The sequence below is a fragment of the Rhinolophus ferrumequinum genome, chromosome 10, assembly GCF_004115265.2.
Source record: "Rhinolophus ferrumequinum isolate MPI-CBG mRhiFer1 chromosome 10, mRhiFer1_v1.p, whole genome shotgun sequence".
Classification (NCBI taxonomy): Eukaryota; Metazoa; Chordata; class Mammalia; order Chiroptera; family Rhinolophidae; genus Rhinolophus; species Rhinolophus ferrumequinum.
In genome coordinates this window covers 40,761,507-40,833,595 of record NC_046293.1, presented here as the reverse complement: position 1 = coordinate 40,833,595, position 72,089 = coordinate 40,761,507, and the positions used below count along the sequence as shown (strand labels likewise).

General features: G+C 40.5%; 2 protein-coding genes and 1 long non-coding RNA gene across 5 annotated transcripts in view; 2 read left to right on the top strand and 1 right to left on the bottom strand.

The window, feature by feature from the left end:
- ETFBKMT (electron transfer flavoprotein subunit beta lysine methyltransferase) overlaps positions 1-2,658 on the bottom strand; it is a 4,848-nt gene extending 2,190 nt beyond the window's left edge. The window contains exons 1-2 of one of the 2 annotated variants that reach the window (XM_033118737.1): positions 2,474-2,658; positions 532-991 (exon numbers count right to left, since the gene is read on the bottom strand). In XM_033118737.1, coding sequence (XP_032974628.1) covers positions 532-857 — 326 coding nt within the window. In that variant the 5' untranslated portion in view covers positions 858-991; positions 2,474-2,658. The remainder of the gene's footprint in view (positions 1-531; positions 992-2,473) is intronic. The other variant, XM_033118736.1, reaches the window with a different exon arrangement.
- Positions 2,659-25,993: 23,335 nt separating this feature from the next.
- On the top strand, positions 25,994-39,985 carry LOC117029447 (uncharacterized). Its single transcript, XR_004424217.1, has 4 exons — positions 25,994-26,061; positions 30,535-30,632; positions 36,034-36,153; positions 37,022-39,985. It is a non-coding gene; the product is annotated as an uncharacterized LOC117029447 (long non-coding RNA).
- Positions 39,986-53,800: 13,815 nt separating this feature from the next.
- The window catches only part of DENND5B (DENN domain containing 5B), a 149,265-nt gene continuing 130,976 nt past the window's right edge, over positions 53,801-72,089 (top strand). Inside the window, exon 1 of one of the 2 annotated variants that reach the window (XM_033116985.1) lies at positions 53,801-54,262. In XM_033116985.1, coding sequence (XP_032972876.1) covers positions 54,142-54,262 — 121 coding nt within the window. In that variant the 5' untranslated portion in view covers positions 53,801-54,141. The remainder of the gene's footprint in view (positions 54,263-72,089) is intronic. The other variant, XM_033116984.1, reaches the window with a different exon arrangement.

Sequence of the window (72,089 nt, the reverse complement as noted above, 5' to 3'; positions counted from 1 at the left end):
ATGAAATCTCTCAAGTTTTAAATGTTAGGAACTGATATTTTAAAAGTTTACAGGTGTGTTAAGGAGCAGGCGCTGGTGTGCTGCATTAAGAGTATGCAGATTAGAGCCTGCTGAATGAGGCCCAGTCATCCACGAGGGGGAGCGGGTACCTCCCTCTGCATGTGAGCTCCCACTTTGGGGCGGTGAAAACCACGGGGTAATTTTGACTGAAGACACAGTTTAAATTTCCACAAAGGAAATAGTCCCAAGATTTATTATTTCCAGATCCCAGAAGCAAAGGGGCACAATGAGCTCGGAGAATTCGGAGTGGAAGGGGCTGAAAAGCTCAAGATCTGTAGCAACCTTAAAGGTTCCCTTCCCCCGCTTCTTCCGCCTCTCCCCCCATCCCCGCACTCTGGTTCAATCCAGTTGTTTCTCAATCTAGTTGTTATCAGCCTTGGGGGGAGAGGGGGAAGGGCCCCTCACCCCCACCCCCTATGAGGCGTGAGCCACCAGGCTGGCCCCTGGTTCCTATTTCAATTAGGGCAATACCTAGACAGGGCTTGGCCTCCTGGCCAGTAGATGGCCCAGTAAGGATCGCTGTGGGGCCACAGGTCAGCTCTTTCCCACCAGAACTTGCATCTGGGGGTCAAAAGCCGCAACTGGATTTCGGGGGTGAGGCTGCCACTGCTGGTAACTTCAGTGTTCTCCTCCAGGAAAGCTTTCATCTCAGGGTCCAAAAAGCGTCCAGTTCCTCTCCAAGGGCAGCGGCCCCAGGGGAACAAGGGAAGACCACTGCTTCTCACAGCCTTCAGAAAGACACCACAGCAGTTCATGGGAAACGGTGCAAATGCTCTCCAACCTAGGCTCAAAGCCATCCGTCCTTTTCTAAAATACACGTTCTGTCAGTGTTGCGATTGATAGGAGCTGCTTCTCACGGGCAAAGAATAAGGATCTGGCTGCCAACTTGGTCTCAACTGGAATCTCTAGATCTCTAAAATCAAAAATAATACTGAAAATTCCAAGGCTCACACACACGTCCAAATCCTATTACATAGAAAGCAAATATTACAGTGAAAGCTCTAGCAGATAGTTGACAGATACAAGTTCATTTTAGATGAAAGCGTTGGTGCATCAATTTAGGAAAATCCAACCTTTTAAAAGGATGCCTTTTCACAATGGAGTCTTTTTAACAATTTCAAACAAGAATTATCCAAGCATTTTATTTTGAGAGAAATCTTCAGGAGCAGTGCCTATTGCACAAAATAAGAATACCTTTAAAGTTCTTTCATACATTTAATCACTTATCTTTAAGCAGGCACTATGCTTGGCAACTGTGAACAAAAAAGTCCCTGTCTTCAGGGAGCTTAGAGATTCTAGTGGTGGGATAGAGCAATTAACAGGCAAACATAGTTCTTGCCTTTATGAGTCTAGCCAAGAGTTGTGGAGGTTAACAAACTATTGTCTGTGGGCAGAGGAATACAAATTATACAGAATACACTCTATTTCAGTAATGATTGATTGTCATAGCATACATCAGTGTAAACAAGATTCAGATTTTTTTTTCTTAAAAAACTTTATGGTTTTAATTGTAATAAAAGAATATCAACTCCCAAATCTCTTTCTGTAAATATCTCTAATTTATCTTTACCAAGCCTGGGGTGAAAAGATCTGTTCCAAAAGAAAAACACTTTGAAAAGAAAAAATAGAAAGGAGGAACAGCAATTTAAACACAAATTATACAGCCAGTTGTTTGGGATCTCTGGTCTGTTCTGCATAAATATTTTAAATAGTCTTATATCCACCTAAGTATTTAGATTTGGGGCCCAAAACTCAGATGCCTACCAGGAGCCTGACTGGTGATAAATAAGTGACACAGGCTGACTGGGGTAACAAAGGGGCTGTGGCAAACTGGAGACTGCTTCTTAACACTGGCTCAAAGGGGACAACAGCATTGCCAGACCTTCCAATTTCTCAATCCAGATATTTACCCATAAACTCCCATTTTTAAATGTTAACAATTAAAATATCAAAACACGGGGCAGGCTAAAATGCCTATCAGACCACTAGTCTAAGAATTCAGGATAGATTTAAGTGGGTGTTAGTTATCTCGCGTTTATGCCCTGGGGATCTCAGGGGTCTCTAACAGCCCGACACATTCAATTCTGTTAGGAAGCATTGGACCAGCCTAAGATTTAAAAATAGAGCAGAGGAAACGAGATGATTTTGGACACCATGTCATCTCCATGTCAGATGATTTTGGACATCGACGCCTGGCCCAGCAACAATCGGTTATGAATATGTGCTTATATGGTGGACACTTAGTATATGTATTAATTGGTAAGGAAAGAACCCGGGTTAAAATGGGCAAATTACAAAAGTGTTTGTGAGCACAAAAGTGTTATTTCCCTCCAAAGAGGACAGGACTCGATCTTAAAGACACAAGCCTCGATCTTAAAGGGACAGGCACAGGCAGTCTTCCTTCTCGCCTTACCTTGGCTTTGCCAACCCCGCCCTGAGAAGCTAAAGCACAGGGTACGTCTGTCCCTCGCCTTTGTGCGTCTTTTCGCGCATTCTTTACTACCGCGAGCGGGTCCCGCTTCTTGAGCCCGAGGCTCGCGGGAGTAGAGCAGCGCGACAGCGGGGTCCGGGGGCGGCAGGCTCCGCCCTCCTTCCCAGCAGCGCTTCCTCTTCCCTTTCCCAAGCTTTCTTAAAGGGGCAGGCGGTGCGAAACCAGAGGGTGCCCTGACCTCGCTTTGGAAATAACGGCAAGTCCTGATTTCTAAAATATTCATTCACTGTTTATGACACTTTGTACCAATCACATGTCTAAGCAGTGGGCATGGAGTGGTTTGCAAAATAGTGTATACGCCCTTTACGGCGCTTACATTGAACTGCGATTAAATCATAATGTAAGCCCTCTCTTGTATAGTAATTTTAATTACTGTACAGTCTAAATTTACTTGCAACTTGAATCAGTCCAGTTCTGGACCCATATGTCCATCTTCTAACTGGACTCATATATCCCACTGGCTCCTCAGCACATCCCCAAATTACCTGATCATCTCACCTTACAACAATTAAAACCTGCTCCAGCACACCAAAGGGGGAAAACAATTATCCCAAACCGAGAACTAGGCAAACTATGTTTCTGCTTCTTAGTTGGTAGTTTGAGATGTGAACTAGAAGCCGCCTGCTCAAAATTTAGAAGTTGTCACTTGGGTTCTCTGCTTCTGCCTTCCTTAAATGGGGTTCCTGCTTTCCCTGTACACTGGAACCTCTAGGAACTACTATAAATAAAGCTGTATTATTTCAATTAACAGCCCAAGATGCATCTTTATCATGCTTCTTAGAAAAATGGCATATTTATTTCTGATAGCCTACACACCTGGCGTTTCAGAGTATTCTGCTCTAGATTTCCTCTATAATAACCAATATGGTGTTTTTATGACTGCATGAAACTGTGTTCACTAACTTACTAGATGCTTTTTAAAAATTAGCTGCTGATGTAATCCTTTGTTTCCTCAATTATAACTCCTCGTTTCCATACACTCACCAATTCTGTTGCTAACAATAAACCGTAATACATGTTCAAGAGTAATTTGTTTAAGAATTGTTGTTTTTAACCAGCTTCTGTGTTCTAGACCAGTGAATGGCAAAGACATCCCAATCATTGCCCAAGAAACCAGAGAGAGGAGGCAGGCCTAACATTTCTACAGAAGAGGATTTCTGGTAAAAAAAAAAAAAAAAAAAAAATCTTGGTGCTCATCATTGAAGATGCATTCATTAATAATAATGTCAAGACACCTTATCCAAAACTTGGAACTAGGCTAAAGAGATTGCTGCTGCAAGTCCGTTCTCCTCCTTTGTAATTTTAAAATCGATCCACGCCTTTCCATCCCTGCTGCGATTGCCTTAGTTCGGCCTTAGGATCGCTTACTTGAATTCCTGTAACTGGTCTCTCTCTGCAGTCCTTCCTGCCTTTCTCTAATCCATTCTTTATACTGCAGCTTAAATGTTTTTTTTCCCCCGAAATTTACATTCTTATACTTCAGAAAAGGCCTTATATTCCTGTAGTCCCAGATAAACCATGAAAAACAAACACCTGGATTTCTCTTTTCTGTTGTTTGGTGTTGGTGTGTTGTTGTTTGTTTGTTTTAATTGAAAGAAAATTTTAATTGCTCTTATCAAAACTGACCTAAATACAACCAAGCAGACCTATCAACTGATAACAATTTGAGCTATTTTCTAACCCTGTGATTTTTGCCTTTAAAAACCAGTTTCCATTTTTGTTCAGAGAGCCAATTCTCTAATAACTGGTCACTCTTGCAAGTGCAAGTAAAAACAAAAATAATTCCGTTCTCAAATTTATCTTTAAAGTTTTTTTTCCAGACAAGTTATTCAATTATACTTATTAACTGCATAACCTCAGATACATTATTAAACCTTCCTAATGAAGAGGATCAGGATATGCTCCCCCAAAACATGCTACTTTGGCATAAGAATTATTTTGAGCTGAAGGCATTTGTGTTCCTGAAATCCTTTATCTGCCTAAATTGAGGTATCCCAAAAGAACTCAATTGTCATAACCCCCCTTTCTGGGAGCAACGCTTATCTTCTTGGTTTGAGAAATAGACAGCATACCCAAACAGACATCTTCACAAGACTGCCGTATCTCCCATTTATTCCCCTAAGGGAGAATTTATCTTATTCTGCATTCCTTTTTAGTTACTCTTCACTGAATTCTCCTGCAAGTTTGTGTTGCATGTGTAAATTTTGTTTTTTCCCCTCGTTAATCTGTCTTGTTGGCTTAATTCACATCTTCCAGACCCTGAAAATAAGAAGATAGAAGAAACTTTCTCCACTCCTACACTAAGAATCAGTTTTCTCATCTGTAATACAGTGATGATAATGATAATAATGTATTGGGAGAATTTAATGAGATAAAAGTGAAGTGTTTAGCACAGTTCTTGGCATATTGTAAATGCTTGAAAAGTGCATATTACTGTGTTTATCATTATTGGAAATACAGACATAGTGTTGGTTAAGAAGCAAGACTAGAGGCTGAAGATCAGGTTTTCAGCTAAGAGTAAGAGGATCAGATTTCAGTTTTAGAAAAATGTTTTAAGCTGCAGGTAGCAAATAATTTAGTGAGGCAAGACTGAGGACAGGGAGACTACCAGTTCGAAGATACTGTAGTAATCCAAGCAAGCAACAATGAGGATCAGAACTAAAGCAATTGCAGCAGGGATGGAAAGAATTGGACATATCTGAAAATGATTTCGGAAAAGCTCTTAGCAGGACTTGGAGACTAATTAAATATGCTTGCTTAACTGTAGTGATAGACAACCTAAGGGCACAATGTCAGTTTTTCTTTCTCAACGTGACCTACCTGTGCTCCTAATCACCACGCTATCTGATTATGTTCTCCCCAGCTTAAAATCCTCTCTGTCTCCCCAGGCCTTCAATACCAGAGCCAAATTCCTGATCACAGCTTCCCAGGCTCTTAGTGATCAGTGCCGACTTTTCTATCCAGCCTTGTTTCAAAACCCTCTTCCTCTCCCCTACAATTGGCTTTCCTTGCACAGGACCTCTTCTTTCGCCCTAGGCCTTGTTTAAGACAGACAGCTGCCACCAGCACCATCCATACACATCCCTCTTCACTGTCCCTACCTAACCACGTCCTTACCCTTCAGAATGCTGCTCAGGCTTAAGGTCCTCTGAAAAGCCTTCCCCAGCACACACACTGATCTTGACGTTGTCTTAGCTTCCTATGGGTGTATCCAACAAGAATATCAGAAAACTGTCATTGCCTGGCTCCTGGACTGGGCTTAGAGGCAGACGATCTCATTCCTCTTTATCTGCTGCCACAGTTGGACATTCAGTAAATTCTGTTGAAGAAAGAAAAAGCAAATGAGTAAATTAACAAATGTCACATATCGATGCCTCATTTTAAATTTTAAGCTTTATGGAGGTATAACTGACGGACAATAAACTTCGCAAATTTAAAATGAACCAGCTGTCTATAAGAGCTCTACATCATGGACTTTGGTGTCAGGCATTTCAATTTTAGCCATTCTAGTGGATGTGGGGTGGTATCTCATTGTGGTTTTTATTTTATTTCTTTCTTTTAAGATTTTTATTAAAATATAGGTAACATACAATATTGTATTAGTTTCATGTGTACACAATAGTTATTCAACATTTATATATACCTAAAGAAGTGATCACCATAAGTCCAGCACCCATCTGACACCATACTATGCTCTCACAATATTATAGACTATATTCCCCTTCTGTACATTACATCCTCATAACTTACTGGTTTTATGCCTGGAAATTTGGACTTTTTATTTCCCTTCACCCTGTTCCCCTCTTTTTATATTTTTCAATTACTATTGACATTCAATATTATTTTACATTAATTTCAGTTGCACAGCATAGTGGTTAGAAATATATATAATTTAAGAAGTTATCCCCCTGACTAGTCTAGGACACATCTGGCACTATATATAGTTATTACCGTATTACTGACTATATTCCCTATGCTTTACTTTATATTCCTGTGACTGTTTTGTAACTACCAATTTCTACTTCATGCCTTCACTTTTTTCACCCTATCCCCCCAGCCCCCCTCCCATCTATCGCCCTATAAATCTAGTATCCATCTGACACCATACATAGTTATTATAATATTGACGACTATATTCCTTTTATTATACCCTACATCCCCATAACTACTTTGTAACAGCCAATTTGTGTTTCTTAATTGCTTCCCCTTTTTTTACCCATTCTCAACTCCCCTCCCATCTGGCACCAATCAAAATGTTCTCTGTATCTATGAATTTGTTTTATTTGTGTGTTTATTTTGTTCTTTAGATTCCACATAAAAGTGAAATCACATTGCATCTGTTGTTCACCGTCTGACATACTCCACTCAGCACAATACCTTCCAGGTCCATCCATTCAGCCACAGATGGAGAGAACCAATTCCCTTCCATGGCCAAGCAATATTCAATTGTATATATGTACCAGCTACTCTTTATCCATTCATTCATCAACAGACACCCAGGCTGCCTCCACATCTTGGCCATTGTAAACAATGCTGCAATGAACATGGATGCACAGGTCCTCTCAATGCAACATTTCAGATAAATGCTCAGAAGTGGGATTAATGGGTCCTTCTTTGTCACTTGTTATAGCCTTTGTTTTAAAGTCTGTTTTGTCTGTTATAAGTATTGCTACCACAGGTTTTTTGTTTGTTTGTTTCCATTTTCATGAAATAACTTTTTCCTATCCCTTTATTTTTAATTTGCGTGTATCTTTAGATCTGAAGTGAGTCTCTTGTAGGCAGCATTTGTAAGGGTCTCGTTTTCTTATCCATTCAGCCACCTTATCTTTTAATTGGAACATTTAATCCATTTATAATTTAAAGTAATTGTTGATAGATACATAGTTATTGCCATTTTATTATTCATATATTATTCATATATTTTATATATATATATATATATTGTCCTAAAGAAGTCCCTCTAACATTCCTTTTAATACTGCTTCGGTGGTGAGGAAGTCCTTTAGCTTTTTCTTGTCTGGGAAGCTCTATATCTGTCCTTAGATTCTAAACGATGTTAGATTCTAAACGATAGTTTTGCTGGGTAGAGTTATCTTGGTTGTAGGTCCATTCTTTTCATTACTTTGAATATTTCCTGCCAATCTCTTCTGGCCTGCAAAGTTTTTATTGAGAAATCAGCTCATAGTTTTATGGGAGCTCCCTTGTAGGTAACTAACAGCTTTTCTCTTGATGCTTTTAAGATTCTCTCTTTGTCTTTAACCTTTGGCATTTTAATTATGATGTGTCTTGGTGTGGGCTTCTTTGGGTTCTTCTTGTTTGGGACTCTCTGAGCTTCCTGGGCTTGTGTGTCTATTTCCTTCACCAGGCTAGGGAAGTTTTAAGTCATTATTTCTTCAAATAGGTTTTAAATCCCTTGCTCTCTTATCCTTCTGGTACCCCTATGATGTGAATGTTGGCACGCTTGATGTTATTCCAGAGGTGCTGTAAACTCTCCTCATTTCTTTTTATTCTTTTTTCTATTTGCTCTTCTGATTGGGTGTTTTCTGCTACCTTATCTTTTAAATTGCTGATTCGATCCTCTGCTTCATCTAATCTGTTGATTCCCTCTAATGTAGTCTTCATTTCAGTTATTGTAGTTTTTTTTTTCTTCTGGTTCTTTTACTGTTTTCTATCTCCATTTTTATGTTTCCTATATCTTTGTTGAAGTTCTCCCTGAATTTGAGCATCCTTATAACCAGTGTTTGGAACTCTGCGTCTGGTAGATTGCTCATCTTCATTTTGTTTAGTTCTTTTTCTGGAGCTTTGTTCTGTTTTTTTTATTTGGGAAATGCTTTTTTGTCTCCCCATTTTGGCCATCTCCCTGTGTTTGTTTCTATGTAGGGCTGCTTTGCCTCCTGGTCTTAGTAGAGTGACCTTATGTAGCAGGCTTCCTGTTGGGCCCAGTGGTGCAGTCTCCCTAGTCACCAGAGCCAGGTGCTCCAGGTGTGTGTCCTTTGTGTGGGTTGTGTGTGCCCTCCTATTGTAGTTGAGACTTGATTGCTATTTGCACATCAGTGGGAGGGATTGACCCTCGGGCTGATTTGTTGTGAGGACTGGCTGTGACTATAGTGGAGGAGTTGTTGTTCTTGGGCTGACCCTACAGAGCAGGGTTCACTTTAGTGGGACTCTGGGTCCTGCCTAGTCTGCCCTTTGGATGTGTTGTCCTTGGAGGTGGCCAGGTGATGCTCAAGCCAAGTCCGAAGCTGCCACTGGGTCTGTCAGCCCTAGGGCCTTCTCAGAGGGGACCTGCTACAGGCCAAGTTCAGCTGCAGCCTATGCCCTGCCTGAGGACACGTGGCATGAGCCACAAAGCAATCCACAGATGGCCACCACCCGCACTGTGCTTGGAGATGCCTTGAGAGTTCAAGCCGTGAAGCAAGGCCGGCTGTCGCTAGAGCTAGACTGTGGGCTGCTCAGCCAGAGGTAATGAACAGGCTGAAGCCAGATGCTGCTTGTTTGGATTTTGTGAACATTTCAGAGAGTTTAGAAAAGTCTGCAGCTTGAGCCAAGGCAGGTGGTTTATACGGAAAAGCCACTGGAAGCAGTTTAGGTGTGCCTGAAAGTTGGGTGGGGCGTGGTCTCAGGGAATCACTAGGATGGGGCAGATGAAAGGTGATAGCCATTTTGATGGAGACTCAGATATGGCGTCTGTGTGCGTCTGCATGCTGGAAGGGGGAGGGCTCAACAAAGAACAATTGCTTCTGCCAGCTCCTCCATTTGGGAGACAGCTGCCTCTCCAGCCCTTATTCTGAAGCTAGACAATTCAGTTCCTCCCCATATGTCCCTGGCTCCTTTTGAGCTGCTGCCCCAGCACTGGAGATCAGAGCAAGTGAATCCGTCAATGAGTAAGTCTATACATGGGCCTCTTAAGAGTTGCACCTGGGAGTGCAGCTGCCTTCCGTCTCTCTCAGCCACAATTTCTGCTGGTTTTCACCGTCAGATTTATGGGGACTTCTCTACCCTGCACTGAAACCCTGGGATGGGGAGGGGCTGGGACCCCTTGTTCCTCGGTGGGGGGAACCTCCACAGCTGAGATATCCCTCCCAATTTTTAATGGTCACACGTGGGTGTGGGACCAGTTCCTTCTGAGTCTCTGCCCCTCCTACCAGTTTCATGGTGGCTTCTTCTATATGTCCTTAGTCATAGGCCTTAGGCTCAGCTAGACTTCAGGAGATTTCTCAATAATGGTTGTTCTGTGGTTTAGTTGTAATTGATGTGGTCCTCAGAGGAGGTGAGCACAGCATTTACCTATTGCACCATCTTGACTGAAAATCCATCTCATTGTGCTTTTTAGTTTGTATTTTCCTATGACTAATTTTCACATGCTTATTGAAAGCTGGGGTTTTGTCATTTTATTTATTGCTTTATTTCTTGTACATTAGAATAAGGTGATGTGCCTACTGGGAGATCAATGTATATTTGTGGAATGAATAAATGATTTACTCTAAGACATAAACAAATTAGAGTGAATTCAAGGTTATTATCCCTTGATAATAACACAGAGAGCACTCTCTCTGACTTGAATTTTGAAATCTTTCTTGGGTGGGAAAGAAAGGATATCCTAGCCTAGTTGATTAGGAATGATATTAAACTCAGTTCAGATGTTCCCATTCGGAACTGATAATCACATTCATAGTCATGATGATTAGAACTTATCATAATACTCTACTTCCCTAAAAATTCATTTATACTTTTCCAATTTTTTTTTATCCCCATAGGGCTGTGTGGTACATTTGAACATCAACAATCTTTATAGTTTGGGGAGAAAAAAATATGAGAACTTTTAATAAAATTTATATAACTGATTGGGAATTATCCTTGGATTTTTATTTTCTCCACGAGCACTTAGTTAATATGCTCAGAATTCTTAAAGTATAATGACTGACATGTACATGAGCTTTCACATAAACTGCTACTTAACAAAGAAAAATTAAGCTGGGAATAGAGATATTAACTATAAGGATTCTGTGGTTAGAATTTCTGTGTAATGGTTGTAGGGGAAATTTTGTGCTTCAGTGGAAAAATATGTATTGTTTAACATACACCCTCTGAGTCATCTGATTCTGATTCTTTGAGAACTGTTTCACAATTTTGTAAAGTATAGATAACAATAGTAATCCTAAATAAATCCTGACTATAAACATGAAAGTTCTGACTTGTTCAAAGGCCTTCTCTCCTGCTCTGTAGAAAAAGAAGGTACTTGTGGGGACAGAGTTCCAGAGAACAGTTTCCAGGCTCTCAGCCTCACGTGAAAAGGTGCTGGCTTGGTTATTAGATGGCCATCAGCTGTAATCAGATCGCCATCTGCTGTGGCTCGGTGGCCATCAGCTGTTACCAGTTAGCCATTAGCCACTAATATAACTGCCGTGGCTAAGCTAGCAAGCACGGATTGCAGTTAGCAAGTGGGGTTTTTGTTGGTTGGTTGGCAGAGAAGTGGATGGCAGATTGCGGCTCCTGCTTCCTGTATCTCCAACTCAGCCGCCAGTGAGAATATAGAGGTATGAACCCCCTATCCATGGCTCCGCTGATGTTTCATTTTGGCCTCACCACATCCTGCGTTCTTATGCAGGGAGCGGGAGCTGAGACCCTGCATGAAAGTACTTTTGCCTCCATTTGCCTATGCATTTCAGTATTAATGATCTGTAAATGAATCTGTTGGCATCTCATTTGAACTAGTTGTACCAGCTTACCAGTGTCAAAAGAAAATCCAGAGCTTACTTGCTATGAATATTTTATTGAGTGAGAAACAAACTGTTCACAAACTGGAAGACTTCAAAACCAAAGGTAAGAAGCTCAGCTTTCAGCAGTTATAGCTCGTTTGTAAAGCATGAATGAGGAAGTACATTGTTTTCTATTGTGATTGGTTACTAGAAACTTACATTCCTTTTAGAGCAGTAGCATTGCATAAGCTTACTTGTTTATGGCTAATTGTCTAGGAAGCTGCACAGTCATGCTGGCTTGAAGAAAGCTTAAGTTTTTTGTTTAAGGTCAGAGTGAGCATTTTGGGGAAATCAGAATAGTTGAAGTTTTGATTATGTGGCTATGGCTGATTGGCTTAAGGATATACTCAAACTGTGGCCTCCATTTTGGTTTTTCTTTAGCACCAGTTTCCTCATTAATGAGTTTTTAAAAATTTTTAACACATGTTCATTTTATATCTGTATGGGAGTAATGATTTTACTCTTTTGAGGAAAATTATCCTTTAATTAAATAATTGGTCAATCAATTAAAGAATGAATTAACCACACAAGAAAGCTTATTAATTAAGTTCTAAATTTGGGAGTCTGGCACACCTAGGTGCATCATTAACGGAGAGAGGATCTTTAGTAATTGGGGTCTGGCTTAATATAGTCAGAATTAATTTTGTTGGTTTCCCCCCTCTCCACACTTATCTATTGATCAAGTTGATCAGATTATGAATAGATAATTGAGGTGATATTTGATCAGAAACTTCGTCTTCAGTAGGCATGGGTTCTTGTGTCTTTTAAAAGAAAAAGTTGTCCAGGATAGACTAGCTCTAGAATGTATTTTCTGTGCTTCAAAATATATTTTAAATGTGGCTTGTGACAGGAGCTATTTCTTTTAAAAAAATTTTTTATTGGGGAATATTGGGGAACAGTGTGCTTCTCCAGGGCCCATCAGCTCCAAGTCGTTGTCCTTCAATCTAGTTGTGGAGGGCGCAGCCCGGCCCCAAGTCCAGTTGCTGTTTTCAATATTTAGTTGCCGGGGGTGCAGCCCACCATCCTATGCAGGAATTGAACCGGCAACCTTGTTGTTGAGAGCTCGCGCTCCAACCAACGGAGCCATCCGGCCGCCCCAACAGGAGCTATTCTTAGAAAAAAAAATCATTATGTTTTTCCAACAATTTCATAGTAAGAAACTGAAGATAAAAATGGACAATAGCCAGCCTATGTGACAATAGAACTCTGGCCTACAACATTTGCAGCAACCAGTCCCAGAAGCCAACCCCAAACCTCTGCAGCATTAACCCAAAACACTCAGACTAGGTCAATGACTGCCAGCTTCCCAAATAGTTGCCCCACTTGCGACTCAGAACCTACCAGAGAAAGCCAAATATGCTCCCCAAACTACTTTATAAGACGCCCTACTTCTAGTGAGTCCACCTCCTGCTTCTCCAGGCCAGCAGCCTCTAATCACAGCACGCCTGGAGACTTCCAACTCCCCTTTGAGTCTCTGCCAAATGTTAAGTGAGGCTGGCTGACTGCCTTGCTGTATAGCAAACTTTCAATACATAGCCTGTTTGTCCTTATGTTGGTGCTCTTCATTTATTTTCACAATATGGTACATTTTTCACTAGAGAATTATGAAACTTATTTGAAGACTTTATTGTTGGCCCAGAGGAAACACTCAGAAAACTACAGATTCCTTTGTTCTTTGTGGAGGTCAGAAATTCCTTGCCTAGATGACAGATACGAAATCATACAGAAAAGTTCTAGGACAGCAAACAAGAGTTGAATTTTAAGGCCGGTCATTTTGGCTTTAACTAAATGTAATGTTACACATGAACCATTGAAAGTGAATTTGTTTTTTATTTTTGGTAAAGGAAAAAAGTCTCTTGTTTCCCGTCTCTTTTAGTCTTAAAGCTGAAAGAGACTTGAGCCTAGCCAAAGCCCTCATTGTTTACAGAAGTCAAGAATAAGATCTGGGGAAAGAGGTAGTCTGCCTGAAAGCCGTGGGGACCCCAAGAGTAGCCTCAGTGTCTTCGCCATGAACTCTTTCTAGCAGCCTCACATAAGCATATGCCCTAAGGAGAAACGGTGTGCAAATACAGTTTCAAGACAGGTCCTCAGCATTCCTTCCAGCTGTATTGCAGCCCCTAAACTCTGAACTCCAAACCTTGTTTACTCCCACTTCAGTGTTCCTTCCAAAGCAGCACTTTACCTTTGCCTATTTCCAATTGTCTCATCAGCAAACATCTGTTTTTCAAATGCGAAATTACGCAGAACCCAAGAAATCCTGTTGGGTTCCTCTTCACAGATGCCTTGTGCCTCCCCTCTGGAGGGATGCCCACATTTGTGGTGCCCCTGGAACCGGAATCAATATACTTGTACCTCCCAGTACCCCAGGACAGTGTTTTTCAAGCTTTCCTATGCATACCAACCACCTAGGAATCTTGGTAAAGGTCAGATTCTGGTTCAGGTCACAGTGGTGCCCCAGAGTGCATTTCTAACAAGCTCCCAGGGAAGGCAGTGCTGTCAGTGGGTATCACCTAAATGGAGTTTTTCAATTATGTAAGCACACCCCTCTCTACATGTTTAGGTGTAGAGTCTTCAGAGCAGGACATAGGAACTGTCATTTTCTAAGCTCCAAGTGCCAAGTCTGTTTATAAATCACAGTTCTAGAACAATGTATTCCAAACTCCCCTGATGATAACTACTACCTAAGATGCTTGACTAAGTTCCAATTTCCAGGCCCTCATTGGGAGATGCTAATTTATTGGGTTTCGGACGGAATCCCGGAGTCTATTTTACAAGGAACACAAATGACTAGCAGTCCAAAAGTTTGGCAGGCAATGAATGGCCCTTGAACACAATTTGAAAACTATTCTATCCTGCATTCCAGGCCTAAGATTTCTTCATTCTTTCTTCGTTTGACATCAGTGTTAACTTTTTGAATTATCTCCTCCAGGTCTTGATAGACTGCTTCTTATCATCACCATAATCAGACTTTCAGATGGTGATTCTGACTGGACCCTAGGCAAGTGTACCTGAAGCTCTTCTGGTCGTTTTGCAACTTACCATTTATTTGTTCAATTGTCTCTGAGGACTGTGGGCAGTTAAAGCAGCAAAGCTTATGGGTGACAGAGCCTTAGAGAGTTCCTTCATTACTATTTCAGCGAATTGGGTTCCTCTGTCACCACACAAATTAGGTGGGTTTTCCCCAAGTGGGAAACAATAAAACTAAGTCTCTTTGCTACTGTCAGAGCAGTTTTTTATAAGAGAAGATTTCCACCCAACCAGAAAACAGAGACAGAGTAGTAAGAATGTATTTACAGCCCCACAAGGAAGAAACTGAATTAAATTCATTTGTAGAGGCTTTAAAGGGCATAAAGATTTTGGCTCGTATCAATGTTCCATCTTTACAATTTCCCCAGGACTGTGGTTCGGACAGATGGATTGTATTCCAGAGATATCCTCTGAACTCTTACGGAGATTTTCCACAAAGACTTGTTAAAAACTGTAATGTAATAAAAAATATATATATTTATTTGGTTCAGGTTGTGCCTTCACCCCATCCGGTAAAATTGGGGCAAACAGTGAATGCAGCTGTATATCCTAGTGGAGGATACAGCCCACTAGCTCTGTAACTAGCTCTGTACCCTATGTGAATCAGGGTGCGCTGAGGGGAGGTACTTGCTAGATTAGTAATGCTGCCTGCCATCCAGGCTAGCACAGTAGCCAAACCTAGTGTCCCTTCCAAAGGTGGAAACGTTTGGGTGTAAGTAGAGAGAAGGAGGAGTAGAAGCTGAGGGTCAAGGAGTGCGTAAATAAGTTATGAACTAAGGGAAATCCAATACTACACTGATACCTCAAAAGGGGTTCAGAACAAGAGATTATATTGTCTATTAGCTCAGTTTATAAAATGCCTGAAATGGTGCAGCCATAAATTTCGGAGACCACCCATGCTTCTGGAACCTGACAAGATTGAATGGAAGCCTGCAAACTTGAGTGGCCTCTTTCTCAAGTTGAGGATGACAGACTGGATGAATTAATAATGACTAAATGGGATCCTAGTAACGTGCCAGTATATATTAACCATTAGGATCCTCAAACCTATGGTATATTTTAAAATATATATTTGATCTTTGTTCCTAGTTCCTGGAACAAAACTTACAAAACGTTTGAAATTTCCTAAGTGATGAGTGTATCTTTTGTTATTTATAACAAGTCCTTTTCAACCATTCCTGGGTTTAGGTTAATGAGGTGACTTTTGGTGGACCCCTAGATCATTTCAGGATGGGGGCTGGTTACCAGAGGAACCAACCATGTGAGCTGAAGGCCAGAACTTTCAGCTCCACCCCCAGAACTCAGAGGAAGGGAGAGAGGCTGGAGATTGAGTCAATCACCAATGGCTAATTATTGAATTGATCATGTCTACATAATGAAAGCTCCATAAAAACCCCTAGACAATGGGGTTCAGATTGCTTCCAGGATTCTGGGAGGATGCCATGCCTGGAAGGGGCATGGAAGCTCTGTGTTTCCCTACCGGCCACATACCTTTCCGATGCATCTCTTCCATTTGACTATTTCTGAATTGTACTCTTTATAATAAACCAGGGACAGTAAGTAAAGAGATTTCCTGAGTTCTATGAGTTGTTCTAGTGGTTATTGAACCTGAGAAGGGGATTATGGGAACCCCCGATTTTGCAGTCACATTGGACAGAAGTGTGGGTAGCCTGAGGATCAGGTACTTTTGACTGGTGTCTGAAATAAGGGCAGTCTTGTGGGACTGAGGCCTTAACCTGTGGAGTCGGAGGCTAACTACAGGTAATTAGTGTCAGAAGAGAATAAAATTGTTGAACACCTAGATGGTGTTTAGAGAATCGGAGAATTTAAGAATGATTAAATTTAAAAGGTTTTTTTTTCTGTGTTAATTTCCACATATTAGTAAATTTCCTAAATTCCATCCTATTATTGATTTGTAAATTTCATTCCATTGTGATTAGAAAACATACTTTGTATGATTTCAGTACTTTTAAACTTACTGAGACTTGTTTCTCACCTAGCATATTGTATATACGGGAGAATGTTCCATGTGCACTCGAGAAGAACATGTTATCTTCTGTCATTGGATGTAGTGTTCTATTGATATCTGTTACGTATTGTTGTTTTGTAGTGTAGTGTAAGTCTTCTGTTTCCTTGTTGATCTCTCTAGTTGTTCTATTATTGAAAGTGGGATATTGACATCTCCACTTATTGAATTTTCTACTTCTTTCAATTCTGTCAGTTTTTGTTTCATGTATTTTGGGGCTTCATTGTTAAGTGTGTGTATGTTTATAATTGTAATATATTCTTTTTTTTCCCCCCAAAGATTCTATTGGGGAAGGGGAACAGGACTCCACTGGGGAATAGCGTGCACTTCCAGAACTCTTCTCCAAGTCAAGTTGTTGTCCTTTCAATCTTAGCTGTGGAGGGTGCCTCCCAGCTTCAAGTTGTTGTCCCTTCAGTCCCAGCCGTGGAGGGCGCAGCCCAGCTCCAGGTCCAGCCGCCATTGCTAGTTGCAGGGGGCGCAGCCCACCATCCCTTGCGGGACTCGAGGAATCGAACTGGCAACCTTGTGGTTGAGAGCCCACGCTCCAACCAACTGAGCCATCCGGGAGCTCAGTGGCAGCTCAGCTCAAGGTGCCATGCTCAATCTTAGTTGCAGAGGGCAGGGCCCACCATCCCTTGCGGGACTCAAGGAATTGAACCAGCAACCTTGTAGTTGAGAGCCCACTGGCCCATGTGGGAATCGAACCGACAGCCTCTGGAGCTAGGAGCACAGAGCTCCAACTGCCTGAGCCACCGGGCCGACCCTGTAATATATTCTTGATGAATTGGCCTTTTTGTCATTATATAGTGTCCTTCTTTGACTCTCATAACTATTTTTGTCTTAATTGCCCGTTTTGCCTAATATTGTTATAACCACTTCAGCTCTCTCTTTGCTTACTCTTTTCATGGAATATCATTTTTCCATTCTTTTACTTTCAACCTATTGTGTCTTTGAATCTAAAGTGACTCTCTTGTAAACAGTATATACTTAGATCAATGTTTAAATCCATTCTGCTAATCTCTACCTTTTAATTGAAGTTTTAATTCATTTACATTAAGTGTATACTGATGAGGAAAGACTTCTACCATTTTGCTACTTGTTTCCTATATGTCTCATGTCTTTTTTGTTCTTGTATTTTTCCAGTATTGCCTTTCTTTGTCTAATGTAGATATTTGATGGTGTATCATTTTAATTCCCTTGTCATTTGTTTCAGTATATATTTTTTGCGTTATTTTCTTAGTGGCTGCCCTGGGGGTTACAATTAATATGTTAACTTATAAAAACCTAGTTCAGGTTCATATTGACTTAATTTCAGTAGTACACTAAAACTTTGTGCCCATATAACTTCATTCTTTCCCCTCTCCTTTGTGCTATTAATGTCATACATATTGCATCTTTATACATTGTATGCCCATTAACACAGATTTATAATTATCGCTTTATGTAGTTGCCTTTTAAATCAAATAGATTAAGAGAAAAATGTTACAAACAAAAAATACATTTCTAGTGTCCCAGGCAGAGCAGGACAACTGGTTACCCAAATATAGGTGTGGGGTCCAAGAGAGAGACCTGAGTTAGAAACATACATTCGGCATTATCACCTATAAGTGATAACCAGGAAGTGGATAGAATCACCCAAGAAGAATGTGGTATAAAGAGAATACTGCCAAAGAAGGAATTTGAGGAATACTGACAGTGAATTTGAAAAGGTAGAGAAATGAAAAACTGGCCAAAGTTGTATGGCACTATTGGTTGCTTACCCAGGAGCCATTGTCCCTTCTTTAATTTGGGGCAGCAATATACTCAGCTGTGAGGGTGAATCATGACTGGTCCAAGCCAGTCATGGCAATCCTTTCCCCCTTTACTACTGATGGTTCTGAGGGTGGACATGTGACTCAACTCTGGAAAATGAGATTCATTCGTTCCTTCAGCAAACAGTGACTGATTGCCTACCAAGTGCCAAGGCTATGGGGATACAATTGAGGACAAAATATTTGCCCTCATAGATTCTACTTTACAGTAGGAAGAGACAGATTATAAAGAATTAAAGACATATGTCAGCTATTGATAATTCCTAAGCAGAAAAAGAGGAACAGAGAAAAATGAATTGAGGTACAATAATATTTTATAGAGAGAGGTCAGGGAAGACCTCACTGGTAAAATGGCAGGAAATGTCTGGGACACTGACGTAGGTACCAGTATTACCTACCAAGGTTTTCAGCATCACCTGGTGGCTACAGAGTGAGGGACCACTGCACCATGCCTGAAAGAGCCAACTGAGCAGCCAACCTATCCTAACTGTTACAGGGCTGAAAACGGAGGAAGAGAAAAGTGGGAAGAAAATGAGAAAGAGTTGTGTCCCAGAAACAAAGGGGAAAGAGTGTCAATAGTTACAAATGCTAGACAGAGGCCAAGGAAAAGAAATGTTTTCATGTCTCATGGTGACCTTGACCAGGGCAGTTGCAGCTGAGCCATGTGGGGGAAAGCCATCCTGCTGAAGGTAGACTGAGAAAGCATACACCATACAACTTTGGGTAGCTTCCTGTGGAAATAGATGGTGAGAAATCATGCAATCGCTGGATGAGGGATACAAACCAGAGAGCAAGCACCTTAAATTCTTAATGACACTTAAATTTGTTTTATAGTGAGAAAAAGTAAAAAAACAACAACAAAAAAAAGGGAAAAGCTAAAGATACAGGGGTTAATTGATGGAGACAGTACCCAGGAAAAAAAAAGACACGTATGTGTAAACCACTTTCCTCTCAGAAAAAAGCCACAGTCCTTACTATGGCTTTGAAGGCCCCCACTACAGGTTCGATCTCACCCCCAACTTGCTCTTCCACTTGCCCTCTCAAGGATTTAGTCCCCCTCCTGTTTTGCTGCTTTTCCCATGAGCTAAGCAAGGATTTACACTGCTCTTTCACTCTTTCCCCAGACACCTAAGGCTCTCCCTTGTTTCCTTTCATGTCTCTGTTCACATGTCACCTTTTCAGGGAGTCTGCTTGTCCACTTTATATAAAAATCACAGCATGGCCATGCCCATCCCAGCATTCCCAATCCCCCCCCCTTTTGTTCCATCGCATTGATTACCATCTGACATACCACATGTCTCGCTTATTTAATTGTCCACTGATTGTCTCCCCACTAGAGGATAAACTCCATGAAGACAGGGACTTTGCTTTGTTAACAGCACTGAGAAGATTGTGTGGCACATAACAGGCATTCAGCAAATATTTGTGAAATGAAGGAGTATGTGGCAAAGAAGGAGCAGAGACAACATATGAATTTAGCAAAAGGAGTCATTATTGTGAAACTGGATGGTCAGGAAAGGCTCAGGTCCAAGAAGGCAACATTCACAATAACAACTAACATTTATTGGTCACATACTTAGATATTACTCTAAGTACGTCTCTTTTAAGCTTGACAATAAGTCTAGAATGTAGGTGCTCTTCTTATGACTTCTGCTTTGCGGGTAAAGAAATGGAGGCATAGGGAGGTTGAGTAACATGCTCAGGGTCTCATAAATAATTCTCCAGGGAGCTGGGATGACAAACCCCAGGCAGTCCAGTTCCAGAGCTGTGCATGTAAAGACCAGGCGATATTTCCTTTGCCTTTGAGATTTAGACTCGGTGATGAGAAAGGAGAAAGCTATTTCTACCACAGAGTGAAAGGCAAGAATTTGCAATTTCATTCTGGATAGAATGAAGAGTGCAGTCTGGGTAGAGAGGAGCCATCAAAGGTGCCGGGGAGTGGGAGAAAAATAGTGTGGGACAGCTGGGGAAGGGTCTCGATTGCCAGGCTTAGAAGCTTGGATTCCACTAGGAATTGGGAGTCATCATAGATGTGGATCAGAGGAGGAACAAAATAAAAACAGCACTTCAGTGGCTGTCAGCATGTTAATGGCCTCTGAAAAGAAAGTGCACAAAGTAAGGAATGTTGGGGAGGTGAAAACAGCTGTTTCATCCCCAAGCTCAAACCACTCTTGATTATATTATGCATTATAAAAAGATGGAAAGATAGCCCAGTTATCTCGTCAACTATCCCTGTCTCCATCAGACAGATTTAGACATCCACGTTCGTGATTAGCCATTGCTAATAGTGATGATGCCATCATGACCTGGTATCGTCCGCGTACGGTCCTGCCCTGTGTAACGACAGGGATACGTGCTGAGAAATGCATCATTAGGCTATTTCATCACCGTGTGAACATCATAGAGTGCACTTCCACAAACCTAGATGGTACAGCCTACCACACCGAGGCTGTATGTAGAGCCTATTGCTCTTAGGCTACAAGCCTGTACCACATGTTACTGCACTGAATACTGTCGGTAATTATAACACAATGGTATTTGTGTATCTAAACAGAAAAGGGACAATAAAAATGCTGTGATTTAAAAGATAAGAAATGATCCACCTGTAGAGGGCACTTACCATGAATGGAGCCTGCAGGATTAGGAGCTGCTCTGGGTGAGTCAGTGAGTGAGCGGTGAGTGAATGTGAAGGCCCAGGACAGGACTGTACATGACGGTAGACTTTATAAACACTGTACACTTAAGCTTCACTAAATTTATAAAAATATGTTTTTCTTTCCTCAATAATAGATGAACCTTAGCTTATGTTAACATTTTTACTTTATAAACTTTTAAATTTTTTAAACTTTTCAACTCTTTTTTAATAACACTTAGCTTAAAACACAAACACATTATACAGCTATGCAAAAATATTTCTTTCTTTATATCCTTATTGTATATTAATAGCTGTGAGTAATGCACCATGATGTCATGACAGCTACGACATGACTAGGCGATAGACATTTTTCAGCTCCATTATAATTTTATGGGACCACTGGTATATGTGTGGTTCATTGTTGACCAAAACATCGTGACGGCACATGACTGCACTACATTTCACATCCTTCATATAAAGTATTTCATTTAACCTGCACAGCAACCTGCTTGGAAGAAGAAACTGAGGCTCAATTCTAGAATTCAAAGGAAAGATTAATGTCATCCATGCTAGCACTCAGTTTGCTCTACAACATCTGAAGATCACTAGAGTCACTAGAGTCCTGCCTACTGAGTCATATTTGCTTCTGAGAGATGGGAACAGGCAGCATTTCACAAAGTCTATCCCTAGCCGTTAGTCCGGTGACCTTTAGGAGCTAAAAGAACGTCGGAGAAAAATATCACTAATATCTCAAAGGTACTAAGTGCTGCCTATATGTGTAGGGGAAAAGATCTTTATCCACGTAAAAATGTCATCCAGGAAAGCTTAGCTTATTTTCCCCCTCCTGTACTCAGCCTGTTTCGACCTAATTGTTTTTTCATATGACAGAAGTACAAGGGAATTCAGGGGAAAATAAAACAATATTTATTGCGTGTGATCGTGTGGCAGGCTCTTCCTTCCCATTATCTCATTTACTTCTCATAACAACCTTGTGAGGTAGATTACTGTTCTCAGTTTTAATGCCGTATATGGAAACAGGCCAAACGGCTTAAGGAACTTGCCTAAATTCACAAGGGCCTGGCAGTGGCAGAACCTGGATCCCGACACAGGTCCATCTGGCTCAAGACTTCTATCTATAATATGTCCCTTGCACTTTCTTATCTCTCCATTTTCCTTCCCAGTAGTAGTCTCTAGTTATGTCAAAATCACTCTCCTTCAACAGCCTGCGTGGACAGCGGTGGGCTTCAACAAATAATGCCTTGAACATTCGTAGCAGTGGCAGGGCGGAAAGAGCTGACCCACACCCATTAGAGACAATGTCCAGGAGTCTCCCCTCCATACCTTCTCCCATCTTCTCCTGTAGCAAAAGACTCCAAGGAAAGGGAAACCCAAGAACTTTGCCGCTTTTGGTTAGGCTACTTCAGCAAGGGTGCACGTCACACACCACAGTATTGTGCAGTGATTAGCAGGTAGAACCCAAAGCTTTGGAACAGAGACAAGGAGGCTGTTTGTTGAATGAGTGGGATCAGAACAAAGAAGGTACCTCAGGTCTAAGGTACCCTTTGACCCCCACGAAGTTCTGATACAGGCTGCATGAACTGTCTCCCTCCCAGCCAGCCCTGTAGGCTAGAGGGACTCCTTAAGCCAGTGCTCCAAGCCAGTCTTCAGCTCTTTTGATTAAATCAAAGTTTATGGCGCTGACATTTTTCAGTTTTTAAGGAATGTCCCTTCGGGGCATATTGGGAACAGAAACCTGTGTATAGTGGATAATAAGAACAATTAGAGAGCAGTATCCCCAACTAGCTCAGGTGTCAGTCACTCTGTTGAGAATCTGCTCAGGGTAGACACTGTGGGAGAACAAAAAATGAGTAAGATTTGGTGCCTACCTTCAAGAAGCTTTAATATGAATCTCGGTAGTTAACTGACATTTTAAAATATGCTAATTTAAAATAAATTCAGTAAAATAGCAGAGCACAGTGGTTCTAAAGCCAAACTTTTCCACCACTTAATAGCTCCATGGGCTTAATTAAGTGACATAGTCTCTTTGTGCTTCAGTGTCCTGGTATGCAAAATGAGATAATGAGAGGTACCTGTGCCATAGGGTTGTGGTGAGGATTAAATCAGTCAGTGTGTATAAGCTTCTTACAGTGGGGCCTGGAACATAGAAAACATTCAATAAATATTTATGATAACTATTATTATTTAAACTACCAATAAATATTATGTCCCTGCATGAATTAAATCAGCTAGAATTTTTATAATTTTATTTCTTTATTTATTTATTTTTTAATTGGGGAAGGGGAACAGGACTTTATTGGGGAACAGTGTGTACTTCCAGGACTTTTTTTTTCCAAATCAAGTTGTCCTTTCAATCTTAGTTGTGGAGGGCGTAGCTGAGCTCCAGGTCCAGTTGCCATTGCTAATTGCAGGGGGCGCAGCCCACCATCCCTTGCGGACTTGAGGAATCGAACTGGCAACCTTGTGGTTGAGAGCCCACTAGGTCATGTGGTAATCGAACCAGCAGCCTTCGGAGTTAGGAGCATGTAGCTCTAACCACCTGAGCCACCGGGCCGGCCCAGTATATCCTTTTTTTGAGGCTGGGTTTTTCCTCCCATTTTTGGAGGATGGTGTATATCTTTACACAGAAACTTTGTAATAGGTGATGCTTGGTTCCCAGGCCCCAAACAAAAGCCTTTTTAAGCCGTGATATCACTTAAGACTTGCATGTTTGCAGTTTAAAAACAAATTTAAGAATATTCTATTGTAATACAGAAAATAAATGGAATAATGATTTAAAATATAATCAATAGCTTTTTATTTATCTTGAAAGCTGACACTTGAAGAAAAACAGGGTAGATTTTAAAATGAATGAAAAGGAATATGGAAATTTGTGATAAGATAAAAAAAGGAAGCATCTGGGTACTTCAAAGGTTTTAGAGGTTGACATTAATTTTTTAGAAGTTTTATTTCATTAGAACTTACATAACTTGTGTGTTTTTTTCAACTGCTATTAGAAGTGGTTTTGCACTTATACAGGGAATTAAAAGATAGACAGAAGAAGAGAAAAGGAAGGTATATTTTCTTTAAAACGGTGTGCATACATGTGGGAGAAAAAAAACTATCTGGAATAGGATTAACTCAGCTTTAAGAAATAAGGGCTGGATAGTTTCCAAAAAGAAAAAAATATTTTATAATAGTCCTTTACTTTCATACTTTCAACCACTGCACTTTCAAACCTTTTACATATAAACATTGGAAGAGGAAACTGAGGCTCAATTTGGGACAGCTGGGACCTTGTACAGAGGTTTCTGCCAGCTGACAGTACAGTATGCCATCTTTGTTTGGCACTGTTTGCCCATGTGATTTAATGCCAGATTCTGTTTTCCCTTATTTTAATTTAAAAAAGACAAAAAAATTTTTAAAGAAAGATAATATATAGACCACATTAATAGAATACAATTGAGAAAGAGACCAATTTCAAAGAAAACATCCTAAGTCTCAGTCAAATGTTCAACGATCCAACTGTGAAGGAAAAGAAGAAAATTAAAGAATGTGTGTCAATTATTAGAAATACGTACTATTTGTATTTTGTGAAGGTTGTGAAATAAAATTAAGAATTTGATTAACCGTTTTGGTTTTCTAGAAAGGTAAACTGCCATCACATGTAAATTCATACAGAATACATAAATCCAACGTTTTTCCTTTTAATTTTCAGCAATGCCGTGCATAGGTACAAGAGTAAAGAAAAGAGATGGCCCGTACAAAGCCAGGAAGCGCGCTGTGCCTGGTGGTTCCCCTCTTTGGCCACTAGGGGACACCATCAGCTCCTAACTGTCTGGCTATGGGAGCTCTAAGTGGGGAAGGACTATTTTTAATGCCATTTAAGAAAGAAAAATCAACCTGCCCTTTAATGCATTCATTCAGCTGGAACATTTACAAATGAGGATTTGTAACCTAGAGACTGCCAGAGATGCGGGATGTAATTAGGTTTTTGCTGTGTCACTAACATACCTTGTATAAATGCTTTTAAATGCAGTCTTGAGGGTAATGACTCACTTCTCCATTCTCTCAAGAGAATTATTCCAGTTCTGACATGGCTCCAGTAGTTTTATCTGCTGGAGTAGATTATCTTATCTCTCTGAACTCTGAAACATAAAACCTAAGTAAGAACCTGACCTTAGATCTTTATAAGTCTTTAAATTAAACTGTCCCACTTATGGTTATCTGCTTAAATACTATTTATGTCAAGACAGGAGTTACAGTCCAGACTAAACCAAATCGTCAGTTAAGAAAATGGCAGCCATTCAGCACCCTCAGTTCCCATGAGTGTGCTCCCCATTGAGACAGGTACTCTGTTTCCCCGAAAATAAGGCCTAGCCGGACAATCAGCTTTAATGCGTCTTTTGGAGCAAAAATTAATATAAGATCCAGTCTTATATTATGCTATATTATATAAGACCTGGTCTTATAGTAAAATAAGACGCGGTCTTATATTAATTTTTGCTCCAAAAAACGCATTAGAGCTGATGGTCCAGGTAGGCCTTATTTCCTGGGAAACACGGTAGTGCTGCTGCATGATGGCTGTAGGTCCCCCTTCTCTTGCTGTGCAGTAGTTCATTGTTCCCTTTCAGCTGTTTCCTCTAGCTGACAATCTGCTTTTTTAAAGGTCTAAGTTACTTTAAACCATTTAAAGGACAACCAAGCTGCATGAGAAATTTTGGCTAGTAAGCCTGCCTGGCTGCTGAAGGTCTTCCTGGGAAGCAGAAAGCTGGTGGGGACCCCACATTCCACTGTCTGGTCTTTTTTTATCACAGTCCAAAAACCAACTTTGGCAGAGCATGATGTTTGAGTGTTATATTACCATATTCCCAAGAGATTGTTATACAAAGAACAATAGATTGCAATTTATTAAGTCATTATGAACAAATAAGGCATAGGAGTAATGATGGAGGCGCGCGGTTTAATGGAAAGAGCTCTTGGGTTATTGAGGTTATGTCAACAGATGGCAGCCTAATCTGTTAAATGTGGGTTTTATTGCTTGATTTCTCAGTGGGTACATCATTTCCAAGTGTGAGGGATACAATTTCCTATAATGTCCCATGTGTACTACAATATGAATATGTCTTATTTTGTAGTCACTTACCACAGTGTAATCTCACCTGGTGCTCCTCCACAGGTTGATATGACCCTCTACTTCAATGAAGATGAAGGAAGATCACAGCATGCTATTAAGATAGGCGAGGCTATGCCAGGTAACAAATAAACCCTGAACTCTCAGTGGCTTAACACTATAAAGGTTTGTTTCTCATTCATGCCCATGTTCCTGTTCAGAGGGTTCACAAGGGCAGCTGTTCTCTAAGCAGCAAATTCAGGGATTGGGGCTCCTTCTATTACGTACCTCCACCATCTTGGAACCTTCACTTCCAGCTATGCAGGTGGAGAGAGAGCCAGCCTGAAAGACTATGAGAGATGTGTTATGCAATGGGTGTTGGGAAATGTAATCTTCTTCTGAGCTCAAGAGGAAAATTAAATGGTTTATTGAACACATATAATGGGCTTAGCCACAATCATTTATTATTTCTAACAAAGGACCTTTCTCTGAATATCAATTTCATCTTTCCATTTCAATCCCACCTTCTTGGATTCTATGAAATTTCTAATAACGGGGAAATTAATAAAACTTTTGCATCCTTGTGACATTACTAAACATATTTTAACTTACATGAGCATTTTAATCTATGTAAGTTTCACTTAACCTGGAAAAATATTGTAATTATAAACCACTCTCCATAGATGGAAGAACATACCCTTACTCCCCCTCAGCCCACCACTTCCCCCTTTAGACTTCAGACCATGTTACAATTAGAACCTACAACCACTTGAAGGGTCTTGCTTCTTCACAGTTGCAAAGCCTTAACTCTTCCATACACAACAAAGAATATTAAACTAGAGTAATGTTCCCAAATTCCTGACAGGTTTTAATCTTTGAGATTCAGAAAGGAGAAATCAGAATTCCCCAAGAATTCCAGAAACCGTAAGTTCTTTTTAAAATACTGCAAAAATCGTTCCTATTCTTTATTCATTGTTATGGACATCTGAAACAAATCTGTTTAATAATTAAGTATTAAGTATAGTGTAGTATTACAAAGAAGTACAGCCTGTAGCAAATATTGAAACACTGCGGAACCATGAGAGAACATTCATAGGTGGCGTTTGAGGGATGTAACTAACATTCACATACACCAGCAAGTTTATTAGCACCATCAGAATCACGTGTGGAAATTGCCAACTTGATCATTTATTTTGCTTCCCAAATGTGTTATTTCTTGTAACGCCACTCATAGGATTTGCACAAGGTGTACCATGCATATAATCGTATTGATATTTATTTTATTTGCAAGGATAACTCATGTTAACAGCAGATGGTGCCATGAATACACACCTATAAAACGGAACAGCTACAAGCAACACCAACCGATTAGATGATGACCACTTCTCTCTAAGTGCTGATGTTAACCTTCAGCTCCACGGGTTAGCAAAACCTGCAAAGGAATTCTGGCACCACTGACAACAGTGTCAGGGCAAATGCAGTAACTCCTGCGCCATGACCAGCAGCAATCACTTGTTTGCCAGCTCCCTCTCACTGATTGTCAGGTCCCTGCCTGCTGGGTGGGCCTTTGAAGAGCCCTTTGCTTTTCATCCTTTTCCCAATATTAACTAGTTTCTGTTTACTTTCTGAGACCTCCCAAACTCTGAATGCTGCTTCCCTGTCAGGATCCCTAGCTGTTTCTTTTCTCACATGTTGCTGCCTTACATACTGCCTGCCCTCTGCTCAACACCCAGACCTGAGGGCTGCCAGCTCCCATTACCAACAATGCCCTGGTGACACGCTGATGTTGATAACCTCATCTTACCAAGGTGGGCCTTAATGGGAAATACGTATCATCTTAAATTGACATATTGAAATAAAATACTTCATATACGATCTTAATCTCAGGAGAACTCTGAGAGGCTAAGATGATGGTAGACATTATTTTCTCCAACTTAGGATGAGAAAATCAGATGCATCTCAACATTTAATAGGGCTGAACTCAGACCGGTGTTTCCTTTTTATTCTTTGAATAGATATGTGAATGCCCACTGTTGGCCAAGCATCTAATGCAGCTTTTATGTCATTGCTCCATATTCCCTAGGAGGGAACACACTTACATTAGCAAGAAGAATAGCATTCGACCCATATGATATTGAGTACAGATATTCATAACAAGAGGTTACAGAGGAAGAGTCTGTTGGTTGAATGTTCTTTCGAAAGCATTAATCATGTCTGAGCACTTTCATTAATTGTTTCTTAATAATTGATGCTAAGAGCTAGTTCATCCACCTTCACAGCCCAGAGAGGAATGCATGGGGCACAAGTCAGAGATGCTGACGTGAAGTGTTTTCCAGTTTATAAAGTGCATTCACTTATATGTCCTCTAATCCTCCCAATTTTCTGAAGGAATAGGGTCAGGATTATCCTGATTACATAAATGAAACCGAGGCGGGGGCATAAAATGAGATCCAAAATTAAATCTACTCTTTCATTCTTGATAAATTGGACCAGTACTTGGAGAACCTAGTTGGGGGTCAGGAATGTGGCAAGAAAGTGATTGTGATGAAATATTCTGCAAATTTAATTTTACCCACCTGCCAAACTAAGACAGTTAAATAGATCTTGCAGTTCCACTGAGAAATCCAACCCAGTTTCTGACAATGCATAAAGGCTTAGACTGGCTGCATTTGCAGCTTCAAGCTAGCACACCTCTTCCTGTGTTCCTGTTGTGCTTAGTACCACAGGGAAGCTTTGTGACAGCCCAGGTTCAGCTGCACAAGCTGCCCAGTGACCACTGTTGCTGTCTCATCTGCTTCCACTGAGTAACCACATAGAACGTGCATGTAGTCCACCCACTTCCTCTGGTTAGCAAACCAAAAAGCAGCTGGAATGGAGCTCAATTTGCCATTGGGAGGCAGTGCGATATAGTGGTTGAGTGTTTGGGACACTGAACACAGCTGCAGTTCAAAGTCTGGCTTCATTGTTTACCATAGTGCAAGTTCAACAATCTAGTTACCTCCTCTATGATTCCAGCTCCTTATCTGTAAATAGATAAATAATGGCACCAGCCTCCAAAATTGTGAAGATGACAGGTGGCAGAATATGCCACCCCAAATAGGCCACTTTGGCATAAGGATTATTTTGAGCTGAAGACATTTAAAAACAGCAGGTGCAAGAAGAGTACTCTGACTCTCCCCCCTTTCTTCCTAAAAGCAGACAAAACCCCCATATGGGAGATGTCCTCCCTGTACCGAAGTGAAAACAACCTTCTTATCATCTAGGGCAGGAAGTTGAAGATGAGAGAATTCTGTACAAACAGACCTTGTTAAAATAATTCTTATCTTCCTGTAGCCTCCCCTTATATTTTACTTTTCTACAATGGCCTCTCTTTGTTCAACTTAATATAAATGCGTTTAGGTTTTGCCTCTTCTTTGGGTCTTCATTTCCTTATGTGGGCTCCCATGTCACCTGAAACTTATATGACATAAATTTGCATACTTTTCTCCTGTTAGTCTGTTTTATGTCATTTTAATTCTCAGGCTCAGATGAAAATGCTAAGAGGGTAGAGGTAAAATTTGCTTACAAGGATTAAATAAGATAACAGTTTATCTGAAATACATCAATATGGAAGAAATATTTACTATTATCTACTAAATACGTGTGTATATATATGAATGTAAATGCAAAAAGTGATCTGGAAGGTAGCCCACTGAACAGGTAATAGTGGTTTAGTTCTAGGGAAGTGAGTTTTGGGGGAGGGACCTGGAATGATAGGTGACTTTCCCATTTACTCTGTCTTATTTCTGAATTTTGTAATTTTTACAATGAGAATTTATTTACCGATGAATGATTTGTGGAACTTTAACTGTGATGTATAGATATGAATGGTCATTGCAGCACTCTTAGAAAGCATCCCATTATATACTAAAAAAATCTATCATTTCATTAATTAATACAGGTTTTGTATTTTCTAAAATAACCCGAAAATATCTAGAGAAAACACAAACCTGATTGATTTTAAAAATCACATGGATTTTACCATAAGAAATTGTTGCTCTAGGAAATAATGAAAGCAGTGTCACAGAAACCTGCATTAGTGGGCTCCAGTCATATCATCTTAGAAATCTCATGTAGTGTCATTATAACAGAAGTTAAGTACATGACAGTGCCATCCATTTTCACCACCACATTGCGGGGCAGACTGGTCATTGTATTTTGTCTGCTGCCGTCATACCCGGTACATTGAGTTTCCACGTCCTAAACTTCCATTCATGTGACAAAAAAAAAGTTCCAGATGTGTGCTGCTGTTATTTCATCAGGGCCCCACAGCCATGGGTTGTTCTGCAGGACACGTGTCTATAGCTAATAAGAGAAAGTTACAACTGAAATAAACTTTGTAATTTAGAGCCAATGTTTGGCCCACTTAACAAGGAATTTTTTTGTGACTTTTGTGATTAGTATTTGAGAATATTAGTAAGAACAACAATTTAACACTTTGAACAGTTTTATTCTTCAGGGCATACACTTTGGAAAGAGGAACTGGGGTAGAGATGCTTCTGGGGTTTTTATTCCCACAGATAGAACCTAACTGTACCAACAGAGGTCTACAGTAACCCCTGTCCTCTGTTTTCAGGTGTGTGGAGAAACCACAGGGAGGTGTAAAGGCTGAGGCCTGATGTTCCCCAGCTGGCGAAATGGAGTTGAAAATAACTCAGATACCTCTTCAGTATGGTAAGCCATTTACACTATCCCAGAGGAAATTAAACCTTCTTCAGGGAAAGTTGGGACGTGGGGGGAAGGAGGTGGGAGAGAGTGTTTAAGAAGAGGGAAGGGGGAGTGCTAAGCAGAAAGGGGCTAACAACCTCAGGGAGTGGTCTTTACAGAACCAACCCAGGTAGAAGCTCCTGCTGTTACAAGATATAACCACTAGGGGGCACATAAGAAAGCATCAAATTCAAGTCCTCAGCGGACTACAGGCTTGTGTTCAAGCTTACCAGCCCACCAGGTCAAATAAAGCAGATGTGACTATAAACACACCCTTGGGAAGTGCGCGGCATTTAGATAAGAGGGAATTACGAGGGACTTATAATAGGATTTGGGTTTCTGTTAGATGATTTTGAGAAGGGTTCAGCTGTGAGGATTGCTGTGAATTGGGTGCTGTCAGAAAGGGGGGCGGTAATTTGGAGATTGAGTATCTTAATTTTTATCTAGGAGGTGGCAGGAATGGGAGGGATCCTGCTAACACCCTCACTGATAAAGAAGCAGGAGTTGCTCATGTTAGCCAGGAGAGGGGGTTGTTGGGTTGTTTTTGGGTTTCACACAGTGTTTTTGTCTGTGCTAAAGGCATGATTGCCAAGTGGTCTCTTCTTTGTCTTACTTCAGGGCGGTAACAGAGTCACCTCACTAGACATTGCCGTTTTGTGAAACAGTTTATGTTTGGTAGGTACTAAAACCAGTTCCCTGCTGTGGATACTAGGCCAGTACCCAGCTGACAGTTTTCCAGACTGCTTTGTTCTTTTTCACCTGCTTCCTATCTATAGAAGGAGCAACTGCCAGAAGGAGAACCCCCAGGCAGTTATCCCTCAGGAAAACCCTGGCATGGTGGTTAAGGCCCAGGCCGGTGGCCTTGGACCCACCTGATGTTGCATGTCAGATCTGTCAGTCTGTGTGACTGTGTGACCTTGAGTCAATTATTTAACTCAATTATTTAACTTTTCTGTGCTTGTTTCCTCATTCCTAAAACAGAGTGGAAAAATAGTACCTATGTCTTGTGGAAATCGGGAAGTTTTAATGAGGTAACATATATAAAGCCCTTAAATCAGTGTCTAACATACGATAAGCATTTAACCTAGACTCTCTACCATGTTTATCATTTGTCAGAGGTCACCGTCTCTTGGCAAATCACAACGCATTCTGGAAACCCATCCAGAGGGCTGAAGAAGCAAACAATATTTGATCTGTATAAAATTTGTATTGCTAGAAGGAGCTCAGAAAAGAAGCTGATGAGTTCTCTTCCATGCCTGGTTTGTCAAAATTTTTAAAAACACCCCAAATTTAGTAAGAAGAGACTTGTATTAAAAGGACTATTGCAAGGAGGTAGGGAAGTATTACAATAGAGTGCTGTGACCAAAAGGTCTGCGAGCATCTCAGGAGTACGGTAAAAAGAGTTTTTCTGTTGTAGACAAGAGTAAAACAAGGCTAAGAAGAATCAGGTGTGGGAAGGCGGGATGAAGAATGGAATGATCAGATAGTGGGTCAGAGCCCCTTGGACCTTGAGGCCAGGCTATTCTCAGCAAGGGCTGTATTCTGGCTCAGGCTAAAGGCGGGTGGGTCATAGTTCAGGGGCCTGGAGGAAGGAAAGAAACTTAACCAAAGTTTGCTTATCATCATTTTGTTGCAATTGATCAGTGGGGCAAGCAGTTCCACTAATCATTTATGAAGCAAAGAAAGGCAATGTTGAGGGTCTATATCTAGCCCTGTCACAGGTAAACAAGGGTGAGTTTTATCTGAGCCATACAGGAAAGGTTGGGTCTTTGCAGTAAACCCTTTTGGAGAACACCAAGGGTTGTGGGATTTCTTAATCTCTGTCACTGTTTTCCAGGATCACTGGGCTCAGGTAAAAATCAACTTTCAGATTGCAAAGTACACATTTCCTATTTCTCAAATTGTTGTATTTCAGATAAAGGATGAAATTGGGGCTTTGATATATAAACTGAGAGATTCTGGATCTTTATACAGAGGTACTGGTCCATAAGGGAGAGAGGCTGGGGAGAGGGCATGTTTATTTGTACCACCCTTGGCAAACGTACTCGCTTGTTGTGTAGCTCCTGCATTTCTTCTGACCTACTCGTGGATCCAGGAGAAGTAAATCTTAAAGTGAGGCAGCATCAGCACAAATGCTGAGACTGCGCTTTAGTTTAACCTATATCGACAGCCCTCTCTTTCTTGGTGCAAGTGTTTGCCTTTAGCTCAGCACTGAAATGCTTCCCCTGCAGAGTGCTTCTGCCTCCCCTGAATGGTTTCCTGTGTTGCTTACTTCACTTCTCTTGTAAGAATTCAAACGTTTTGCTTACATGTCAGGGTTTTCTAAACCAGTTTGCATCCATAACACCTCCCCGTTTTTCCTTCCTCTCTCATAGAATTTTGTCCTGCTGTGACATGACTTTGCAGGGCTGCGAATTCATTTCGCAACAGAGCTGTGCAGGCTTGTAATTCCTACAAATTGCTTTGTGTCCTGGAAGCCAGCCTGGATCTGGAGTAGACCCTAAGAGATGACCAGGGGTACTTAAGCCTGTCCCCATCCCTCAAGGGACATCTTTATAAAATGTTCCTTCCAGGTTCTGAGCAGTTAAGCTCTGATTTGCTTTTCCTTTCATGAGCCAAGAGACCAATGCTGTCAAGTACAAGCTGATGATTTGAACTAATTCTGAGGGATTTGTGGAAATGCTCAAAATCCAAGTGGGGACCAAGGAAGCTGTCTGACAGCTACAGCTGGGAAGTGGGTACAGTGTGTCTTTCTTTCCGTACTCCCCCGTCGCCTTCTGACCCATCCTCTTTCCTGAAGAGACTCTTCTCTCCCCAATCCAACGCCTTTTTCCCTTCTTCAATACAAAACCCCCCAAACTGCCTGTTCTGAAACAAAGGATGTGAATCATAGAGACCTATAACTTAGAAGGAACTCGTCACTCCACATTTGGAAAGCTAATGCTAGCCATTTTTATTGACATGTTGGAAGATTCTAACTATGTGTTTTCCCAGGAGTGAAAGAGGTAGCTGTTGGCCTGCTTCCTTCCCCTTGAGGCTGTTTCTTTTAGTAGAAAAGGTATCTCGTGGCACCTCAAAGAAGAAACGACAAAACATTTAGAAATCCCCTTGCATCGAGGGCACAAAAAGAAAGCTGAGGTAGTGTGAACCACAGGTGTAGAGATAACACTCTTAGAGGGAGGCACTGGTTACATAGGGGGTGGGGTTGGGCAGAGTGTTTGGTCAAACAGGCTGTGCACTACCACCCTCAGTGACAGCGTAATGTCTGCAGGGAATTCCTGCACAGAAGCAGGAGAAGACAGGAGGATGCGTTGTCTGCAGCCACATCGTGAACAGAGCACTGCTACTTGCCCTTGCTCTGTGCTCCTGTGCTCCTGATGATGCTGACTCAGCACCAGGAATGGGACAGGTGGCCCAGCCTAGGCGATCAGCCCATCCTCATCCCTCGGGCACTGTAACTGGTTCAGAAATGGGCACAAGATCCAAGATGGTCCAATCATTGGATCCCAGGACTTGTGTGGCAACTCTCTGGAAGAATGTGTCTCTTCTCATTGAACTTGAACCTAAGAAACAGTGAGCCTGGAGCTGCTTCTTCAACCAACTACTCAGAGCCAAGAACAGAACCAGCATACAGAAGAGAGCAGAGTCAGCCAAGAAAGAGAGAAATCACATTGTTTGATTTCTGTGGCAGCTCGCTCCTGAAACCAGTCCTCAGGTTCATGTGCCAATAAAGTCCCATTAACCTCAATCCAATTTGAGTTAGTTTCTATCACTGCGTACTCCCCGTCCTATCTGAGAGAATCAATATGCTTAACACATAATAGGTGCTCAAAAAGGTTCCGGAATGAATTTATGGATCAATTGAAGGGATTCAGAACAGGCCTCCCCAAGATGTGCCACCTTGGCCTGTGGATTATTTTGAGCTGAGGGCAATGGAGACCCTGAGGGTTCAAGAGAAACTTTTACCTCTCCCTTAAAGAATTTAAATTTGGACTCTTGCCCATAATGAGAGTTATCACCAGAAATAACCTTTTATGACCTATCTATAGGCTAGCGCAAACTTGTAATTACTGAACATGTGCTCTTCTTCTCATCCTGAGAATGACCCTTCTCCCTCTGAAGCCCTGATGTGCCTTACGTCATCCTTAGCTCAGAATGTCATATATACTTCATTTCACCTTTCTGTCTCTGAGCATCTCGTAAATGTGGGGTCTCTGATACTCTCACATATGTGGATTTCCAGTAAGTCCACATGTAATTAAGTTTGGTTATTTTCTCTTGTTACTCTGTCTCATGTAGATTTAATAATTAAACCAGCTGAAAGAACCTAGAAGGGTAGGGTAAAATTTCTTCCCCCGCCTCCCCAGCATATGTTTATCTGTAATGTATCACGCAGGTATCCACACACACTTTAGTCCTTCTTGGTTCCCTTTCAAGTGAGTTCAAAGAGCTTCGTGTATTTAAATTCAAAGTAAGTGAATAGTAGGTATTATTTTTGTTTGAAAATGAGCAGGGCCTCAAGTGGGGGGAGCAAGAAGGAAGAAGAAAGCAAACTAGAGATGATGAAGGTAAGAAAATTGGTGGGCTTCCAAAGCAAGTGGTTACCTTCTCAGAAGAGAGACAAAAGTAAAAATCCCTCCAAAGAAATGGATGCTATCGGTCTACCTTAAATGAAGGAAGTTAGAAACAATACAGTGATTAAAATTTTTCTAAGGCTTGCACCTTGAAAAACGTAGACTTTTTAAGACACTGCGTATGGTATAAACTGGTTCAATCCTGTTAGAATTGCTTTTGCCAGAAATTGGGGGGTGGGGGGAATTTTATCTTTTGATCCACGTTTCAAATACCGTTACTAGGTAACTATCACAAAACTTGGGTTTATACAACCATTTATTTCGCATGTAGTTTAGTGAGTAAGGAATTTGCGAAGGCTTACACTGGACGGTTTGTCTTCCTGGCTTCAGGTGTGGCAGCGAGGTCTAGATGATACACTTCCAAGTGGCGTCTTTGCTCACATGTCTGATATTTCAGTGCTCCTGGGCTTTTCTTGCTGTCCACCTAGCACCTCAGACCTCAGGGCTCCTTCATGTAGCTGGGGCTTCCTACAGCATGGTGGTTTCAGTATAGTTGCATTTCCTAGAAGCAGGAAATAGATGTAATCAGGCCAAATAAGGGTTGTACCTGAAACAGGTGTAGTGTGACTATTGCCATATTCTATTGGTCAAAGCAGAACTCATTGGTCACAGAACTCGTTCAGGTTCAAGGGGGAGTGTCAAGGTCATATTACAGAAGAGCAATGAGATTGCAAGAGATGTTGTAGTCATCTTTAGATCATACAATCTGCTACAATCCATAATTTTCTTCTTAGGAATTTATCTCATGGAAATAATGCCAAAGAAGTTATAAAAACAGACAAGCTCATCACAACTTTTGTAGCAACAACAACGAAAAGTGGAGACAACCTACATATCTACTAATAGATAAATGAGTAAGTAAAATACTGACATATAGCTTCCAACTAACAAGAATATGAAGCCACAATAATTAAGAAGGTTATGAAACAACATGAACAAATGTTGCTATTAGAGAAGAAAAAGTAAAATTAAAAAGCATGGCACTATGATGATAATTATATGAACACCTGCATGTATCTGGACAAACTCTTAAGAGGAAATATGTAGAATTGCATTGAGGTGGTAAGATTATGTAGGCCTTCCATTTTCTTCTTTCTTGTTATAGCTTCACACACACACGCACAAAACAATGAAAATTAGAAGAAAAACAGAGAATTGAAGCTTTAATTGTCAGTGCTCAGTACTTGGCAGGTACATGTACTTTTGTGTTTTTTTTTTTTTTGAGGAGGGCGCAGCTCACAGTGGCCCAGGTGGGGATTGAACCGGCAACCTTGGTGTTGGTAGCACCATGCTCTAACCAATTGAGCTAACCAGGGATCCCCAGGTACATGTCCTGAAGAAGTGTAGGGAAGACAAGGGCAACCCATGGCTCTCCCTACAATTCACTCAGATTCAGACAGACTGCCAGGTCAGAGTGTCCACAGATATTCTCATTTATAATTAACCTTCGGATTTGACCCTTCATGTTTGGAATGCTGATTGTCATGGAAGCAAAAATTATTGTATTAGTCTTGCTATGTGTCTAAGGCTGTTCATGATATAACACTGAAAACACTTTAAAAAGCTACTATGGCACATAAACATAAGGTGATGTTTTAATCTTTTTTCTTCATGAATCCATTTTATCCACGGTTTCTAAAATTGTCACTGGCAATTTGTCCTGGGAATTCATCCTAGAATGCTCTGGTGAGACTACATTAACTCTATGTCCTCTGTTCACAGCCTCTCTTTTCCTGGGGACTCTGTGTTTTATAAGTGAAGAGGCTATCGAGTCTGGAACAGTCTGTGCTAATCAAACTGCAAGTGAAGTTTTTGGAGTGGCCCTGAATTGAATCTGGGTCCCAAAGACCAAGGACCAGCTCCCCTATCACGATGACACTGATAGCTGAGTGACCTCCAACCTGCATGGTCAGCCTTTGAACAGGGATTGCTTTCAATATTACCTTAACTTGCTAGTCATTAGTGTGTCTTTTTTAGAGGGCTTTTAAAAAGAGTTATTAAGGAAGATGAAAGAAAGTTCACTAAAGGCCAAAGTCTCAAGAAATTCTGATTAAATAATTGCAAAAACAGATTTTAAAAAAGAACTATCCGGTTAGTTGGCATGACCACTAATTATGTTTGTATAGTTAATGACTGGAGAAAACCTGGAAGACATCTATTATCACCATTCTCATTTTACAAATGAGGAGATTGAAGCATAAAGAGGTTAGGAAATTTGTGCAAGATCACCAGTTAGTGGGTAGCCCAACCAACACTCAAACCTGAGCAGTCAGCCCCCAGAATCCTGTACGTGACTACGATTCTACACTCCCTGGGTCAGAATTCCACTAGAATTCCATTTTAACAAATGCAGCTACAAAGAATCTGTAATAAAATGTTTTCCTATCTAGGTGTATGCTTTTTGGTCAAGTTGTAGCAAAGAGTCCTGTACTCAAAATAATTCATAAGGTTTCTCTTTCTCTTCTTGATCATACAACTCCACATTAGAAAAGATGCTACAATTTGCAACACAGCGGAAACCTTTAGAGGTTTTCCTCCCTCTCCATCTATCACATAGTCATAATAAGAATAGGTACAATATACTGAGCCTTTGCATGGTGTGCTGGTCGATTTTATTGGTTCCCTCCCCCTGACCCACCCCCACAAAACACTCCTATTGGTATTCATGCCCCCACATAGTCCCTCGAATCTGGGCTGGCCTTGCCGACTCTATTAACCAATGGAATTTGGAATATGGCAGAAATGATGCTGTGCTACTAGTTCCAGGCTTATATCTTAAAAGGAGAGTAGCTTCTACTTTTTGTGGTTGGAATCTCTACCATGCAGAGGCCAGGTGGGGAGAGAGAGGGAGGACCATCTGAGCCCAGCCCCCAGTCAATCTGCCCGCTGATTGCAGCTACACAAGTGACGGCTTGCAAGACCAATAGAAAAGTCACTCAGCATACCCCAGCCAAAATAACCTGTTGTTGTTTTAAATCAACAAGTTTTAGGGCAGTTATGCAGCAGTAGATATCTGGAGCACCAGGTGCCTCTGCCATTTTTCAGTGCACTCATTCCCAAATATTTATTCTCTACTGTGTGCCATCTCCAGGAACTAGTTACAGTGCTGAAAATGAACAATTAAACAAATAAATGAACAATGTTTACTCTGAATAAAATGTAGCCAGAGAAAGAGTGACAGATGAGAGTGGTTATTTTAGATGAGGAGGTCAAGGAAGGCCCTTCTAAGGATCTTCCTTCCAAGCTGAGATCTGAATGATCTAGAAGGAGCCAACTGCCAAAAGATTAGAAGGCAGCAAGTTCCAGACAGCAGATAAGTTAAAAGGCTCCGAGGTGGGAGGGGCTTGGCATGTTTAAAAGCAGAAGGCCAGGGGCTGGACCACAGTGAGTGAGGGGTAGGAGTGAAGAGGAAATTCAAAGAGGTAGGCAGGGACTAGATCATTTTAGGCCACGGGGGACTTTGGATTTTAGTCTATGTGTAAAGGAAACCATTGGAGGGTTTTACACATGGAGTGATATGCTCTAATGTGAGCTCTTAAAAAGGTGGTTCTGGCAGCTTTGTGAATAAAATTGCAGAGGCAACAAGCCACCCTGGTGGAAATCCCCCTGCCCCTTCAGAGAAATTAGTCAGGCAACTCGGGCAGTAATAGCCCAAGCACTGAGTGAGAGTGGCTCAGACTGGGGAAGCGGTTCTCCAAGTGTGGTCTTAACCAGTTTGGCGTTCCTCAAAAAGTTAGACATAGACTGCCGTGTGGCCTAGAAGTTCTGCTGCTATGTACATACCACCAAAAGAACCGAAAACAGATGTCACACAAAAACTTGTACAGTCGTGTTCATAGCAACATAACTGAGAATAGCCAAAAAGTGAAAATAACCCAAACGTCCATCAAACTGATAAATACATAAAATGAAATATTCTTCAGCTATAAAACAAATGAAGTACTGATATATGCTACAACGTGGATGAACTTTGAAAACATTATGTTAAGTAAAAGAAATCAGACAGAAAAGAACTACACATGGTATGATTCAATTTTTATGAAGCGTCCAGAATTGGCAAATCCATAGAATAAGAAAGTAGATTAATGGTTACCAGGTACTGGTATGAGGGGGAAATCGGTAATGACTGCTAATGGAGTGATGGAAATATTCTGGAATAAGATAGTGGTGATTTGCACAAACTTTGTGAATATACTGAAACCCATTGACTGTATATCTTAAAAGAATGAAGTTGATGTATGAAAATGACATCTCAATTTTTTTTTAAATGTTAAAATTGTGGTCTGGGACATATTAGTGGGTCTGTAAAGTCAAACTATATTCATAACAGTAAGACATTATTTGCCTTTTTTATTCTTTCATGAGTGTACAGTAGAGTTTTCCAGAGGCTACATGACATGTGATTATTGAAGCAGATTGAATGCAGAAGTAGTTATGAAAATACAAGCTTTTTTAAAAAGCCAGACATTAAAGAGATCAAACAAACAAGTGGACAGCAATACCACTCTTCTTACTAAATTTTTTGGGAAAATATGGCTGCTTTAAAATATTATTATTTAGATTAATGTGCCTGTGGACTTATTTTTTAATGATTAAATAATATTTTAAATTTGCTTCACATATGATTTCTAATGCTAATGATAAATATCAATATAACCCACATAAACACTGGAGTCACAATAGTTTCCAAGCATTGTAAAGGGATCCTAAAACCAAAAAGTGAGAGGATTGCTGAACTAGAATGACAGCAGTAGAGGTTGACAGCAGTGGAGGTGGTACAGCATGATTGGATTAAGCTATATCTGAAGGTAGACTTATGGCTGGGGGCGTTACATGATAAGTAAAGAAAAAACATCAGAATGATTTCTGGTTTGGGCCTAAGAAATGTGAATGGTGGTACCATGAGCGAAATGGGGAGAACTGTGTGAGGAGGAGGATTGGTAGAGAATATGAAGTTCTGTATCAGAAATGTAGACATTAGACATTAAAGGTGATCTCATTTAATCTTCCCACCAATTTGATGAGTTAGTATAACTAATATTTCCATTTTACAGATGAAGACACGGTGACTCAGAGTTTGCCAAAAACCACAGGAGATGTGTTGCCTAGAACACATCCCAGTCTGAACCAGATCTGACTCTGAAGTCCACGCTCATCTCATAGCCCTAATCTCCAAAACAGGAGGAAAACAATAAAGGGATTTAGGTAAAAGGGGTTACTTAAAACTATGTAACAACCAGTTTTGGTACTCTGTGGAGGCTGCAGTTCCCCAAGTAGCCACTAGGTGATCTGTAGGACGCAAGCTGGCCAATCAGGATGAGGAGATCAACCCGGCACCAAGCATCACTCACTAGGTGCCAGCAGAGTTGGCCACCAGAGCTAGGCCTCCTCTAGCCCAGAGTTGGGGTGGAGGGAGAAAGAAAGTGGAAGTCTTAGAGTAGCAGTTCTAAGAAGAATTTTAATATTTTGACACTGAGTGTGACAGTAACAGTGTAAACCAGCTGAAAGTCAGCCCTGGCATTAGGAAGAGAATGCCAAAATATGTCTCATTCCACCCTGGACTCAGAGAAATTATTTTCAAAGTGGAGAGGTTGGATTTCAGTTTTGCTCTGTTTCTTGTCCTGAAAACAACCAACTGCTCCATTTCTAGTTCTTGGATAAAATCAAACCAACCAATTCTATCAAATAGGATACGGGATATATAAGATATATTCATTTTCACATAATTTCAACACACCAAACAGTACATGGAAATACTTAAACTCAAAAATTCAGATTCCTGTGAAGTTCAACCTGAAAACATTTGTATTGCTATGAATGTTATCTAAACTAGGTGACTATATATAAGACTTTTGATATTACTGATGATATTTGATATTAAAGTGTTCATGTTTTTAAGTTTGAAAATGGCTTTATGGTTTTGCTTTTTAAAAGAATCTTAATTTCTTAGACATACATACTACAGTATTTTCTGGTTAACTGATATGATATGATATACCTTATAGCTGATTTTAAATACTCTAGTGTGAAGGGGATGTGGGGAGAGTAGAGTTATAAATGAAATAAGATTGGCCACATGTTGTTAAATGTTGAATCCATGTAATAGACACATGGGGACTTACTATTCTATTCTTTTTACTTTGTGTATGTTTGGAAATTTCCATAACGAAGGGTTTAAAAAAGAGTTCAATATTTATCCAATGTTTGGTGACTATGGCTGCTTGGCTGCTGTTCCAAAAAAAAAAAAAAGGAAACCACAGAATACAAGACTATAAATTGTTTTCTATAGCTCACTTACTTTAGGATTTGTTTGTTTTTTTGAAAGGATTTTGTGAAGTCGTACATTGCAAGACGAATATAAAAAGCAGTGTGTATTTATCCATAACCTCCTTTATAGTAGCTTCTGGGTGCCTTATATACACTTCCAATTATAGCAATGAGAGTAAATAATTACCCCTAATTTGGTCTCAACACTCAACTGCTGTCACATTAATTGCTGCCTTTGTGTAGCTCCTGCTTGCCTGTAGCCAATGATAACGTTGAAAAACACATTATTAGATAAAACAGACATTTTAGTGTTCTAAATTCAGACATTAACTTAGCAAGCTTTCCATTTTTCAATAATTTGTTTTTTAGATTAAAATTTTTTAATTCTATTATTGACTGAGTTCTTCATTATAATCTGGCCATATTTTGCCATAGGGGAGTCTCTAGAACTCATTTTTTTACCCAACAATGTTGAAAAGGTGGCTCCGCAATATTTTGACATTTCTAGCTATAAAATATATAATATATATATCCCTAAATAAGGTATTCTTTTCATTGCTTCTTCCCCTGCCCCCCATGTGAGGACGTAATAAGAAGATGGCTGTCTGCAAACCAGGGAGAGTGCCCTTACCAGACACCTAATCAGCTGGCACCTTGATCTTGAACTTCCCAGCTTTCAGAACTGTGAGAAATAAATTTCTATTGTTTGAGCAACCCAGTCTGTGGTCTATTGCTATAGCAGCTTGAACTAAGGCAAGGAGTTTGGTGTTTTATAAGCCTAGATAGTCAACAATTTTGTGAAGTGATAAAGAGTTAAACTTACCTAAATTTAAGGACAGAGCAGCTATATACAGAGAGTTGAAGTTATTTCATCCATGTCAAAACTTGAAGAAATGGGAGTATATTAAAATGGTTGTTTCATGCTCCCGGCTCTTCACTACTAGATAATGTTCTTTCCAACTCTTAGTTAATAACATGCATATCTAAAATTAAGCCTCTTGTGTTGCCTTGGATTCTGTTACTTTAAATAGGCATCCACCAGATTATAATTTTTACTTGTTTGAAGATTGTTGGAGTCTGATATTAATTTATTTCCTGCCAAAAAAAAAAATATCACAATGAGCAAGCTGGAAGTCAGAAACAATTATTCAGGATAGTACAATTAAATTGGCTTTTCTCCCAGCATCTTTCTTGCTACCTTTAATTATCGTTGGATGCTGAAGTTCAAGGAAATAGTCATAGGAGAAGAATTCTTTAGAAAAAAAAAGAAAGTCCATAGCTTTCCTAAAACATAATAAGTACTTTCCACAGTGTATTCCAAAAATTATCATGTAAACTAAAGTTGCTCCTTAGAACGGATGCCTTGGAAGGGGCTGCAAGCATGGGGATTACAATTGCTTAGAAGTGAGCTGAGGTGAATAAATATACTGAAATTTCTTTCTAAGATTTCAAGCTTAATTCAACGATGGGATTATGTCTAAATGGTTAAACTTAAAATAACTGCCTCATGAATAGTAATATTGATTATGACTGAAAAGCACAGAGGATCTGTGTTCTATTTTTAGTTTAAATGAATGCTCTTTGTTGAGAAAGCTCAGGGATGCCTTTAGTCAATCGATTTTCTGAAAGAATAAACCGAGCTATGTGTGGATGTGAGGAAAGAGGAAAGAGTTCCTGACCTCCAGAAGCTCTCAGCTGCACAGGTTGGAAAGAATAGATCTGTATGCCTGAATTAATTAATATTGCAATACTAAATTGTGTAGGACTAATTACAAGTGCCTCTGAATTCAGAGTGGGAGAGAATAGATGAGTGAGATTTCTGTGATTTAAAGGAGGTGTTAGAAATTGTATGTGAAGTCTGAAACTGAGAGCTCAGGTTCAAATTCTGCCATGTAGTAAAAGTCTAAAGATGCTGTACCCAAAATATACCCCAATCAAGACTGGTAGTTATATTAGTTGGCTATCCAAATCAGTGCTTTCAACCATAAGGTTTACAGATGAAATTGACAAAGATTACAAATTTTATGACATGAAATTGAGCTCATCATTGAATGGCCGAATTAAATGTTTTGATGATTGAAAATTATACATACATAAACTTATATATTTTGCTTCGTTTCAATATTTATAATTACTTATATTTTTGAGGCTATCTATATATGCACAGCACAATTTATCAATAGGACTTTTAGTCATTGATATATTGACTAATCACTAGAACACTGCCTGGCGTATAGTAGGCACACAGTAAGAATTGTTGAATAATGAATGATCATACATGCATGTGTATATATGCATATATGAATACATCGTCATTTGAATTAGTGTCAAAAATAAATCAATGAAATAAGTATAAGTTTGACTTATTGATATAACCATGATTCACAATGTTGATAATCTTTTTTCACAAAAAATATATGCACACACTTTAAAAAGAAGGGTTTTGAATTACAAAAAACAATAGATGCCTATTGTAAAAAATTTTTTTAAATAAAGAAATATGAAAAATAAAAAATGGAAGACTTTCATTTTTAAGCACAAACATATGTATATAATTTATTTTTAATACAAACAGTAGAGTCACACTATATATTTTTCTATCTTGATTTTCCAATATATTTTCCATATATTAGAAAAATTTTTTCCATCAGTGCTGCCTCATTCTTAGCATTGCATTGTATAGGTATATCAGAATTTATACAACTATTTCCTCTTGGTAGAAATAAGATTGTCTCCACTTTTAAAATACTATGAACAATGTTTCAGGGAACATCATTGTATACATGTCCCTCACTTGTATATTTCTGTAGGAGAGATTCTGAGAAGCAGAACTGATGAATCAAAGGGTCTGAGTATTCTAAATTCTGATGGAAAATATGCATCTTAATAGCTATTCTTGTATTTTCGGACTTGGTTTAGTGAGAAGGAACCCAGCCCACTAAGGAAAATACCTTCTACAGAAGACTGCTAAGATTTCTTCCTCATCTTATGGGCCCTGATTTCTAGAGGGGAGCCTGCCTTAGCTTCCTGAGGCTCTAGTGGCACCCCATTGTCACCTCTTTAAGAAGAGATAGCTCTGGGATTTTCCCCCCAGAATATGGAATTATACATTTCTTTCCTTTTAGATTTAGCATATAATTTTTTTTAAGTGGAAGGGAATTTAGAGATCAACCCCCTGATTTGGGGGGGTGTACTTTTAGTTTCAAATTAAAAAAAAATAACTCAAACTGGCTGAAACAATAAATGGAATGTACTGGCTCAGATTTACTGACAAATTCTAGATATCAGGCAGGCTTCCTGTGTGACTTGATCCAGAGTTCATGATATAATCTGTTTTTCAGAGTTCCTCTTGGCTCTGTCCCATTCTGTGTGTTGGCTTCATCTTTGTGTGCTCATCAAAGGAGACTGGCATTTGCATATAAAATAGGATCCAACTCCAATAACCTCCAACTATCCAAACAAAAGTCCTGAACCTCACACTAATCAGACCAGTTTAGGACAGTTGTCTGTCCCTGAATTAATAACACTTATAAAGGACATAGGTTCACAAAGCCCCCCCTAGAGCTAGGAGTAAGGCCAATCCCACCTAAACAATGTAAATGTTTCACAATGAAGGAGGAAGGGAATGGATTCTGACTAAACCACCACCTCTTAGGGAGGAACTTCCTTTTTTCTTGCCTCATGTTTCCATACAGAGGGACTTGTACTACTATAGCACCCCGGGCCCCTCCTTCACCTCTTGCTTACTTCTCCCTGACTGGTGGATAGCAAACCTGATACCCATGGGCTTCATTTCAACACTGGATGAAGCTAATCTAATTCAAGGTTGCAAGCCCTGGAGATGCAGCTGTTTTCCTTCCACCCGGAGCTTATATGAACGGCAATATTAGGATAAATGTAGATGCTCAGCGGCCTCTTATATCCCCTTCTGGCCTGTACTACGCCAGCCTCTGGCCTGAGGGAAGAGGAGGTTGGAAGGACATAAAGGAATACAGCAAATTGTTTTGTCCAAAGCTAAATTGCTCTCTTCTAATCATTTTATTGGTAATAGAGTCTGTATTTTGTTCCCCATCTCTTGGTGTCCTGTGTCTTACTTCTGAACTGATTCTCTTCTTAGGAGAGAGAGATGAAATTGTTTATTGACCTTTTAAAACCCAACACTTTTTCAGATTCCAGCCTCCTCAGGGCTTGTCTTTCCTAGAGGGGAAAACATCTGAATATGATTTTCCAGGCCTACTCTTGTCCTATTTTCTGCTTCAAATCTAGACCTTCTACCAAATGTAGTTCCTGTATTTTCTATTTAGAACTTGTCATTGTACCTAGGTTATTGGAATTGGGTCCTATCATATGCAGATGTCACTCTCCTTCGATGAGCCCTGAAGTCTTAATGTATCTTGGGTCCAACTTGGGTAACTTACCTAGGTCTCCAGTTCCTTTCTCAGACTGGGCCCTTACTAATTCCCCTTTATGTTAGTTTCCTAAGGCTGCTGCAACAAATCACCACAAACTTGGTGGCGTAAAAGAACAGAAATGTGTTTTCTCAGTTCTAGAGGCCGGAAGGTAAAAATTAAGGTATCTGCAGGGTTGGTTCTTTCTGGGGCCTGTGAGGGAGAATCCATTCCATGGCTCTCTCCTAACTTCTGGTGTCTGAAAGCAACTCTTGGCATTCATTGGCTTGTGACAACATCACTCCGATCTCTGCCTCTGTCTTCACATGGCCTTCTACTCTGTGTGTCTCTGTATCTCAAATCTGCCTTTCTCTTATAAAGACACAAGGATGGATTTAGGGCTCATCCTAAATCCAGAGAATCTCATCTTGAGATCTTTAACTTAATTACACCAGCAAAGACCTTATTTCCAAATAAGGTTATATTTCCAAGTGCCAGGGATTAAGACTTGGACATATCTTTTGGGAGGACACAATTCAACCCACCAACCTCACTTCTTAATCCAACTGGAGAAACCGTGACTACTGTGACTTCCTGAGGCTGAATACTTGCCCAGACTTCTGAAGGCTACCTGCATTGGATTTTTCCCTTCTGCCACCTTTTACAACAAATAAATCTTATGACCCCTTTTCCTGACTGTCTAGATACTATCTAGATACTATCTACAGATTGTGGCCCACCTTGAACGCCACATAATCTGTTTGATTATCAGATTCGAACTCTGCTGTTGGCACCAGCACAAATTCTAGGTTACCCCTACCTTATTGAGTAGGTCCAGGGCTAGGGTGTGATATCTCCACTGGACCTGTCTGACTATAACTGGTCATGTCCTGCTGTATTCTGAGGTGATACTCAAGAAAGACTGGACATTCCTCTTGGAATTTTCATTAAGAATTTCAAATACCTAATAATATTATAATACCCAAGCACTGGTTTTCCCATCCCATGACTTCTGCCAAAAGTCAAATAATGAGATATTGTATATTAAACTACAGTTAGCACAATGGCTGACACATAGAAACAATACTTTACAGGTATTCTGTGCTTTCTGTGCGCCAGGCACTATGCTAAGCTCTCTCTATATATTATTTCCTTTGAACTTCACAAGGACTCTATTTCAATCCCCATTGTACGAGTAGGGAAATTAAAGCTTAGTAACATTAAGCATATTGTCTTATAGTTAAGGAAGAAGGAAGTGAAATTTGAACACAGGTAGTGTGACCCTGGAGGCATCCCCTTCACCAGCACACCAAACTGCCTCAAAGTATGCCAGCTGAAAAGAATCACTATTGAACAAGGGTTTTGTAAGAATTTGAATCAGTTCTTGTCAATGAACTAAAATGAGTAGAACTTGAGGAACTATAAAATTTTGAAACATAAGATACAATTAAAAATTGACGAGAATCTTTTGCCTTTTTTTCTTTTTAAATAGATTTTAAAAGAGGTATAATTTATATATATTAAAATATACCCATTATAAGAGCACAATTCAATGGGTTTTAACAAATGTACGTACCTCTAAAATCACCACCACAATCAAGATATCAAATTTTTTCAGACTCCAGAAAGTTCCCTTGTGTACTTTTGTAGTCGATTCCCTAGCCCCTACCCCCCTCCTAACCACCGGTTCCAAGCTGCCACTGATCTGCTTTTGGCCAATTCTAGAACTTCACATAAATGGAATAATTCAGTACAGACTCTTTTGCATCTGGCATCTTTTGTTTGGCATATTTTTGACAGTCATCGCCTGGTTGCATGTATCGGAAGTTCATTCCTCTTTATTGCTGAGTAGTATTCCAAGGCATGAGTATACCAATTTATTTATCCATTTACCTAAGGGAGGACATCTGGGTTATATATCAGTCAGGAGACAGACCCAGTCATTTGAACAGGAAATTTTAACATAATTGGTAACTAGTAAAAGGTGGTTAATGACTTCAAGGGATAAAAGAGGACTGTAAGGGAGCTAGAAGTACTAAGTAGGCTGCAGGAGAGTGGACTCTGAAGAAACCAAGGGCTTAGGGGAGGGTGCCCAGCTCTTTACAGGCTTTGTTTCAGACCTCTTTGAAGAAGAGTGTGGCACCACCAGAATGCAAAGCATGTTTGTCCGTGGTGAAGAAACTTGCCAAAGGACACAAGCCGGAGCTGGCCCACAGGCGGCCTGCAGCTTCCGCACGATGTGGGCGGCTTGGAGCTGGTCTGGGGGAGCAGCCTGAGGGTGGGAAAAACAAGGCCTGAGACTGGCTGGAACTGGCCAGTGAGGGCTGTAAAGGTGAGTGCTACTATGTGTTAGTACCTGCGCTGAATAAAAATATGGGAGAAGGACCACAACTCAGAAGAGAAATGCCTTCCTGCTGATATCATCTTTTACTGTCCCTCCAGTGCCTTCAACTTGACAAAAGCTGACATTGTGCCATCAGGCAGAGAGAAATGCTTAACAGGTTCCTGCTCTGGTATCACAAGCAGGACAAAGAAGGGTGGATTCAAACTGAGAGATAATAAATTGATAACTAGCATAGGTTATTTCTAGTTTGGGCTACTACGAACAAAGCTGCTATGAATATTTGTAAAACAAGTCTTTTTGTGGTCATATGTTTTCTATTTCTCTTGGGGAATATATAGGAGTGGAATATGCCTGGACATATGGCAAGTGTATGTTTAACTTGATAAAATACTACCAAACCGTTTTCCAAGTTGTATCATTTTGCATTCCCACCAGCTATCTATACATCTTCCTCAGTACTTGGTATTGTCAGTCTTTTAAATTTAGCCATTCTAGTGCGTATGACGTGGTATTTTCTCATGGTTTTGTCATCCCTGATGTGATTTAGTCACCCCTTATCCTTTCCATCTCTACCTGGTGAACAGGGATGTTGGGCATCTTCTCCTGTGGTTTTTGGCCATTCGTATATTTTCATTTGTGAACTGTTTGGTCAAATATTTGCCCATTTGAAAAAATGGGGTTATCTCATTGAGTTGTAAGAGTTCTTTAAATATTCTGGGTAAAAGTCCTTTGTCAGATATATGTATTGCAAACACGGTAACATTAAGATTTTTGAACACAAAATACAAACTACTGACAGGGAGAAAATTAAGTTTATTATTTTTTTGATTTAGCTTTGCTATTGTTTCAATAAGTAAAGAAGGACAAGGCACAATTAGTTTTTATAGATTTATGTGTTTATATTTATAGAGAGACCTTCAAAACATACACAGACTTACAGCTTCTCTTCAAGTGTTTGAATTCGTGGTTGGGTAAGTTAAACATTTAGAGTAGTCTTTATACCTTTTAGCCAGGGGTAGCCTGAAGCTTTACCCGATTCTTCCTATTAATAACACTTACATATATGCTTTTTTGGCTGCAAGTGCCAGAATCCCATTTAAATTAGCTTAGGCAAAAAAAAGTAAAATTCATGATAACAATAGAGGATGCTTGCTCCATTTGTCTACTCTGTTCTGAGTGTCATCCTCATTCTCCTCTCTCATGCAGACTATCTTCCTCACGTAGTAAAAATATGACCTGGTATCCTGCTGCGACTTCCGCTTAGAACGTTGTCACCTGCAGAGAAGACCGCCTCAACTCTCTGGGCCCTAAGTCCAAGACCAATGGGAAATGGTTCATTGGCCAGCTTGACCACTAGCCTTCTTCTAGACCAATCAACTGGGTGTGTGTGTGTGTGTGTGTGTGTGTGTGTGTGTGTGTGTATGTGTGTGTGAGTGTGTGTGTGTGTGTGGTGTGTTTGTGTGTGTGTGAGAGAGAGAGAGAGAGAATGTGTGTGATGTTTTATCTTATCGTTGTATCTCCTGAGAGAACAATTTGGGTGGAATGAAGGGAAGGAGGTTATCAGAAGAAGGAGGCAGTCCTGAGAAAACAATTACATGTGAAACTACTATACTATTATCGGAAAAAATAGTGTGAGAGAATAGGACTAGATGATGAATAGGAGCTAATGTTGGATATTTTATGTGAGGTAAAGGGAGAGGAGAAGGTCTGGAGATTTCATTGAAAAACTAAGCAAACATTCATGTGAAACATTCATGTGAGACCATAAAAATGTTGACAAATGTTATGCCTTATTTACTTTCAAACACTTTAGTAAAAATCAAATAGGCGGAACCAAAATGGCAAAATGTTGATATTAAACTAGATGATAGGTACATACATATATAGTGTTCATTATTCTAGTTTTCCTGTACATTTTAATTTTTTTCATTATAAAAAGAAAAAATCAAATTTTAAAGTGGATCTCTGAGAAGAAGTTATAAGCAGTATACACAGGAAAGATTAGTCAACCACGTTCAGAGGTTTTATAGACATTAGAACTGAAAGGGCCTTTAAGATATCCTACAATCCAGTCTTTTAGGCTTTGCTCCTGGTTCTGCCACTAACAATGTGTGTTTGAGTAAGCCACCAAAATTGTGTGAGACTTAGATATTTTAATTTGTAAAATGAGGGGCTGGTTTGCTGATCTCAAATATTCTATGTTAAACTCACTCAAGCTAGTTAAGACTAGCTTTCAGGTATCAGCAAAGTAGGCACAAGCATATAAGAAAGTGAGTCCAATCCTACCTGCTTGGTTTTTCATGGCTCTTCATGTTCTGGCTGCAACTGAACTACTGTCTTCTACACGCTTTTTATACACAGTCATTCTTTTCTGTGCCTGGAAATTCTTCCTTCCATCTCTACTTGATGAAATCCTATTCCTCTTATAAGGTCCATCTCAAACATTAGCACTTTGATAATATCTAACTAGATTTCTTAACAAGATTTGACCTCTCTGCTCATTAAATCCCATATCACTTTCTGAACTTGTTATGTGGAATATACCACATTTATTTTTATGATCTCTTTTTGTATTGTAGTTATTTTTTGGAAAATATTTTCCTTCCTACTAGACTATAAACTCCTGAAGAAGAGGGATCATGTCTTCTTAGTGTCATATTCGCAAAGCATTAGCACGATGACTTACATAAAAGAGATTTTTTTATAATGTTGGACTTATTGTATAAGGTAGAAACAGATTTATGCACAATTGTGAGTCATCTGTTTTGTACCAAACTATTATCGGCATAAACTGACCTTTTTTTTCTGAAACTATCATAAGGGACTATGATTATTGATTTTTCCAAATAACCTTTTGTTGTGATAAGATTTTCCCAGAAAGTATTTTCTCTGGCAGAAGAAAATGTCACTCAAGATTTCCTTTTGTTGGGATTGTGTTTACTTGGCATGTTTTGTGTTATTTAGAGGTTGAAGTTGGGATTATTGCCTCCACTGCAATAAATTCTCAATTCAATTCAGGCAGCAGATGCACAAGAACAACAGCAGGATGGAAGACAATGTTCTAAGTATCTGAGCAATGAATGATCTGATTCCTCTGAAGAACTCTGCTAAAACCTCAAATGGAGGGCATGATTTATGCTTGGAATGGCTGAGCCCTGCCAGGGGCTACTGCCTGCAGAAAGCAGAAGAGTGAGGAATCGATAGCACTGCTAACCTCGTGGCATCTGACGACTGACTACAAGTAAAATGTGGTCCAGTGAACGTCTGGGGCTCTGAATAGTTACTTTAATAACCCCTGCCATCTTGCTTGTGTGTATGTGTGCATGGCATGGTGGAGATGAAGAATGGTGTTGATAAGGATTGTCTTAGCCTGGGAAGAGGTATATGATCTCTCTCCTCCTCGACACAATTTAAATATTTTGGAAGATTTATTTCAAGTCATTTGTGTTCACTCAGCTAATTTATGTCTGTCATTATTTTAGAGGAAAACATGTATGCAATGATATATACTTAATTGTTGATTACCCTTTCAACTGTTTCACTTCAGCTTAATGCGGAATATACCTACACAGTGCCATTCTGAAGTGATAATTAGGAAGGTACCCAGGTATTTTCAAATGAGTGTATACTCTTGTAATGTGTGACTATTCTCTTCAAAGCTTTAGGAAAGATTTTAGAGATTTTGTTTATTTTGAGGAGATTTATACATCATAATTTAATGCATTGTGTTTGGGCTTCCTCCGATTTTCTTTATCTTAAATACATTAATGCAGGACTTACAAGCTCATAAATCAGTTACTTCTCAAATGAACAAAAAGTGACATGTCTCTTGGCTAGTGCAAACAGTAAATTAGTTTTCTATTGTGCTTTGTTTGATTAGTCTAGAATCTAACAAACATTCCATAAGAAGCTGTCAGCAAAAATAGGAGAAACACATATACGCCCAGTCACTCCCTTCCGTCCTTATGAGTGAATTTTTTTTACATATTTCAGTATCCTCTATATGAGGAAAAGCAATAATTGTACAACAGCAAATGAGTACATGTTCATAAATATGTTACAGATATTAAAGTTTGTGTATTTTCCTAGTAGCATCAACAACTTGTTGCTACCTAGATAACTACCCTTCTTTCATTCATTCAATAAATATAAGGTGAGGGGCTAGGTGGACCCAGGGTTCTGCTAGATACTAGAAATATGATGAACCAGAGAGCATGACTGCTGCTCTGTGGAGCTTACAATCCAGCTAAGAAGACAGACACAGAAAAAGTCATTACAAGTGTTTTGAAGGAAAAGTGCTGGGTGCAATAGGAGCTAAAGGTCAATTATCCTGGCTGTGTCAATTATCCTTACCCTGATTTCTTGATTTTTTTCTTACGTTTCAAAATTGAAGAGAGAGAAAGTGGGGATACAAGCTACAGTAAATGAGGGTATGCATGCATAAATATCTCCCAGGAAGAACATTATTCAGTCAAATAATTGAGGTTCCTTTTCTGTCTACTTCCCTGGAAGGTTTGCTTGTGTGTCCACAATGTTCATGATGCCCCATCACCACCCCACCTTATACCCAAATCCGGAAAGAGGAGAGTAGTAGGGAATGGTATGGAAGGGATGACAATGTCGAGATGGAATCCATTCAACTTTTCACCTTGAAGGAATCAGAACTAGTGGGTGAGCTCCACCTGAATAAGGGATAATCAGAGGAAAGAGCAAGGTAAGAAAGCCATGGCCTTGTGAGGATCAGAGTTCAGAGTCTAATTCCCGTTGCCTTATCAGTCTTCTATTGTACCTGCAGGGAGAGCTGATAATATCAAATGAGTACAGTGGGGAACTAGAGCGCCTTGGCTATTTTACACTGACCTGGAAAATGTCAGGATAAATTACGGAATTGGGGGGCGGGGAGAGGGGAAGTTGGCAGTGGTAGTCCTTTTATAAGTCTCAACGCTTTGTGGGTATTGAGGTTTGTTGTTTTTGGTTTTTCTCCCACCGCTGAGTTGTCACCAATTCTCTGAGGAAGGATTGCTTGTGAATGGGGACGAAGGCTTGGAGAAGGATTCAAGGACTAGGATCTTGAAAACGAGATCGGCATCTGCTCATGCCACAGTTTAAGACGTTGATGGTCCAGACCGTTGTGGGAAATGATCTCAGAGCGGCTGTTAACCCTCCCTAAAGCTGCACTTATTTATTTATTTTTATGTTTTCACATTAGGCTAGGTAGCGTCCCTTTAGAAGGCTGAACGCCGCTCTGTGGCTAACCCTCTAGGCGGCTGGAGGAGGTCAGGCAGCAGGCGTGTCTGCGTGTGGTCGCCCCCTGCGCCGCAGCCCTGGCTGGCTGGCACGAATCCCGCCCGCGCCGGGCGCTCCCCCGTAGCCCGCTGGGCGCGCGCGCGCACGGGCGAAACGCGTGCTCTTCGCGCGCGCGCCCTCCCTCCGCCCCCCCCCCCCCCAGCTCCACGCGCTGGTCCTGGGCGCCCCCGCCCTCCCCGCGCGCCTACAGCCAGCGCGCCGCTCAGCTGACCGGCGGGCGCCAGACGCAGTAGCTCCCAGCTCCCTAGCGCAGCTGCGGCGGCGCGAGCCTCGCACGCCGACACTCCCCCTGTGCGCCCCTCCCCGCCGGGACCGGGATCGAGATCGGGAACCACTGGGCGCGAGCCCGCGGCCGCTTCCCCGGCGCCGAGCGAGGAGTGAAGCTGCGGTAACGAGCGGCGGCTGCGCGGCCATGGGCGCGCCGGTGTCGCCCTAGGACGGGCACGCGGAGACCGCAGCCGGAGCAGCGGCCTCGGCTTCCAGCCTTCCAGAGCGGCGGCGGCGGCGGCGGCGGCGGCAGGCGCAGCGCGGCCGGGATGAGCGGGAGCGGCGCGACGCCCGGCCCGGGCTCCTCCCCGGCCGCCTGCCGCTTCGCGCACTACTTCGTGCTGTGCGGGATCGACGCGGACAGCGGGCTGGAGCCCGATGAGCTGGCGGGTAAGGCCGGGCTGTGGCGGTGCGGAGGTTCCCTGAGGAACGCGGGGGACGCAAGGAAGGCGGGGTGCGGGCTCCAGACAAAGTCAGCTCCCGGCAGCGCCCGTTTCCCGGCCGGCCGAGCGCTCGGGCAGCGATTTAATGACATTGTTATTTATTCCACTTGCAGGGTGCGCTCCTAAGCCCACGGGCGCCGCGCCGCCCAGAGCGCCCGCTGCGGGCTTTTGCCTCTGGGCGCAGGGTTATTAATAACGGGCGCGGGGGCAGGGGCGCGGTGACCCCCAGGGCAATGCCCCCACCGGCACGCGGGCCCCCTCGCCTGCAGCTGCACACGGAGGCGGCCAGTGAGTCACCGGGCGCGTTAACTCCCTTGCCTTGCTGCGATCCCGTGTATCCCACCCCCACCCCACACCCTCTGTGCCCCGGCTGCGAAGTTTCAGCCCCGACGCGTGACGCGGCGCTCAGGACTCCTCGAGGGAGGGGATGCGGGAGATCGCTGGGCTGCGGGGCGAGCCCCAACCGTGGCGGTAGTGGCCCCGCGGGGCGAGCGCAGGGAGGGAGGCTAGTTGGACTTCATCCCTGACTGTTCCGGGTCAGCGCCGCCTCCCGCCTCGGGTTCTGCGATGACGGTCGAGTCACCTTTTGGAATCTTGTCGATTTGGCAGTGTCATGGAGCTGACGAAGACCTTTGACCGCTGGTGACCGGCACGATGCTTTGGTGACACTGCGTACACTGTTCCCGAGTTTTAGTAGTGGGATATTTTTCTCTCTGTTGGGCGCACCGTGTGTTACTGCCTGGGTTTTCCTGGAGGGGCTTCGGTCCTTCCCCTTGACTCATTTGATGGCGCAGTGCAGGGTTGAGCTGGGGAACCGACGCTGGGAAAAGGGCCGTTAAAGGATGGTTGCGGCGGGGGGAGTGCACAGTGTCAAGAGGAGGCCAAGGAGAAACGACTGATTTCATTTTTCACGCCTTTTCCTTTCTGCTTGCCTTCTGGGATCTGAATCATGATTTTTTTTTTAAATGGGTGAGACCAGTGACATCTACCTCCTGAACTTTATCTGTGTCAGTGTTAAACAGGTCGTAGCCCTTCAGAACAGCTTCCTTTGGACACAACGTTCCTTACTGATTGCACCAATGTGTATTTTTTCCCCGCTCTTCTTTTTGAGTGGGTGGGGGCTGGGAAGAATGTGTTAACTACTAAACAATAGTAAACAAAACTGTTCAGCCTTAAGATACAGTACCCATCAACCCACGTCTTAGCTAAGTGAGTATCTTTTTAAGTCAGTTTCACAGCAAAACGTTTTCAACAAAATCTATAAGTAAGTTTTAGTTAAAATTTTTTTGAAAAGGAGGAATGAGTACCAGGTTTTTCTGTATGTGTAAATTATGTAATCATGTTATTTCTTCAATTAAGATTTCATGTACGAATGGCTATATTGAGGGGTAGAAAGTCAGAAAAAATGTCTGCAGGGGAATTTAGAGAGATCCCTCTTTTGGGGTTGGTGAAGGGGTTATTTTATTTTCTAGAATTCCGTCTTCCCTAAACATTCTAAACATTTGTGGCACCAGGTCCACTTGTAGGCCTTCTGTCACTGGTGACTGATGAAAGGGAAAAGCCTGTATTTTTTTCTTTTCCATCTCAAGTATGTATGCCTAGTAAAGCTAAAACAACACCTGTAGGTATGGCTTGGGACTCTTTAGGCACAGTGCAAATGCCTTTAACAAAATTAAACAGTAAAAAATTAATTTTTAATGCATTTTTTAGACACAAACTGGCTTTTCCTTTTGCAGTACTATGCATGAGTATGGGTGATGGTTTGAAATTTCTGTCCCTCATAACACTTGGTGTTTTGAAATAACATTTTGCCTGATAATATTCAAGTATCAACAAAAGTGGATACACATTTTAAGAGATGTTATCTTAAAATGTGTATACATTTTTTTGGCACCCTCTGTAGTTGAATGAAAGGTATTTGAAAGTCTTGAGGTGTAGATTTTTTTTCTAGGTGTGTTCTAGGCACTGGGGACAGCTGTGAACAAAGCAATAAAAAAATCCCTACCATTATAATGCTTACATTCTAGTGTAAACAAATAATGAAAATACATAGTTTGCCAGATGTAAATACATGCTATGAGGAAAAATAAAGCAGGGAAATGAGGCTAGGGTAGTGGGAGCAGAATGGTTGGGTGATGGAGTTACGATTTTAAATAAGATGGTTAGGGAGGCCTTACAGATAAGTTGACATTTGAACAGAGCCCTGAAGGGTTCTTGGAAGTAAGCCACGTGGATTTTCTTGGGGAGCAGCATTGTAGGTAGATGAAATAGCACGTGCAAAGACCTGAGGTGGGATAGCGCCTCGTTTGTGCAGGTAACAGCAAGGAGGCCAGTGTGGTCGGAGCTGAATGAAGGGGAGAGTAATAGATACGACCATAGAGAAAGGGTAGGGCAGCTTGTGTAGGGCCTCATAAACAATTGTTAGGCTTTTACGCTGAGATGGGAAAGCACTAGAAGGTTTTGAGCAGTGTAATGACAAGATTTGATGTGTCCTCTAAAGGACTGCTGTGGCTGCCATGTTGACTAGACTATATCACCGGCAAGGATCGAGGTAGACCAATTAGGAGGCCCTTTTCCACGTTCTAAGTGAGAGGTATTGGTGGCTTGTACCAAGGCGGTAGTAGGGAAGTGTTAATAAGCTAGATATATTTTGAAGGTAGAACCAGCAGGACTTGCTGATGAACTGGCTGTAGTATTTATATTCAAAGAAAATGATTAAAGATGACTCTAAGAGTTTCAGCCTAAACAATTATCTCTGTTTACTGAAATAGGAAGACTATGATGAAGAAGCAGGCTGGAGAAGATTAGTTCTGATTTGGACCTGTTACATTTGAGGTGCCCCTTAGACATTCAGATGGAACCATCCGGTTGGCAAGACATCTCAGGGGTCTAAATTTATATTTAGGTATAAATTGAAAGCCATGAAAATGGGTACTATTACCCAGGGAGTGAGAGTGAGAAGAGGCTCAGGGATTGCGTCCCAGAGACACTCCAACATTCAGACGTTGGGAGGATGAAGAGGAGACATTTCTAAAGAGATTAAGAAGTGTAACCAGTGAGATGAGAGGAAAACAGAAAATGTAATACCGTGTTCCCAACTAATAATCTTCTTGACTATTTCTATAGAGGTTCATCTGAGGATCAGGAAACAAGACCAGTGAGTTAGGCAAATTAGTCAGAAGGTTGTCTCTGTTTTGCTGCTTTAATTTCAAAGTTAATGATAGTTAAGTTTCTAGTTTACTCTTCCGGAACTGATGATCTATTTTTATTACACTGTTTCTTAGCACGTTGTCACCCTGCCTGTACAAGGTCTTAATTGACTTATATTAAGCATAAATTCTACCAATTGTCTTATAGACATTTTATTAACATGCACATATTCCTAGAATTTATACTCTGCTGGTGGTAGGACATTGAAATCAAATTAAGGACACAAACCATATGATGGAGTCACAATTAAATAGACTAAGACCTTATGATAAAGTTATCAGGACTTTAAATTGTTTTGTGGACACTCCTCCCAGTAAAGCCCAGCTTTACCAATAGTAGAAAAGATTTCTTTCATCTCAAATAGATCTCTTAATAGATGAAAATAATTAAAATATATAAATAAAAAATGGAGGACCCAGAACTTTTACAGGGACACACGCACACACACACACACACACACACCACACACACACACACACACACACAGTATACACACAGGTACACATATATGCATGTATATACATATACAGATATACTGACTGATATTACCCATTGTTCTTTTTTTTTTTTTTTAAGATTTCATTGGGGAAGGGGAACAGGACTTTATTGGGGAACAGTGTGTAATTCTGGGACTTGCCTCCAAGTCAAGTTGTTGTCCTTTCAGTCTTAGTTGTGGAGGGCGCAGCTCAGCTCCAGGTCCAGGTCCAGTTGCCGTTGCTAGTTGCAGGGGGGCGCAGCCCACCATCCCTTGCAGGAGTCGAACCGGCAACTTTGTGGTTGAGAGGATGCACTCCAACCAACTGAGCCATCCGGGAGCTCAGCGGCAGCTCAGCTCAAGGTACCGTGTTCAATCTTAGTTGCAGGGGGCGCTGCCCACCATCCCTTGCAGGAGTCGAGGAATCGAACTGGCAAACTTGTGGTTGAGAGCCCACTGGACTGTGTGGGAATCGAACCGGCAGCCTTGGGAGTTAGGAGCATGGAGCTCTAACTGCCTGAGCCACTGGGCCGGCCCACCCATTGTTCTTTTTCTAGCATGTATTAGCTGTTGTGCTTCTCCTGTTCACTGTACATTTTCAAGATACACCTCATCCATAAACAAAAATGTCAAGTGCTAAAGCAGAAATGTTTAAATTTCCTTTAAATGTTAAAGATACAAAAAAGAGGTGTAAGTAGAAGTTGTTGGAATTAGTTGATGTGAAGGAAGGCAGATGTCATTTTGAAAATTTCTTTTATGGCTCATTTCATTTAAGACCTAGCTGTAGGAACTTACGGGACTTGATTTATAGCAACAGATCTTTTAGGCAGTAGAAAAATGAAGGATGTAATTAGACTTTTGTTTAAGTAACATAAATATGCAAGTCCCCAAGAGGAAAGGGTTTCTGCCTCTCTTTCATAGTACCTTATACATAGTACACCGTGTTTAATAAGTGAATGAATGTGAAGTTTATGTATGAGTCTACAAATTCTGTGGTGACCAGAATATTCTTAAAGCATTCTCATGGTTGCTGGATTCAGATCTCCTGATAGATACTGAAGTCAGATGGGTGAGATTCCTGCCACAGGCCTTTGTTTAGCCCTCTTTCTTGGTGTCTCTAGCTGTCTATTTTTAGCTTTGGTTATCTTGGGTATGGTTTCCAGAAGAGCTTAGAGGTGGTGGAGACGTGGTCTAAATTCAGATAAAAAATTTAATTGAGACTGGCAGAGTATCATGCTATGATAGTTCTGGAAGGGACCTTAGACATCGTTTACATAGAAGAACCAAGGCTGAGAGATGAAGGGCCCTCTCAGAGGTCACATTTGACTAGCCACAGACACCTGGTTGTTCTAGTACACTACACTCCATAGTTATTTAAGCTCAGAAAAAAAGATGACTTGAGTTCAGCAAGCACTTAAGGCTTGCCCTTAGTCCAGACTGAATATCCTAGTCAAGACTGCTCAAGTATGTCTTTGAAAAATAGTGGCCAGGTTTTGGTGGGGTAGGAGTGGCCCGGTCTGACCGCAGTTGGTAATGCCTCAGTTGTTAGCTTTGTTGACATCCAAGGCCCACAATAGATTATGTTTGGGAGGTTGGATGGTCAGGCCTGGTAACTGGGGAGCTGAGGAAAAAGTAATATTACAAGAATCAGCCTCCATTCTAATGAGGCCAAAGAAGATTCAAGATTTAGTTGCTATGATATATTGATAACTTGGTTTTTAAAATCCACTGGGAATGAAAAGTCTCTACGATGAAATTGGTCCAACAGTGAGTGCAGCTAAACTCCCTGTGATAGCCCCAGGGCTCAGGCATCTGCTCTGTTTGTTAATGCAGGACAGACCAGAAAAGATGCAATGTGGAGGGAAAAGGGAGGAGGGAGAGACATACGTGTCTTTGGAGGAGGAGAAAATTGTTATTAGTGAAAGGGGATGGGGTGGGGGCAGAGATACAGGGGGCTGGAGGAGTGCAAGTATATCTGCTGCTGAGGTGTGGTGACAGACTGTTCTGACATTTCTTAGTGTATGCTTTTGCTTGTACTTCCGCTGCTGGTCACGGACACTCCTGGAGTAATACAAGTAAATGTCTAGAATACAGTGCATTATTAATCGTAAATTCCATGAAACGCCATACGGAAAAAAACATTTATTGGAGGGTAAAGACAGTTCCTATATAAGGTGCTTTAGGAAGCAAATGCCATACCTCCAGACCCTTAACATTGTTGGTGGATAATGATCTAAATTTTGTTTTGGTAAGCATAACTAGCTATTACACTTTGGATTAATTATTCAATGTTAAATGCTTATAGTGTGCCAGGTTGTGGAGTATACAGGTGACAGTCACCATTCTGTAAGAATCTACAATGAAATAGCAATAATAAGATAACCAACATTTATTCAGTGCTTTCTACATGCCAAGCTTCATAGCTAAATGCTTCATAGTTACCACCTCATTTACTCGTGACGACAACCTTAGGAGGTGGCACTATTTTCTGTGTTTTACAGATGAAGAAACTGAGGCGAGGGAGTTTAAGTATTTAACACAGGTTTATATAATGAGCCAGAAACCTGGATTGGAGGTCTGTCTGACTGTGATCCATTTATGCCCATAACCACTACCTCTGCTTCCTCCTTAGTAATATACACTGTATCATCCAGATCATGAAATCTGCCAGTATAGGAACCCTATGTGGATAACCTTATAATCAAATGAGACTACCTTTTAAATCCTCTATGTACCCTGTTTCCCCAAACATAAGACCTAGCCAGACAATCAGCTCTAAAGCGTCTTGAGCAAGAATTAACATAAGACCCAGTGTTACGTTATGTCGTGTTATGTTATGTTATGTTATGTTATAAGACTCAGTCTTATATTAAAATAAGACCGAGTCTTATATTCATTTTTGCTCCAAAAGACGCATTAGAACTGATTGTCTTGCTAGGTCTTATTTTTGTGGCAACACGGTAGGAAAGATAATTAAGAGGGAGAGTACCGGTATTTATGACCTTTATGACTTGACCTCGCTTGTCTCTTCTTATGGCCAGCACCAATAATGTCTCTTGCATGCACTCCTGCATTTATTTTTCAAAAAAGTTGGAAGAGTATGTATTTGATGTTACTTTTATTTTTATTAATGTATATTTACATAAATAAAAATACACTTTTAAGTTTTTTAACCTCTTTGTTCTTCTTACTGGGTTTTATCTATCTTTCCTTAGCATGAATTGTTACTTGTCCTTAGATAAGCTTATAATTTTTAAAAGGAATGTCTGATTGCTTGTGAAACCTTGGCTGGAAAGAGTGAGAACAGTAGTTAAATCTGGGCACACAGTCGGAAGCCGAGATTTTAGTCCTAACCTGTCATTTAGGACAGCTGTGGGCCTCAGTGTTTTCGTCTGTCTTGAAGGGGTTAAATGAGATGACTGATTTCTGAACATATCACCCCTTTCTCTTCCATGGGCCTGAAATTGTTTTTGAGTAAAAAAACTAAATGCATCAGTTAATACAAAAATTAACCCTAAATGACATAAAAACGTGATGATGAATATATACCACATATACCACATGAGGACTGATCAAGTAATTATTTCTGCTACACGGAAAGGAAAACAAATCAGTTAGTCTATGCATTTCCCTTTACAGGAGAGGTGCAATTTTTAATAAATTTTTTGAAATGTTAATATCAGTTCATGGATTCTACCTACATGGACTCTTAGGGATCCAGGAACCCCTGTTTGAAATTACCATCTTAGATAATCTCTAGAAGTCTGTATTCTAGTAGTATGGACGATACTGCCAATTCTCTACAGAATAGCTGATGGGATCTTACAATAATTTTTTTCCACTTAAAATTCTTAAGTAGCTTCTTTTGTATTCAGATTAAGATTCAAACTCTTTACCCTGTGTCTTTGTTTGGGCTGCCACCCATAGACAGGGTGGCTCATAAACAAATTTCTGGAGGCTGGGAAGTCCAAGATCAAGGTGCCCGCAGATCCGGTGTCTGGGGAGAGCCCTCTACCTGGTTCATAGAAGGTCTTCTTACGTAGAAGGAGTGAGGATGATCCCTGGGGTCTCTTTTATATGGACACAAATCCCATTCATGGGGGCTCTACCCTTATGACCTATGTACCTCCCAAAGGCCCCACCTTCCGGCATCATCACATTGGAGATTAAATTTCATCATGATAATTTTGGGAGGACACAGATATTTGGTCTATAACACCCTGGTTTACAAAGCTCCTCATGATCTGACCTCTGCCTTCCTTTGCATCCTCTTCTGACTGGATCACTTTTTCATTGTATTTTACGTTGGATTTTTTACGTCGGATTTCCTGCAGGTTCTTAAACACAGCAAGCTGCTGCTTGTCTCATGGCCTGTTCATCTTCTGTTCCCTCCCTGGCATCCTCTCCCCTAGACTGGCATCATCCATTATAAAATGTGAGACACGTTTGTAATTTTAAATTTTCTAGTAGCTACATTTAAAAAGTAAAAAGAAACAGGTGATATTAATTTTAATGACTTTATTTATGCATCAATGATATTATTTCAACATAACATAAAAATTGTTAATGAGATACTTTTTTTTTTCTAACTAGATCTTCAAAATCTAGTATGTATTTAACACAGCCTCTTTCAGTTTGGACTAGCCACATTTCCAGTGTTTGGTAGCCACATGTGGCCAGGCCAGTGGCTACCCTGTTAGACAGTACAGCCCTACATCTTTGCAAGACTGGCTTCTTCTCAGCATTCAAGTCTCTGCACGCGTGTCACCTCCTCAGGGCAGCCCTCCCAGACCATTCCGTATAATGGTGTCCTTCCTACCCCTGCCTCCCCATGCTTGCCAGTCACCCTGCTTAATTTTCCTCATAGCACTTACTGGTACCTGACGATATATTGTAAATGCATTTCTCTACTTTGTAATGTCAGTCTTCCCCAATATTGTTGGCTGGCTGCTAAAGGGTGGGACCTCTGTCTCTCTTGTTTATTATTGTACAGTCACCAAGATAGTGCCTGACCCATAATAGGGACTTAAATAGATTGTTCAACTAAGTGGATGAGGTAATTTGAGATGGACAAAAATATAACTTATCCTTTTGTTACTGACAATAAAAGTTAGTAGGTTTTGATTTATGTGTGGGTTTATAACCTCTAAAGTGGAAGCTAGAGGGTTCGTTGTTGTTTTTGTTTTTTTATGAGAAGCTTGAGATTGAAGAAGAAGCAAGAGTGTGGATGAATTATTAATTTTTTAAAAAGGTATATATCAGCTTTGTGGTAAGCTACTAAAATTTCTTCTGTCTATTATATTTATTAGCCTATTCCTGCCCTCTTGAAATAAGCTATTATAAATGAAATTAATAACCTTTTTTTTTCTTTACCACCTTTATGCTAGTGAACATGCAGGTATTAGCAAGGCTTTGATTTTTTTTTTAAAGCAAATAACATGTCTTATTTATTTATAAACTAGTGCCACGTGATGAACACATAAATGGTGGGGAGTGTTTATGAAATTTCAGAAAGTGGTTGTATTAAAGAGCGCTTGTAGCATCAGTTGTGGTTTTACAAGAATATCTTAGGATATTGCATTCAGTTTCCTTCGTCACGGGCATCCACGTCAGCTTTGGGCATGGTTAGTCAGTTGAGTTCTTTATTTCTGTAAAGTTTAATTCTTTATATACTTTTTCCATCTGTGTTTTGTCTTTATTGTGCCTGGTGTAATGTTCTCTTCCGCCTAAGGCTTGACTTTTCAAGATGGCACCATATAATGACCTTTTAGCCAGAGATTTCAAAAATTTTCAGTACGAGACTGTCTTTTCCACATTTCAAACAGAATGCAAAGATGGTTGGCTGAGTGTAAGCACGTAACTGAGCATTCTAGGAATAAAAGTGGAACCATTTTCTACGCTGCTGAGACAGCACATTATAAGGCTAGAAGAACATGAAAGAGTTGCTTTCTCAGACATCCCTGCACCTTTCCCAAGAATCCATGACATTTACTAACTGTAGTCTAATTAAAATATTGTAACTATTTAATTAACACGGGCTTCTTGAGTTAATACCTTTTATTTTTTCTGTAAACTTGTATACATCACTGGTACAGAAAGGTATTTTTTAAAATAATGCTTTCTTTAAATGACTTTCCAAGTTGTGTACCAGCACTCTTAAGTTAGAGGTATCTCCAGGAAATCACATTTATATGATGAAGCTCTGAAAGTATTAATAGTTAGTGTTTATTGGGTCATGAATTGTGTTTGGTGATTTATAAACATTATCTTTAAGCCTCACAATAACGTGAAGGTGTTATTTTCCATTTTACCGATAAGGAGGCTGAGGATCCGTGAGGTGTTGCCCAAACTCAGAGACAGTAAAGGCCAAAGCGGGATTGCATCCCAGGCTGTCTGGCTTCAAAGGGCCCGTATCCAGTCTGTCCTGCTGCCCCTCCCAGGCCTGTAGACTAGCTGTCCTCAGCCGCTGGGTGGTGGCACATTAGTGGACCTGCCATTTGTGAGCTGGGTCACAAGTAATTATAAACAATAGTTGAAATGCTGAGGTGTAAATGATACGTGTTTTTCTGTAAGTGGAATGGATTCAAGGTCTTCCCTCCAGTGATGTCACTCTCACTCATTTCCATTCCTATGGGCTTTTATTGGATGGAAGAGAAAGGTGGCATTCCGTGGGCATAATGGAAGCCTATCTTGTTAAGGCTACTGCTAAGCTACTGTTACTGAGGAGCTGTGACTAGTTCGCACGTACTCATATTCTCTCAGGAATACCACTGCAAAAGTAGTCTATATGCTGCTCTTCCCTGTAGATGTGAAAACAGAAATTGTTCATAATCTGAGGACATAACTTGAGAGTCTGTTTTTCAACACTCAGGCTGATCTAGATTGTTTCTAGATTCTTCAATGATAAAATGTGATGATGTCTTGGAAAGAGCTTTGAAGCTATGGAATGGCACAAAAATATGACGTAGAATTTTAGAGTTGTAGAATCTTTTAAGTTCAGCCCTGCTGTGAGGATGAGCAAGCTGAATTGTTAGATGCAGTGCGGACCTCTAGGTTTTAAACTGTGAAACCCAGTTTAAAGACATTTTTAAGTGGGCTGTTTTAGATCCCAGAGGCCTTGTGATGTAAATCCACTTGTTTTGTATAATTTTCTGCTGCCCGTGCCTGGAGAATCCAGGTTTCTGCTTTGAAGGCCGTGTTTTCTTGCTCTTGCCGGTCTTCCTCTTTTCTAGTACTCCACCCTTTTACTGTCATTTGTGTAACACAGGAAATTATTCTATAGTTTGAAGAAACATGAATGTAGAAGTGACATATAAATTAAGTTTCCAATAGTCTTACTAGTTCCTCAGTACAGCTTGACACAGGTTTGCTCAGACCAGGCTTTTGTACTATTTTTTTCTAATTCCTTTTTCAAAGATTATCCTTATTTTCACCTTAGTCCTCGTGAAGCTGCCTCCTTTTGCTAGTTTGGTTGTCTCTTTTCTATAAAAACCTGTAGAAGAAGAATATGCTTTTGGCCAGAATTCCAGTGTCATTAATACCACATAGTGAAGAAATTCTAATGTCTAATTGAATCCTCCAGTTGCCTTCTCCACCAGCAGAAACCGGGAAGAGTTTCTTATTTCCCACAGCTTTTCAGGTTTCCTACTTTCTATTTCTAGTATCCCTTCAGTTTCCTTCCGTTTCCTTCTCTCTCAGTTCTTTGAGAAAACGGACATTTTGCTAGATCATCAATATTCTTTCTCTGTACGTATTAAGTTCATATCATTTTCCCCCCTATAGATCAGGACTAAAATAGCAAGGAGAGGTTATTTCTCCCGAGGCAGGTGAGGCAGGAGTTGTTTGGAGGGGCAGTGACCATCTCTCGTGACATAAGTGTCCTTCTAGTCGTAAGAATCAGCACCAGCATATCAACTGGAATTCCACACGGATGAGACAGTGCCTTCCGTAAGGAGTGTGAGCAGTAGGAATTCAGGACTGGTTAGAGCTGTAAGGCGTATGCATGATTCACTTCTAGACCACAGGCTTTTGTTTCATTTTCTAGGTTAATTTCTCTTCAGTTTAAGGACATTTAAATGGCTGGGGTAGCAAGATAACAGATTGTTTAAAAATCTTTCCCATCTCCTGTCTCAAGTGTATTCTTTTTCTTAATAAATAAACTTTTGTCTGGATTTCAAAATATTCTGGCTCAGCTCCAGGGAAATGAGCTTTCGTACTTCATTTGCTTTGTGCCATTGTTCATGAGAACAATGACTGTGATTTCACAGTTTATTAAAACACAGGCGTTGGTACCACTAAGGTGATTATGCCAAAATAGGTTATTTTGTTTAGTTGTTCTCACTCCTGTCTGGCAGTGCTTATTTTTCCATTGGCAGCCCTAGCTACAGTTTGATTTTAAATGAAAGCTGTGTGTGCTCAAATGTAAAATCTTGTGTATTCCTCACAGTGAAGGACCATCAGGCCTCATTTACGGTGAACCACTTGTAAACCTCTCGTCCCTGGTGGAAGGGCCTAGTGGGGAGAAGGTTAAATTAAAGTGGGGGTGTGCGGAAGGTGGAAAGTGGTGGAAAACAAAAATTTAAAACCACACCTGTTATTTCAAAATCCTCTTTCCCCGATCACATAGAGCTCTCTCTCACCCTCTTTTCTACTTGGAAAATAACATTTTATGGCTAGAGTGTGAGGAAGAGTAGAGAGATACCCAGACAAATGTCCTAGCCCCTGGAGTCCCCACAGATATAATTGCCCCCTAAAGGAGTCATTAGTGAGTCTCCTGCACAAATGTTACACCTACAGAAAGTTTGGCAAAATCATGCTCTCTCTTTCCTGGAAAGAAGTCTTCCCTAAGCAGGAGTTAAAATTTAGCTTTTCTGAATGTGGCCGTAAGGCCAAGAAGTAGACATGATTTGTTGAATCATTAGAGAGCAGAGGCCTTGATGTGAAATGTGTGTTGACGTGTGTGCACATTTAGTATTTATTTGTGTCCCATTGAACTCTATTGAATAGATCAGTCTGTTTTGTTGAAAGTCAGTCTTTGAGGGACAGCTGAAGCATTGGTGTATATGTGAGAGGGAGATTGGTGGGTAGGGGAAAGAGAAGTAACTTGAATACCTTGCTCTTAAACATAAGAAATTCTTTTGTAAAATTCAGATTTGCTTTGGGGCTTAAAAGAGGGTGTAAATGGTTATGTTATTTTAGTAAACACACTGAATAGTTTTTTAATGTCTTCTTAAGTAATGAGATATAGTCTCTTCTCAAGTGTGGGAACTACTTTCACCCTGTTCCCCTGTTCCCTGACCTCTACCTTTTGACCCTGCCGCTTTGTGATGAGATTATGGGCCTTTCAGTTTTTCTCCAGTCTACTCAGGTTTCCTTACACCGCAGCATAAAACTTTAACTGTCAGTAAAAGATGTTCTTAGAGTTGAGGAGAACATTCAGATTTAATTGTGGGCAAGAGTTTTGTAAAAATTTTTTTTTAAGTCTGTATTTTTAATACTGTTCAAAGTATCTATTTTCTAATAGGAACTTTCAAGTTTTGTGGGTGTGTGTTTTCCTAAATATGTTTTTCATTTAGAGTAAAACATAAAATAATGCTGCCTGTTTAGGGAGGCCAAAAATTAGAAGTTTCCGGAATAAGAGAACCCAACTCCCCATTGTTGCCTCTTTAGGTATGCAAAGTTAAAATCTGGATTCATAGGGTATTATGCAACAGCAACAAATCGAATATTTTCAGAGAGAATCAATGCTTTAACCTGCTTATCTTATAATAGACACTTTTTTAGACACCTTATCAGATGGCTAAAATAGAGTAGGGAGAGGATCGGGGACAGACAAGAGGAGATGCTCTCATTTACTTTTGCCACTTGTTAGTAGTTCATAAAAGAAGTTTTTGTTTTTTTTGTGTGTTTTTTTTGAAAGGGTAAAATTAGTGTAAAAATAAAGCCTTGGGATTTATCTATGTGTTTTATTATTGTCTGCATACTATCATTAAGTTTATCCAGAAAACTAAGCATTGGCTGTGTTTCAGGCATTTTAGTAGGACTTTCTGAGGACTGTCTGTTTCATGTAATGTCAGAAGGATTTTTAACTATGAAGCTTTAGGACTTTGGTTTATATGGCACTTTCCTGCTACTGAATATTCACCAGGAGTCAGGATAAGTAAAATAATTTGTTTGAAATAATAAAAGTCAATAACTGCTTTTTAAAAAATTGTGGCCTTCAAATTATAAAAGTAATATATGCTTAATTTAAAAACTGGACAATACAGGATTGCATTAAAGAAAACAACAATCACCTGTTATCCCAAAGGGGGTGGAATAGAAAATAAAAATAGAAGTTCTGATTTCTGGTCACTGATCAGAAGCCAGAGTGACCATTTTACTGAGGTTAAAAGAGCTGAGCAACATAAGTTTGTTTCTTTTTTTTTAATCCAAGTCTTTGCCAGTGATTTAGTATAATACATCTGTAAAGACCTCTGTAATTGTTGATTGAGAGAGTGAAGGAATAAATATAATGGAGTTGTCTACCTCAGGTGTTTACTTTGAGGGATAAAAATTAAATCCTTAGTACTTGCAAGACATTTTTTTAGAACCCAAATCCTCTATACTATCAGTAATTAAAGTGAAATGGGAAAAGAAAGAGTAACTTTGAATCTCAGGAGATTAAAGCTAAAATAATCTATTTAAGATTTTTTTTTCCATTATGGAAAAGGGGAAAGCATTGGTGACAAATGAGATGGGAGGACAGGAAAGAGAAGCTAGTAAGCAAAGGAGGCAATTCAGTGACCAATAAGATGAAGTGATGACCTCTGTTTTACTGGGGATCTGATTTATTCGTAGTTAGTAGCAGAAGGGACGTATGTTTAGATGGTATAAGAAACCTCTGTTGGAAAATCTGGTTGTTTCCCTTCAGGCTGTTGGGAGAGAATAACATCTTAGGGAGGCTGAATCTAGAAGCCGCAGAAGATCTGACACTTGTCCCTCACAGCTCCTTTCCTGTCCCACAAGTAAGGGCTGTGTAAACATTTCATGGTCAGTGCTGGCACTGGCTGCACAGAATGCCTGAAGCAGAATAGTAAGAAAAGGGACAATCTTTTAATTGTCTTGGAATATTTTGCCTGTTGGTGCTTTTAGATCCCTTCTGTAAATGACTTTTCTCCTAAAACATACTTAGGAGTTTCGTATGTTTAAACCAACCAACCAACCAAAGACCTTAAGATACCAAAGAAGGGATATTTGTCATAGTAATTAGAAAAACTTATACAAGGATGGATGTGCTTCTCTCATTTTCTTTAAACCAATCAATTTACTGACATGAATATGACTTTTGTTAGTAATGACGGTACAGTCTAAATTTTTTTCTTTTGGGTAAACAAACAAAACTCCTCCAAAACAAACAAAACATTAAAAGAGAGAGAGAATTCGGGTTTTTATCTGGAGAGGTATTATTTGCATTTTGTTTCTGTTTAGTTATTTTTTAGGATGGACTGAATTGAGGTGAATTTTAGTTGCTCTAAGCATTGTGACTGGCATTGGTTCTTTAATAAAGGTTTTGGAGAATATAGCATAGTCACGAAAGAAAATAGAGGGGCAAACTGTGGGGGGTAGGGAGCTTATTTATGTATGTCCAGATCTCTGTTTCCACTTTTTGTTTATAGAACTGGCTGTATACGTTACACATTTAAAAGAAGTATGTAGATTAGCCTGTTATAAGCATTTTATAGAGTGGGAGATGAGTTGTGAGGAGAGGTTGAATCTGGCTTTTGGAGGATTATTCTATCAGAATGCTTATTATTACAGATCAAAGAGGTGCTAAAAAAATAAAGGAGTTTGGCTGGTTCACATAACAGGGTTTTCTGGGGGGTGGGAAATGTTCGGGTATAATTTGAACAGAGCTCTAGCTCCATTTTGCTGCATTTCTTTGTGCTCTGTGTGTCCCCAGTGTTGACTTCTCTTCAGGGTGCCTTCCTTCTTGGTAATGCAGTTGTGGTCCTAGTTCAGGCTTTGTGTTTGCACATCACACCTTCCCTGGGAGAGATGTAACTTTCCTCATCCACTCCTCCCTCAGGTCATGAAAAAAAAAAAATCGGCGTCTTTGTTATGATTAGACCTCTTTAGGCTTCCTTCCCTGGGGCCCATCCTAGAACCATTACTGTGGCAGGGAAGGTGGGCGTAAACTGTTTAGAGACCAGTTTGTGATAAAGACTACGGACAGCAGGGCTTCACAGTGGGAGAAGGGAACGTGGCTGTTGGAAAGCAGCTCAGGGAAGGCTAGACTATGAAGAGGGCCCCTACAAGACAGAGGGAAGTCCCCATGAAGCTGTGAGCTCGGGAATGGCATGCTCACAGCCGTACTTTAGGGATATCACTCTGGATGAGGGGTGTGGAATGGGGTTAAACGGGGAAGAGACTAGAAGGGGGGAACCAACTAGGAAATTGTCCTGTAAAACAAACTAGAGGGAAAGGGGCTGAATTAGCATAGTGGCAGTGGGAGTAAAGAGAGGATAGATAAAAGCGATAGGGTAGATACTAGAATTGAACTTGACAACTTGATTGTATGTGAGGTAAAGGGGAGAGACACGTGACTGAGATTATGGGCCCAGGCAACAGGGAGGAAGTACGTTTCAGAGAATGGACGGTTAATTTTGAATTTGTGCTAGTGATGCTGCTGGTATGGCTTTAATTCCATTATAACAGAGAGGATTAAAACCACTTCCCCACATCCTATCACGAAAGTAGTGACTGACTATGTTAAAGGATGTGTGTGCAAGCAGGTAGGAGAGCGAGAACTTGAATTCCAGGCTTCAGACCCAGAGATCTCTGTTCTTTCCACAATGTCACACTTACCTTTATTTGTAGACGTATGGCGTGCTACAGAATACTAGCTATTACTGTCATGCATTTTATCTCCCCCTTGCCCCTCCCTTCCTTCCTCCCTCTTTTAAGGGAACCAAGAATGTGTGTATGTTAATTTAAATTTGTGTTTTTAAACATGAAGTGTAAAAACAATTAAGAAAAATATAGAAACTACCCAAGATACAGGCTGAGACTTATTTTTGAGTTAGGATAATTTGTTGGGCATTAATTAGTAAATAATTTACCTTTTTTCCTGCAGTGCTTCAGTTTGTAATTAAAATGCACAGTTGTTTTTGTGGCAGACTTGAGTAGTGCATTTAGAACGCATTTGTGTTCTTCACCTATGAGGCAGTGAAACCACATGCTCTTAACACTTTGGAGTTTGTACAGCAGACAGCTGTCTAACCTGTTTGAATGTCTGCTGGTGCTTGCACTGGGTTCTGAGCGTGCCCCGCTGGAATGGTCAGGGCATCTGGTGATGCGCTAGAGCTCGGTATACAAACTGGCTGACAGTGCATGTGTGGTGCTGTAGCAGCTGTAGAGCCTGGTGGGATGCGATGGCTCCATGAACATGAACCATATCCTTGTTAACATGATTGGTCAGGAGGGCTCAAGAACATAAATGTAAAAGGACTCAATAGGTACAATTCTTTCTTTTGATAGTTGAAAATCATCTACAAGGTTAACTGCACGTGTTGCACTAATAAAAATTTTACTTAAGAAAACCTCCACTTTATTCTCTAAAGAAATAACAGTACACATGTTTTGGTTAACCTTTTATCTTTGCTAAGATGTATTTCCACAAATTATGTGATACCACCTTGACTATATGAGTTTTGCTATGCTAAGTGGAAGTTTTGATGGACTAAGGTGGGAGAGAAGGAAATCCAGTATAAAGTATGTTGGTTTTATGTTCTTAGAAAATTAAAAACAAACTAAAACAAAAAAAAACCCCAAACCTTTTGACACGGAAAATGTCAAACATATACAAAAGTAGAGAGAATAGTAGAGTGAACCCTCATGTGCCCCTTAGCCAGTTATCATCTCACTGCCGATATTATTTCATCCATTCTCACACCTGCCTACCACGACCACTATTTTGAAACAAATTCCAGATTTTATGTTATTTCACTCATAATATTTTAGAATGTCTCTAAAGAAAAGAATCCTTTTATGTATACTTTTAAAAAATGAATTTTGATTTCCTATTTAATCTTCAGATCATGGGTACAAT